The following is a 71,001-nucleotide window of genomic DNA, read 5'->3' on the forward strand; positions in this document are numbered from 1 at the left end:
CACACTCCACGGCACATTCCCCCTAAAGCTACTTTCTTTTTTTTCATCTAAGACCCCCTAATTTCTGCTTCCTCGCTCCCTCCCTCGCTCCCTCCCTCGCTCCCTCCCGCTCTCACTCTTCTTTTCCCGCTTTTGTTCCCAATATTTGGGCTCCCTGCGTGAAGCCCGGGGGGCCTAACTCCCGGCTGGCCCCGCCCGCTCTGTCTGTTGGTCCTGAGGAGGCCGGGCGCACGTGCTGAGCCTTCATCTTCCCCGGCCCCTCCTCCTTTAACCCGGCTTCTCCTCACATGAGGTCCTAGCGACATGCCGGCCCTTCACAGCTCCTTTGAGGGGAAACGACAATGCAAGCCACTTGGCCACCAAAGCGGCCTCTTAGCCGCACGGGCCTGCCAGGTGGCTGCCACCGGTGGGCCACCCGACTGGGGAGCAGAAAAAAATGGTCAAGTCAGGAGAAACTGGGCCAGCAATCTATAGGGTAGGAGTGGAGGGCTCTGTCCAACAGAGAAAAAGCTCGAAGGAGGTGAAGGGGGCGCAAGAGGCCCAGTGAGGCTCTGGTACTCCTGGACAGCCTCCCCCCACACACACTTATGGACCTCTGCACAGCTAAAGGGGCCACTCACTCCAAAGCCCAGGGAAGGAGCAATAGCCTCCACATGCACAGTCCCTTTGCCTCTTTGAGCTTCAATTTTCTTACCTGTAAAATAGTGATAATTACACCTGTCTTGCCTCTCCGTGGAGCTAGCCAATAGGAAAGCATTTAAAAAACCAAACATTTCTATGGTAGATAAAGGAATAAGTGCCTAACTTTCTGAACCCTTAACCGTCCACAAAGAGGGAAGGGAGGGATTTGGGCACTTAGGCAGGGCAGGGGGTGGTTTTTTCCATCCAACTTCTACCCTATAAAGGTAACTAGAGGATTCCTCACTGCCTTCCTTTCCGTGTTCCTCCCTTTCGGACTTCTTTTCTTTCCGTTGTCGATACCACACCCTGTCCATGTTCATCACTCTGCTCTCTGTCTCTTTCCTGCCACTCTTCCACTCCCACTTCTTGCGCCCCTCATCCCACTGCACCACCGCAACTGCTAGAGAATCAGTTAAATACCACCCCGCCCCCCGCAACACCCGGGTTAATTGTGGCCTCAGGCACGGTCGCCTTTGGGCCAGTAGGCCAAAACCGTTGGGAGGAGCTGGCCCGTTGGTGGAGACTTGGGGAAGGAAATCCCGTCCAGTTCGGTTCCAAACAAAGAAAGTTGGTCCTCCCAGGACCTGCAGTCAACCTGCCAAAGCCAGAGCGCAGATGAGACGGTGGGGAGAGGCCTGACCAAGGGGAGGTGTGGAAGAGGGGAGAGAGGAGGAAAAGAAAGGGATGCGAAAGGCGCTGCGGGACCGGAGAAGGCACTTGTCTCTGGAAGGACCGAAGAGGCTGGTTTAGGCCAAGCCGAGGTCCCCACCTGGCTAACTGCCCCCTCCCTTCCTCCCCAAGGGTGAGAGAGTCCCAGTGAGGCTGAGGGTCCGTGCGAGTAATGATTAACCCTCTTCTCAGCCAGGCCCTGAGTCCTGAGCCTGACCTGTCCGGTGAAGGGAGACAGTGCCGGCGGGCCTCCAACGTTCCCAGCGCTACCCTCCACCGCCACCGCGAAGAAGGGGGCTGCGGAGGAAGGGGGCAGACAGTAGCATGGGGCAGCCGAAACGGGACGGAGTGCAGGGCAGGGGGAGCGCAACTTCAGATGCTGGGCAGACCAGGGGAAGCGAAATAGCCACCGCCAATGTACAAGGAAAGGAAAGGGCCAAACGCGGGAGAGGGCGCGCGGCTCTGCGTCGCTGAGGAATAGTTGTAGGGGGCGGGCTGAGTTTTCCCGGAGTTGCGAGCAAGCACCAAATCTACTCTCTCGGATCCGTCCGCGGCGCGCCCGCCCTCCCTGCCTCCTCTCCCAGCTGCTGTGCGGACGTGAGGAGCAGGCGGAGAACGCGCCAGAGCCGGGAGCGGGTAAGGAAGGCAGGGGGAGCCCCGCCAGCCAAACAGGGAAGCGAGGGGCAGGGCCGCCCAGGCGGGGGCCAGGCTGTTCGGCGCCGCGAATTGGCCGGAGACAAAGGACCGGAGCGGAGGGGAGAGGGGATCACGGGGTGGGGGGCGGGTAGGGGAGAGGGGATCACGGGGGGGTAGGGGAGAGGGGATCACGGGGGGGTGTCGAGAGGGGCTGATGAGACAGGGAGAGAACCAAAGAAAAGGGGTCTCTCTGGGGAGCGGCCGAGGTTCGTCTACTCCTCCCGCCTCCGCCCACCTCGGCCTGGAGCCGGGACGTCCCAGGGGCTCACTATCGCTTGGGTTGCTGGCCGGAGGGCCTGTGGCCTGAGATCCGGGCAGAGGGGTGTTGCTGTGGCTCTGGGGCCGTGTGTGTGTCTGTGTGTGCGCGCGCGCGCGACAAGGTTTAGGGAAGAGGGGGAGGGGAGGGGAGGGCCTTTGCTTTTGGGTTAGACCCCTGCCCCACGCTGCTGCAAGCCTCCACCCTCCACTTCCTGCAGTCCAGAGCCGTCCATCCCCCGAACTTGAAACAAAAGGGCTTAACCGAATCTCTCAGGAGTCAGGGCACGGGCTCTTTCTGGAAAAAGTGCTTTGGTTTGAGACTTTAAGGGTTACTCGAATCCAGGATTATTTCTTAACTTTCTGCAACTGTTCCTGGCGGGGGGGAGATGCAAAGTCAATCTCGGACAGAAAAAAAGCTCAGGTCCCAGTGGTTCGCTCTGCTCTCTCTGAACAGGCCGGTCGTGAGGTCTAGACCCGCGGGTAACGAATATAGTGAAGAGAATGAATGATGGAGGGAGGAAGCCTCTTTCAATTTCTAAATCGATTAAGGAGAATTTCTGATGTGTCTCCTTGGGGGCTGAATGCCTCTTGAAGGGATCGTGTGAGTGTGTGAGTGTTGTGAGGGTGTGTAAAGGTGTGTGTGAGCGGCGTGGAGTGAGTGTCTAGGCAAACAGCTGTGTCCCAGGCGGGGCTGAGATAGGAGTTCAGGAGCCATATTCACACCTCCCCCTCCCCTCTCTGCCCTCAGCCGAGGCTGCACCGAGGCCAAGGCCTCTGCAGCCTCTTCCAGCGGGGCCGCCAATCAATCCTGCAGGTCAACACAGCAATTAATAACGGGGTGAGGAGGCCTGGCAAAAGAGGGTGGGGAGGCGTAGGGCTGTGTCTCCCCCAGGCCCTGAGGACCCGGCGGCAGGACAAGGGAATAGGGAGGGGTCTCCGAGGGCATAAAGATCCCTGGGAACTCAGTGTGGGCCCAGGGCCCCAGGAGGGAGAGGCAGGGGACCAGCGACAGGGAAGCAGAGAGCCAGCTGGAACAGGCCAGTGGAGTAAAAGGAAGGTCATCAAATAAAGGGCTTATTTTTATGGTGCTGGGAGTAGAGGCGTCGATGGCCAAAGACCACAACTGACCTGGTAGCCAATTCTCTTCTCTTACCCTTTCCCTCGCTTTTTCCTGGTCTTCGCTGTTCCCGAACGGGCTCAGCGAGACTAAATAAAACCCGCATCCCTCGCAAACCCGGCTGCGGAGGTTGCACCAGGGCGTCCGCGAGGCACGCACGCTCACTCGAGCGCGCATGTCATTGTCATTTTGAACCAGCTGGATGGGTATAAAAGGGGCACGGGGGCCCTCTGGGGCACGCAGGGTCCCCGGGGGAGCTGTGCCCCGGCCAGAAGTGTATAAGAAAGAGGTGAGGGCCGAGGGGCCGGAGGGGGGCCGTGAAAAAACGATAGAAGGCGGCTTGGAAGGGAACGGAGGTTTCCTTCTCTCAGACCCAGCCCTGCCCAGTTCCACAGCTCCTCCCCACAGTTCCCCAAGCCCCGGCTGGGCTGGCGGGAGTTTGATCCCCGCAAAAGCGGGGAAAGGAGGGAAGGGAAACGGAGTGCGGTGCGCAGCTGCTCTTCCCGGCCGCCCGCCCAAGCGCGCCGGGAGAGCAGCTCCCCGGGCAGACGCAGGTAGGCGCAGGCGCCCCTGGGTAAGTGCCCTCGTCCCTTGTGGAGTATCCCGAACACCAGGAAACTTGGGATGAGAGCCCGGACAGGTGCTCAAGGATGCCCCCACCGCTCTTCCGTCTCTTTCCGAGGCGCTGGGGAGAGGGCCTGGCTGCATCTTCCGGGAGATTTGCAGGGACTGGAAACAAGGTTCACACACCTCAGGCCTGCGAAGCAGTGAGAGCCGCCTTCTAAGAGGGAAAATGGCAAAGTGGGAGTGTCAGGAGCCTGAGCAGACAGGACGGGGAAGGAAGGAGGGGTGGGGTCAGGAGGCGGCAGGAGTCAAAATAGATTCAGGCAGAGTGAGGGAGAGAGAAACCCTGTGCAGGAGAGGAAGAAAGGGGGAAAGAGGTTCCCAGGAAGGCCCAGCCATTAGGTCTGTCCTTGGGCTGCATATTTATACGGTCGAGGGGGTGCACAGATGGGCTCTCAATTGAATTCCATCTTCAACACCATCAGAGATTGATTTTGTACTCGCTTTTAATTTTGCCATAATTAATTAGATCATTACAACTGTTTGCTATTGATCTCCCTACTTAAACCTCTGATGTGGAGGGGTGGCCCAGATCCCTAAAAGCCCAGGAGGTGACAGTTGACACTCCTGGAGGCCCAGATTCCCCAGTGAGGACAAGGCCCCCAAGGGGGAATGGAGGCAGCCAAGGGACTAGGCCAAGAAGCTACAGGAAGGGCAGTGCTGAGGGTGGAAACTGGATTATCTGTTGAAAGAACTAGAGCCTGAGCTGGTAGGGGATGGGGGGAGGAGGGAGAGGAGGAAGGCTATTTGGAGAAGGAGAGGAGTGAAGCAAAAGGGGCCTGGAGTTAGTCCTTGACCTCTGTGGTATTATTTGAAAAACTCTGGGAAACCTGATCCGACCCTCTCCCTCCCCAGCAATCCAAAACTAAACTTGGGTCCCTGGCTTCCCACCCCTGAGCTACACCAGGACACCTAGTGGGCAGATGGAGTGGAGTTGGCAGGCCTGAGGGAGGGGTGGAGGGGAAAAAAAGAGAGAGAGCAGCCCTCCACTCCCTTAGCAGCTTCAGATTCTCCTCCCCACTCGGGTCCCCTGGGGCCTGCCATCCCTCCTCTTGCCCCAGGCCTCCCTTGAGTCGTTTATTTGGGGAGCAGCCTTCTCTCCACTTGCATTATCTACACCAGTGCTTACACTTTGGTTCATACTCAAATACACAAGGCCCTCACACATGTGCACACAGACTTGTGCACACAGCCTGTCCCCACCCACTAGCACACATGCACACGCAACCACACTCCATCCCCACTAGAAACTAAGGCCTTCCCAGTGCTCCCAACTTGGAGGAAGTCAGGCAAAATATTTTTACACTGAAGGAAAGTGGAAAGATAAAGTCCTAAATGCACAAAAGAGAGCAAAGCCCAGGTTCTGCAAAGTGACCAACAGAAGTTGTAAAACTCACGTTTTCTGGGTGGAAAGTTTTTAGTTGATTCAGAGGACACTGGGATGGAAGGCCCGGAGGCCTCAGCGGCGGAAAGAGGCCATAGAGCCCCAGTCCCCAGCCCCGCCGCCAGGCAAGCACAGAAAGAAAGAGGAGTGGGGTCCCTCGACTTGGCCGCTCCCATGCCTCTCGGTCACCCGCACCCCCCTTGCCTGTGGCGCCGACGGGTCCTCCTCTCTCTTACCTGCCCGGCCCGCGAACTGTTCCATGCTTTACTCCCCGCCGCTGCCGTCTGGGCCTGGGTTTCGCTTCTCGGCTCCTCCGCGGCCCGCCAGCGCGTCTCGCCTTTGCCGCCGCCGCCTCGAGATCTGGGCGCAGTCACCCAAGACCGAGCGGCTCAGATAACCCGGGCTGCCCGCCGCCTCGGCTGTGCGTTCCGCTCGCGCCCGCAATCACCCAGCCGGCAGCGCTGAGGCACAGCCACGCGTCCAGGAGCCCCGGGCTCTCTGCCCCGCGCACACGCGTGCACACGCACCCCGGCCCCGAGCCCGCCGCAGGCAAGCCGCCGCCGCGCTGCCGCAGGCACCCAGAGACCGAATCCCCAGCCTAGACGCCCGCGCACCCTCTCACCCCACCCCCTCTTCCTCGCTGTCACTCGCTCCCATCAGTCGACAGCTTCACAAGCAGGGGCGTCTTCGCTCTCATGCTCTCCCCAACTTTGTGCGCTCCCCTTCCCCACGACTCTCAGCGCTGGCCCCCTGCTACTTTCTCCACCAGCACTTGCTCCACAGCCTGACACACACGCCCGGATCTCAGCCCATGTTTCCAAGATTCCTACAGACGCACCCCAACTTTCTTGGGCAACATAGTCATTCCCTGTCGCCAGTACATTGTGGAACTGCTCAATAAATCCCTCACAAGCCTCTCCTGCTCCAAATTCTTTCCTTTTCTTTTCTCTTCTTTCCCTTCCTTTCTCCCTCCCTCCCTCCCTCCCTTCCTTCCTTCCTTTTTTAAAAATTCAGAATAAAAGGAAAAACTACTGGCTTCCTTGCCTTAAGGAGATGACACAGGCCCTGAGGAAAGGGAGAATTACCAGACCCCTCCCCGGCTTGGCCATGCTGAGAGGCCCACCCATTTGAACCACACCATTCCACAATATTCTGGTCCTCTCACTCCAAGTCTCTTGGACCCTTAGATTCACACCTCCTCCAAGCACACTCATGCTTTCATCCCTGATCAAAGGCTCACTTGAGCTTTGTCCCACATCGTGCTCTCCCAATCTGGAATTTACACCTCTCACACCTTTGTCACAAGTTCTCCCTCAAACCTCTCATACACCACTTTGCTCACACCCACCTTCTTGTACTCCTCCTTCTTACACACTCACACACCTCTCAAGCACAACTGCTCCCACTTCTACCACCCCGCGTACCCCTTTCTCAGCTGCCCCACTTTACACTCGCACTCACTTGCTCTAGGCCTCCCACTCTCATGCAGCCTTGCTCCCACATGCTGAGTAACACTGGGAGGCCATCAAGGAAAGTGCTGGGTAAGCCCCAGTGTGCAGGCAGGGGTCTGTGGCTGGCCCCATCTCCTGCACATACACCTCCAGGCCTCAGGCAGAAAGGCACCAAAGCAAGGGTCAACGCCCAGGTCCACAGGACCTACTGAGCCAGCTTAGGTTAGGAATGGAAGCTCTTCCCTGGGAGTCTCAGACACTTCAGCTGAAGTTCCTTCAGATAAATTATGCAGCTCGGGACTGGAGAGGCACAGGCATCCAGAGGCAAAACCCTTATCATGGTTCCCCAACTTAAATTATTTCTTTTTGGCCACGTGCATCTTGCAGGATCTTAGTTCCCTGACCAGGGATTGAACTAGGGCCCTTGGCAGTGAAAGCTTGGAGTCCTAACCACTGGACTGCCAGGAAATTCCCTTCCCCAACTTAAATTTTTAAAATCTTCCCACAGGAACATTAATCTCTACTCTTTCAGGGAAATCATGACCAAATTACTGTCTTACCAATATGTGATTTAAAACATCAGACTTCACTCGTGTTTCTTTGCTTTTTTACTTCTTTTTATAAATCAAACAATGATTTTCCAATGTAAGAGTATGGAAACCTAAAAGTAAAAAAAAAAAAGTTTTTGCTTTTTGTTATACACAGAACACCATTCCCAAGGACAAGGATGGGAGAGCAATGTGCATAAATGAAACTCTAGTCACACACACACCACATTCTCATGTGGTTATTCCATTACACACACCACGTGAGATGTTCACACACATAGTTAGCCTCTCTATCACCTACTCAGAACCACACACATGGGCCATGACCTGCTGAGTCACACCTCCACTGCAGGGCTCTTTGTGCCTTTGTTACCACTGCTTTAAAATAGTGGTTATAATCCTTGCCCTTCTCACAGGTTTCTCTTGAGAAACTTGGGTGGAAGTGATTGATAAAATGTGAAGTGCGACCACAGACATATTCATTGCTCTTGTTCCTGTGTTTTCAGAAACGGGAGTTGAGACCCAGCATTCCACACACACACATAGCAGGGAGGCACCCACTGGGGAACCAGGTGTTTTGAACTGGGGACACTCACAGACTCAGCTCAGTGTCCCTGCTGCTCCTGAGCCAGCTTGTCACAGTTACCTGAACACAGGGCCCAGGGTTGGGGCAGTGCCAGGGCTGGGGCCTAGGCCCAGGGGAAGGCAGCTGAGGCCATTGTGCTAAGCAGCCTGTCGAATACCAGTGGGACCAAGAGGAGGAAGGAGCTTTCTTAGCTCTTGGCTCTGATACTTTTGGAGCCTTGGGGACTCTGGAAACCTGCAAAGTGATGCCAGTCAAAGGGCAGGCCCTGCACCTCAGCCTCCCTCCAGCCTCCTCCCTTAGGTTGTGCTTCTCTTTGTCTCCCAGCCCTCACCCTTGTCCCACACTGCCTCTCAGGGCCCTTCTGCTCATTGCCCGCCCCATTGATTGAAAGTCTCTCTCAGGTTCTCCAAGGAGTCCCAGGAAAAATGATCTGCCAGCCTATTGATTCTTCATTAGAATTACATTTTCACGTGTGCTAAATTGGTTTTAAAAGCTTTTTCTGTTGTTATTGTCTTGTCAGACCCTGCGGTCCAGGGCAAACCAAGTTAAAACGTTGTGGCTTCCTAGGGAAAAAAAACCTCACCGGGGCCAGGTCTGTGATTACTCGCTTTCCTGCCTTATTGTTGTCATGATGACAATTGTGATTTGGTTTAAGTATCTTTAGGAAAAGGGCCCTGCAGGAGGCCACTCAGGTCAGGCTGGGGCTGGCTGGCGAGGTGGATGTGTGTGAAGAGGGCTCTGAAGCCCCTGGAGGAAAGACACCAGAGTAGTTTTTCTTTCCTTGAAAATTAAATTTAGCACTCGAACCTGTATTAATTGCTTCTGGGACAAGAGGAGAGGGGAAAGTTTTAAAAATCACTTTTATTTTCTCCACACCCTTCCAGATTGAATACAGGAGAAATAGAAAACACAACCTCACTTATTCTAGCTCACTCCCTTTTCCCCTAAATAACTGGGGAGGGGGTGTCAGTCTTTCACAAAGTGCTGAGGGAGAGGTTGCAGCCTCCTGCTTTGTAGCAGGTCAGAAGCCCAGTCACAAGGATGCTTTTAGTCATTACACTTTGTGCTACGGGAGGAATGAATGCAAATGAGGGTGGAGAAGTGGGAAGAGAGAGGTTAGGGACTCCCATAGAGAAAGGGGGGTTGGGGGGCCAGACTATCAGAGAGAGAGAGACAGACAGACAGACACACACACACAACGCGGAGTCAGTCTGATGGGCTGTTCTTTGCAGAGGACAGAGAAGAATGCAAGGGAGAAAGGAAGAAGAAAGAAAGAAGGGGAAAAAGAAGAGGGACTGAGAAAAAGAAATGTACAGAGGAAGGGAAAGAGAAAGAAAGAGAGAAAGAGCGCAAGGTAGGCAGAGGAGCAAGCCCCCGGGAGCTGGCAGCCCCTCCAGCCCCCGCCCTCCTCCTGGCCTGGCAGCTGGCGGGCAGTGCTGGGGAGTGGGCACAGGGCAGCTGCGGAGCCCAGGCAGGAGAGCTGAATGTCTCCGTGATGTGTTTATCCCCTAATCAGTTCATTAGTTATAAACAACATGACATTAGAAGTTAGGAGGCAGTTGATATTAATTTTTATTTAACTAGTTGATGTTTAATCCGTCACGCCAGGCTGGGTAGCAGCGAGAAAGATCTTCCTGACACAAAACCAGTTAGAACTTCATAAGGCGCAATCAGTGTCCCCGCGATGAAACAAACAAGAGAGACAGAGACATAGGGAGAGACAGAGGCAGCCTGGCCAGAGATGGAGCCGGCGAGGCGGGCGGGGGAGAGAGCTAACCCGGGGCGAGGGCTGGAGGGAAGTAAGCTAGAAAGGCTGAGAGTGTAGAGGACGGCTCGGCGAGCGGCAGGCAGCCCTGAACTGGGGCCTCCAAGCCCAGCGCCGCCCGACGCAGTAGTGAGGGGCCGGGTCCGGCGCCCCGGAAGGCCCGGCCCGGGCAGCGGCGGGGCTATCCGCCAGGGCCCTGCCAAGCCTCGCGAAGCCTGGCCGCGGCAATCACCAGCCTTCCGCCGTGGAGCGCGTTGGGTGTCCGGCGGCCTGGCGGGCGGTCAGGGGCTAACGTCCCATCCAGGCGAGGCCTGGACTTTCCCAAACTGTCCTCGCCCAAGTCCGGAGGCCCAGAAACCCCTCCTGTCCTGCTTCAAGAAGAGCCGGACGGGCAAGAGGAAAGGAGGAAAAGGCGAGGTGTCTGTGCCCAGCGGCTCAAGTTTGACAAAGTTTGCAGCGATCACAATCCAGAGCAGGGTGTGTGTGTGTTGGGGGTGCTCGGCAGTGGCAAAGGGGGAGGAATTGAGGGACAGTCTGGAAGTTCTGCAGGCGGGAAAGGGCTTTCCCCCGAGTTTGCCAACCCCTCCAAGGGCGTGCCCGCGTGCTGGGCTCCGAGTAGGGACCAGGCTGTGTTGGTCGCGGGATCCTCGGGTGGCCGTGCCCGATTAAGCTCCCACCTCAACCCCGCCCCCAAGCACGAGCCGCTCGGCTTTTTCCACCTTCACCCCGGGCACCGGCCGGGCAGTGGCTCGGTCACGGCTTCGTGCCCAGGCACGGGCGGGGGAGTGGGGTGGCTCCGCTGTAGTTTTCCGCCGTCGCGAAGGACACTGCTTGGAGGCATCCTCACCCGCGCGCAGACTCAAGCCGAGCATCTCACCATTTGCATGTTAATCTGCCTCCACCGCGAAAAGGAAATCGCTGAAATTCCGAAGAAAATTGCCTCTCGCCGGCGGTTAATAGTTAACTCAGACGGGAAAGTTCCCAGGGAAAGGCGAATGCTGGGACAAGAGGCGCAGGGGAGGCGGCCTGGGAGGGCTGCGGCGGGGCCCCGGCCTCTCCCCTCGCCCGGGGCGCTGGGCCCTGAGCGCCTCCCCTCCTCGGGCGGCGCGTCCCCCACCCCGTAATTAGCGTCGTTTAGTTCACAAAACCCTTCCTGGGAGAAATCTGTTCCCTCGTTCCGGGGCGCAGTTCAGCACCTGATTCCGCCGGGTGAGGCGAATAAATCACTGCGGCGGCGGCGGGGGAGCCGGACCCGAGCCTGCCAGACTGGGGCCGCCGGGAGAAAGAAAAAGTGAGAAAGAGGCGGCCGAGTCAGGAAAAATGATGCAGGAAGATGGCGCAACCCTAGCGCAGGGACAGCGAAGGGTCCGGGAAGGGAGACCCAAAGAAAGACAGGGACTCAGAGGCAGAGAGGGAGCCAGAATAGAAGCGGGAGATACAGAAAAAGACGGAGAGAAGCGGGTCAGAGACAGTGAGAAAGAAAAGAGAACGAAAAGAAAGGGAAAAGGGAAGTTAGGGAAGAAAGAAGAGCAGGGAGGGAGACTAAGAAGGAGGGGACAAAAGAATAAAGAAAATAAAAGAAACTCAAAAGAGCAAACTCTTTTGTTGATCTACAAAAACTCCCCTGCGAGGCTCAGCAGTGGAAGCGCGCCCCGCGGCGGCCAGGGCTCACGCTCAAGGGCGGAAGACCCGGGAGGCCCGGGCGAGGAGCGCAGTCTGCGCACTCCGCGCTCTAGGCCGTATCGGCGCAGAACCAGACTCCAAATTGAAGTTCCAGGGCGCGAAGCGCACAGGAGTATCTGCCCCTGGAAGCAATGGACTTTTTGTGTGGGATGTCATCCTGGATCCATGGCGGGGAGGGGATGGGTAAATAAAAGGCGCACGGCTCTTTCTTGGGCGCGCACTGGGCCCCTGGAACTTCCGGCCCCAGCGCGAGGGGAGGCAAGAACCCGGGGAGGACAGGCTTTGGCTGATTAGCGCAGAGCCCCCAGCTTTCCGGTAGCTAGAACCACCCCCCCCCCGCCCCCCCTTCAGCAGGGTCTCGGTGAACATCCCTCGCTTACAGATTTCTAGCGCCCAGGCGGGCGCGCTGGGGCACAGCTGCGAGAAAAAAGTAACTCAGCGAGAACCGCGACCCGACGCCAGCGGAGGGCGCATTTCCTGAACCGCTTCCCCGCGGCGACTGAGAGGCGCGGCGCAGGTTCGGCTCGCTCTAGGGGCCAGGCGCGGCACTGGACTGCGCAGGCCAGAGGGTGGGGAGGAGGAAAGGGAAGAAGATAAAGAAGCGGGGGAGGGGACAGGAGCCGTGCAGAAGAGAAGCAGAGAGAAATGAAAAGTGGAAATGCGGACTGGAGGGAAAGGCAGAGCAAGGGTGTTAAGGAGCATCACCCCTTGGGTCTGACGAGGTCTCTGCGTGGACAAAGGTGGGAGCGCTCCCTCCCAGGTCTCACTCATTTCAAGCCACCGTGCTCTGGCGCACCCAGGATGCTGGGCTGGAGACTGAGACCCCAAAAGGCCTCTGTGCCCGTGGGACCAAGGTTGAGGAGAGGAAGGCTTTCCTGCCCGCCAGGAAGACCCTGGGATGACAAGCTCCTGGAAAATTTCCAGTCTTTGGGACTTCTGGGTCAATATGGTTTAACCCACTTTGCTCTTCCTCCCGGCTGCTACCCCTCCCTCCTGCCTTGTTTGTCTGGCCTGGTCAGCCACAGAGCTGGACTAGAGGAGTGGAGGGTAAAATACCTCCAGGAAGAAAAGGGGCAACTCAGGCAATTCCTACTTTTGCACAGAGACAGGAGAAACTGATACCTAGACCAGAATCCTTTGGGCTGCGGGAGGCAGTGACCAAGCTGGCTCAGGTGGGAGGGCAATGGTCAGTCAGTCAGTACGCTTGGGCCTGCTCTGTGACGGACACTGGGGTTATGTTACCTAAGCAAAGTTCATGGGCCCAACACACAGCGAGGCCAAACAATACCGAAACGTCGGAGTTTGGAGCAGAGAAAGGTTTATTGCAGGGCCATGCAAGGAGAAAGGGTGACTCATACCCCCCCCCAAACCCCGAACTCCCCAAAGGGTTTCAGCAAAGCATTTTTAAAGGCCAGGTGAGGGGGGGGGCGTGGCTGGTTGTTGCAAATTTCTTGGTGTTGGAATCCTTTGTTCTTGCAGCTCTCCATGTAGGTCAATTCCCTGTAAGCCTCCAATAAGAAAGGCGTTATTCTCTGTTCTGCACCTTTTAAAATCTCCATATGAATGGAAAAGTGTTATACTCTTAAAGAGCAGAGCCTTGAGAATGGGCTATCCTGTATATTTCAGGCTATAGGCAACATTCTTAACTCAAAGCAAAAGCAGTAGAATACAAAGGTTGAAGTAAAAGAAACAGATCTAATATGGAGTCAGATTTGTTCTTCCCTATTACAGTTATAGAGGTAAGTCAGACACTGGCCCCGCTTTTAAGGAGGATATTACCTGGTGACAAAGAGAAAGCTTTGCCAAGAAACTCCAGAAGGTGTCAAGATATGGACTGGAAGGGTGATTGAGACCCAGGGAGTGTCAGAGAATGCTTCATAAAGAGGATGAGGTCTTGAAAGATGATGAAACACTAGATGCAGGGATACCTGGGTGAAATATTCCCAGGCAGAAGGAGATCAGGAGCGAAGGCATGGGGAGGGGGCAGCAACCCACCTAGTTGGGAAACTGCAAAGGATTCTGTGAGGCCAATATGGATGTGAGAGTTGAGGCAAGGGGAATAATGTTGGGAGGTAGGCAGGGCCTAGATCAAGGAGCACTTTTGCTAAGGAGTTTTGATTTTCTCCTTTAGGCCATGGGATGTCATTGGAGGATTTTAAGCAAGGAAGAGAAAAGATCTGATTTGGAGGGGAAAGACCACTCTGCAAGTGTAGACAGTGAGCTGGAGGTAGAGAGAGCAGCAGAAACTGGGAAAACAGTCTCAGCAAGAGAAGAGAAGAGGTCTCGGAAGAAAAACGTCTAGGAGAGATAGAGAAGAGAGGGTAGATGTGAGAGATGGAGGCAGGATGGTCAGGATTCAGGCACAGATTGGAGGTGTGTGTGTGTGTGTGTGTGTGTGCTGTGGGGTGAGATGATAAATTGAGGTCTGTTTAGATCTCTGGGTAACTTCAGTCTCAACTCTGACCCCTCCCCTCCCCTTGCAAACTCTTCCCCATTAGTGATTACAGAAGTGGAAACCCCATGTATCATGTCTGGAGGCAACTTTTTTCTCCTCATCTCATGCACCCTTACCAGGCAGCCTCATGTACACTGCAGAAGAGGAAAATTTCTCACTAACCCCAAGACAAAGAAGGCAGCACCCAAGAGTGAAAAATGGAGCCAGGTGGTCCTGAGGTAGACCCACCCCCCTTTCTCAGTTCCAAAACATACCAGTTTTGTGATCTTGGGCATATCCCTTGAAGGCCCTGTGCCTAAGTGTCCACGTGTATAAAACAAGGATAAGAATTTTGCCTTATGGAATTATTGGGTGGTATTAAATATGGGGTATAGTAACCACTGATACATAGATGCCCACCCCAGGCCCAGATGTCTCTGCATGCACTGATTGAGCATTGTCTCCTGCAGAGTCACAGGGTGTCAGGGGTAGAAAGAGCAGTAATATAAAGATACTCCAGGGAAGTTGTTGATCCAGAGGGAAGGCCAGGTGCCCCATTGGAGCAAGGTTAATAATAAAAACAACTAACATGTCTGAGGGCTTACTGCATGTCAGGCATTGTTTTACATGCTTCACATATATTAATTTCATTCATTCTGCCTACTATTTATTACTAACCCCATTTTAAAGATGAGGAAACTGAGGCACAGAGAGTTTTAGTCACGTGTCCACAATCACACAGCGAGTAGGTGGCAAAGGTAGGATCTGTACCCAGATACTGCCTCCATAACCTACACTCCTAAGCACATACTATGCTAAATATTCCTAGTGCCCAGAGGGGAGTCAGAGGGAAAAGTGACACTAGTTGTGGCTCAGAGGTTGAATGGGTCTGAGAGGATTCCTTCAGGGCAGCCAGTTGGTGAAACCCAGAAGCCTTTCTCCCCTTTCTCTTCCAGATCCTCACACCAGTCCCCTTTCACCATCTCTATGCTCTTCCTTCTTCTCTGCTCAGGGCCTCTGAATCTGGAAACTCACAGTTGGCTTCTGTGACCAGGCCAGCCAATTCTGTGAGGCTGCAAGTCCACTAACCCTCAACCAGCCTTGGAGAAAGCTGGGAGCCCCACCTTAAGAGTTTTCCAACCAGGCCTTGTCCCTTCCCATGGGTCCTCAGGCTTTTCCAGCTTTTAGGCCTGCAGCCTCAATATGGGGTGCGGGGCTCCCCTCCATGCCTCACCCCAGCTGGGCTCAGCCTCTGATTGGGCCTCTGTGGATCCTGATCCTCAACACCAGCTACAGACAAGAATTCCCTGGACTGAACCTGATGCCCTCCCCACACAGGCCTGACTTGGGTTGTCCCATATGGCTCCCCATCAAGGTGCCCTGAGAACTGCAGAGGAGTATGGAGGGTCCTACTCATGAGCCCATCCTCTCTACTGGCTCCTCTGGGTCCACACAACAGGCCCTGTGACAGGCACCTTAGAATTGACCTCACTGTGGCCAGAGAACCGCCCTCTCCTATATGCTGGAACCACCTACAGTCTCTCCTTTCCCTAGGCCCACAGAGGTCTGTCTTCTCCCTCTTAGGGCAAGAGTTATCTTTGCCAAAAGACAAAAGTTGAAGAAGCTCTGGAATGATTGAGGTATGTGGAAACTATCTTTAACCCATCTAGGAAGAGTGAGGCAGAAATGAATGTTGTGTGTATGGGGAGGAGGGGTCTGGGCCTTTTGTTTGGAGGGGTCTCATTTTTTACTGGAATTTAACCAATTTCCACCTAATACACCAAATGGCCTCTTCTAAATGACCTGTGAGTTCTTTAAAATAGTCACGGTGGCCAGGCAGATATTATTCCCAAAGTGCCAGCACCCGTGGAGCAAAACCATTTATAGATTTGTTTTAGGTGTCTGCCTTCCCAGTTTGCAGCCTAGTCTTTTGAACATCTTCCTCCAAGATGGACAATGTATTAGGCAATATGCCAAATCACTTAGAGCAGACACTAGGGATGAAGGTGACTGGACGGATGTGAATTAGAGAGAGGAACTTTCTCTCTTGCTGCCCACTTCCTCCCCGCCGCCCCCCCACCGCTTGGTCTAGGGAAGTTGTCTGCGGAGGGGAGGGGTGCAAGGACAAATTACTCTCTAAGTCTTAGTTTCCTCCTCTGAGAAGTGGGGAGACTCATCCATTCTGCACGGGGAAATTAAACCATTAAAGCACCCAGGACAGCTCCTGGCACACGTAGGGTCTCCCATAAATGCTACTGTTATTATCGTATGTCTTTAAAGGAGCCCTCACTGCGTCAGTCACAGGCTTGGGGTTCACGGGCACTCCTCGACACCTGTGGGAGCTGGGAGCCGGGGGGTGCGCTTCCTGCGGCAGAGCCGCGCCTTGTGGGCCTGGGGCGGCGGACCCACTTGTCTCCCCGGCGGAGAGCCGGACGCTCGGCTGCGCAGGCGCACGGGCCAGGGCTAGAGGTTGGACCGCTGGTCGGATTGGGGGTGGAGATGAGCGGTGCGGACTGCGCTCAGAGTCCTCTGAAGCCCCAGCCGGTGTGCGAGGTGGGCCTGGCCGCCGCCGCCGCGGAGCCCTCCGGGCTTGGAGCTGCCCCGGGACCGGCCCGTCCTCCGCTCTCAGAGCGCGCTCGCCCGCGGCCCGCCCCGCCCGCCGAGAGCCGGCACTCGATTAATAATCATAAACCCCCTGCTCACCCTCCTCTTAAAATTAATAATTCTGTAATTAGAGTCATTTCAGAAGCCTCCTGAGCCGCCGAGGCCGGCCGGGCCGCCGGCCGCCCCGCGCCTGAGCAGGAGGGAGGAGGAGGCCGAGCGCGGCGGCCGCGGCATCTGCAGGTAGAGAATGAGAATTAAAATCGCTCTCAACAATCCAATACACTTTTTATCAGCCATCTATCTGAGAGCCGGACCCATTCATCATCCGAGGCATTCTCCCTGAAAACAAGACCCATTCAGATTTTATACAAATTATCATATTTATCATCGTCTCCAACTCCGGAGTAACATCTCCGCCAAGTGTCTGCTGTCTCCCCGGGGAGCCATGCGGCTCAGAGCGCCCGAGCGCCGCCCGGCAGTTCCCCCGCCGGGCCCCCTCCCCTCGCCCCTTCTTCCCCCTCCCCTCGCCCCTTCTTCCCCCTCCCCCCCACAAAGCGGGCCCGGTCTCTGGCCTTTGATCCACTGTCTCTGCTTTCCCCCACCGCTCTTTTCTCCCCACTCCGCATCAATCTCTCTTTCTCTCATCCCTCTCTCGCTCTCTTCTCCCTCTTATCTCTCCCTCTGGCCTTTGACCACTGTCTCTCTGCTTTTCCCCTCCCCCCAGCTCACTTAACGCTCTCGCCGCCCCCCCATCCACCCCGTGTCTCCCACCTGGTCTCCGGGGCCTGGTCAGGTCTTCCGTCTCTTCCTGTCTTTCTCTCTGTCTCCACTTCCGTCTGTCTCTCTGGGTCTTTGCTTTCTCCCCACCCAGCATCCCCATTGCCCTGCCAGAACCGAGAAGCAGGAAAGGCCGTTTGTGACAACAGCTGGAGCCTCCCCTCATGGATGGAGGAGGTGTTTCACAGTGGGGCTCCCCAGGTTGATTCCAGGGGTCAACGTGGGCCCACATCCAGGAGCGTGAGGAAGCAGGGCTACAGGAGAGACATGCCCATGCCCATCACACAGTACAAATACCCACACAACCCACAACACATACACAGCCACACACACTACACACACCACACACATGCACACACACAGCCCTCCCAATACACACAGCCCCCTCACACCACACACACGGCCCCCAATACACTCATCCCCCCACCACATACACACCACACATACACCCCCTAATACACACAAGGCCCCTACCACACACCACAAACAGCCCCCAACACATAGCCCTCAATACGCACTCCACACACAGCCTCCTAACCATACTCATGTAGCCGATCTCTCTATACATAAAGCCCCCCTCATACCACACACAGCCCCCGAATACATACACAGTTCCCTACCACACACATGGCTCCCAATACATACAGACACACATAAGTGCAGGAATTCACACACATTCTAAACAGACAGGTGTACACATTGTCCTCTCCTGTCCTCTTACTCAGGTTCTCAGCCCCTGTGTTCTCCCTCCTCTCTCTCAGCACATGTGTACACTTGAGGTTTAGGCAGGAACAGATCAGGCACCACAGCCTCTGGAACACCTTCTGGCTTGGGTGGGGGAGGACTCAGCTGCCCCATCTAGCTACTGGAAGTGCTCTGCATTGACCCCCAGGCATTAATGAGATCTCCCCAGTTCAGGCCCACAGACACTGGGGCATTTCAGAAGGGGCTTTTATTTAGATTTTAAGGAGGGAGACCTCACCAAAAGTGACAGCAGGAATGTTTAGAACACGGGTTTTTGACTCAAATAACCATCCATGGGTGACTGCTTCCTTTCTAGGCCTCAGTCCTGGGGGTGACCCTGCTGGCCTACCTGGGAACAGCCAGGCTCCAGCATTACATTGAGGTCCCCTGTGACCTAGAGCATCCTCAGTTTCCCCTCAGAAACCTGCCTCAGTGGGGTGCTGTGGAGGAGCCTGTGGCTGTATCCCCTGTGGGCCATTGGTTGGTTGATTCATTCATTCCTCAGTCATTAATTCAACAACCATTACTGAGTGCCTTCTCTGTGTCAGCTCTGAGCTTGGCATGGGATCACAGTTGTGGAAAAGAGATACTCAGCCCCTGCCTCCATGGAGATTACAGTCTAGAGCAGTGCTGTCCAATAGAACTTTCTGTGATAGTGCAAATGTTCTATATCTGCACTTCAAGATGGTGGCCACTAGCCACATGTGGCAGTTGAACATTTGAAGTGTGGCAAATGTGACTGAGGAGCTGATTTTAAATTTCATTTATTTATTTAGGAAATTCCCTGGTGGTCCAGTAGTTAGGACTCTGCACTTTCACGGCAGAGGGCCCCGGTTCGATCCCTGGTTGGGGAACTAAGATCCCACAACCCACAAGGTGCAGCCAAAAAAAAAAAAAACAAACTTTCATTTTATTTAATTATTTAATTTAAATGTGGCGAATGGCTACTGTACTGGCCAGCACAGCTCTCACAGGCAGGTTAGTCTTCATTTCGTTAAATGGAACAGGATATATGTGAAGGAACTTCCTCCCTCCTTCCAGAGCTGTGGAAGGCCGGTGAGTGTGAGCAAGGAGCCTCTGAGCATGGCTCCTCTTCCTGTTTGGACCACCAGTTCCCCACATACAACAAGAAGGCCACCCACCCACACATGTGTGAATGTAAGAACCTGTGCTCCTAAGACAGGCCCATTCAAAAAAACTATAGAGGAGTAATTTCCCATGAAAGAGTAACAATAGCATTTCTCGGCTACCAGACACTATTTCCATACGCCGTATCATGAGTCTTACCAGGGGTTCCTAAACACAGATGCCTGTGGGGCAGAAATGGCTGGGAAGACAGCAGGGAGAGGGGTTCTGGGGCAACTGGAGAGGGCAAAGTTCTCTCTAAAGGATAGGATTGTCATGCAAAAGTGGGGGCCAGTGATGGCTAGTTGTCTGAGTTTTTAAGAGTAATGAGGAAACTTGTTTTTTCTTTGAAATTCATTGGAAACTATCTAAAATTTAAAAAAAAAAAAGCACGTGACCAGGCAGATGACCAAATGATGGATGTGTAAGGATAGTCATTGCAGTTTTGTTTGCAGATCAGAAGTAATCTAAATGTCCACTATTAGGAGCCTGGCTAAATGACATATGGGCATCTGTTCAATGGAATACTAGGCAGCCTTAACCAAGAATGAAGTGAGTCTTCATACATAGATAAGGAGAGATCTCCAAGGTGAACCAAGTAAAACAGTGAGGCATGGAACAATGTATAAGTTACCATTTATTGAAAGAAAAAGAGGTACACATATACACATGCACACATTGTACCTGTACAGACTAGCTCTGGAAAGATATGCAAAAACTGGAAATAGTAGTTGCCTCAAGGAAGAGGGCAGGGGTGGAAGGAAGACTTATTTTTCCCTGTATACCATTTGGCGTGTTTTCACTTTTTCATTAACTGCATGAGCTATGTATTTACAGTGTAGACCGAGCAAACCTAACTAAAGGCCAGCTATGGCTTTTGGGCCACATATTTATAAACTCTGATCCTCATGGGGTGTCCCTTTAAGGTAGATATTACTGACCCTATTATACAGATGAAGAAGCTGAGGCTTAAAGTTGCACAGCTGGTGAAGTTTATATAACTGGTTAGCAGTGGAGTTTCGATTCTAACCAGGTCCCTCTGGCTCACAGGCCACAGCACCACACCACCTCCTCCAAGAAGAGGGGAGGAATGATGATGCCAATAACATCATTGCTGTCAACAACAGTGTTTATTGGGAACTTGTTATATGCCAGGCACTGTGATAAATATTTCATGTCTCATTTAATCCTCACAACAATCTTATGAATTAGACATCATTATTATTCCATTTTGTAGATGAGGAAGCTGAGGCAGCGAGGTTAACTAAGCTCCCAGAGTTATACTGGCCAGAAGTGGTGGAGCTGAGCTCCCTGCCTGGGTATTCTAACTCCAGAGTTCCGTGCTTAACCATCTCAGTGCACAAAGAGAACTCCCCATCCTATTTTTGTACCCCGGGTGGGCTCATCCCCAGAAAGCTCTGTCACACCTCCCTGGGGCCTGCCATGAGTGTACACTGACCCCTACAGTGTGGACCTGTGGACACATTTGTTTGCTCAAACACATCCTCACAGCCCTGAAGCAGGTGTCCTCGGGGGACAGACTTCCTCTGTTACCTTCTGTGGTGAGAAGAAATGGATATCTAACTGCTAGCAATGGTCCTTCAGATTCCTTGTGACTTGCCCTTCCCACTTATACCTTGGCACTGCCCCATGCCCAAGAGTGGCTGGAGTTGCCTCTTTTCTCCAGGTAAATGTGTGTCTGGCTCCAGGGCCCAGGCGCTGACAATACCTAGTGATTGTAGAGCACGTTCTCTTTCAAGTCTCTTAACATCCAGTGAGGAAAGCAAGAAAGGATTACTATTCCCTTTGTGTGGATGAGGAAACTGAGGGTCACACATCACACATACACACACACATGCACATACTTGTAAGAATGAAAAATATATTGTGGTACAAATTAATCCACTTATTCCATTATCTCATGGCAATGTCTCGAAAGTCCCTGTGCCCATCTGGGAACCATGGGAGGATCATTCCCCAGGGGCCCCAAGCTGGAGGTGGAGGAAGACAGCAAAAGAAGCAGAGAGCTAAGGGAAGAGCCATGTTCTTTGAGCAAGAACTCCCCCCATTGGTGGCTTGAGTTGTATGGCTAAAATTGTGGCCAAGTGTGACCAGCGATCTAGTGTAGCTCTCTGTGCACAAGACTATGTATATACTCCACTGGCTCTTCAGGCACCGACTTCCCACACAAGTTTCCCTTCCCCCACAACAACCCTGTCCTACCGAGATTGGTCCAAAGAGCAAGTGAATGGGAAGGTCTGAAGATTCTCAACCTGTCCCCTGAATCCCCTCAGCCACAAGCCTAAATGCATGTGCTAGCTCCACCCACAGTGCATGATTAAGGAAGAAGAAGCAGGCAGGTATTGAAGGAGCGTTCCCTCCACCCCCCAAGTTGTGTCCATGGTTATGATGGCAGAACACAGGCTCTGGCAGGATCCAGAATCTTGGAGGGTCCAGGGTAGCCAGAGGCAGCCTTAGATGTGGATGGCAAATCTGGCGACTGAGAAACTAGGCCTTGCCTAGGGCCTCAAGCATTGCCTCCAAGGAATTTATTTAACAAATACTTATAACATACATGCTATGTACTTGGCACTTTTGTACATACTTTTACAAGCGTGTTAGTTTCCTATTGCTGCTGTAACAAATTACCACAGATTTAGTGGCTTAACACAACACATTTATTAGCTTACATTTCTTGAGTAGCCTTCTTGAGAAGGCTGTGTTCCTTCTGGAGGCTCTAGGGGAGAATTAGTTTCCCTACCTTTTCCAGTTTCTAGAAGTCACCCACATTCCTTAGCTCATGGCCACATCACTCTGATCTCGCCTTCTGTCCTCACATCTTCTTTGACTGATACTCCTGCTTCCCTTTTATAAGGACCCTTGTGATGACATTGGGCATACTCCAATAATTCAGGATAATCTTCTCATGTCAAGGTTCTTAACATGATCACATCTTCAAAATCTCTTTTATCATGTAAGGTAACATAATCATAGGTTTGGGGGATTAGAACTGGGGGGGGGCAGTCATTATTCTGCCTACCACAGCGAGTATTAACTCATCTAATCCCAATAACAACTCTGTGAAGTAGGTGATATCACTATTACCATTTTGCAGATGGGGAAGCTAAGGCAACCGGAAGTTAAGTTTGCCCAAGATCGTATACTTAGTACATGACAAAGCCATAATTCAATCCCAAACAGCCTGTCTCCAAAGCCTGTGTTCTTAACCACCACACTACAAGTATTTGGGGGCCGAATAGAAGCAGATGCTCTGTGACATCCACAGACACTTCACATACTCAGACATCTCACATAATGTCTATGTATTTTTCACACACATGTAACATACACATGCACATGCCCTTCACATATATGTACTCTGCTCACATACATACACTCTATAGATACTTGAATATACAAAAAATACCTGGACACACACATTCACAGACATCCCCTCTGCTCACATGCACTCATACTGCACACATATACACATGCCCTAAACACATACATGCACATTTATGCATACTATCCCATACAGAGCCTACTTTCTATGCTATTTGCACACACAAACATCCTGTGTTCACAACCACATAATGCCCTGTGATATATACACCTTGCACATGCATGCCCACCGAACCAAGCAAACATATATCTTCTTTAAAACACATCTTGCAAAAAGACACATTATGTGCCGGTGATAGCATACATATCCCATACATGAATACACCATGCACTCACGTATACTCAGCAGATACCTATCCTGTCTAGACACATATCTTACCTGCACATAGATTCTATGCATACAAACCCTACATAGAGTCTCACCAGGCATATACACGTATTATGAACACACACACTCTGAACCCCAAAGCTCTATGCTCTGCATACCCTACCTACATACACATTTACATACCATGCATATATTATCTACAGAGGCCCTGGGTACACACATCCTGCACATGCACACATAGCCCACCCGGAATGTATACATTCACGCACACGTACAATCCTTTCTTAATACATTTTATATGCACATCTTGCAGTTACAGAAATGTATGTCCTATTCAGCATGACTAAATCCACGGTGAATTGTCTGCTTTAATTAGCACTTCACACACAAAAATAACCTCACAAGTGTACAGCCCCATCAGACGTTTTGAGGTGCTTCCTTAGGCACTCCCCAACACTTGATGGGGGCTGTTATCCCAATTTTCCTGGGGAGGAGGCTGAGGCTGGGAAAGGGCGGGGCTATCCCAAGGCCGCCCCGCCCCCTCCCGCGGCTGCCGAGGTGTGATCAGCCCCCAGCTGGTATGTATCAGCCCCCTGCTCGTATGCATCATCCCCTACAGAAAAGTAGTTCCAATACCACGTTTGTTAACTAGGTTATCTAGGCTGTGGAAGATTTTAATGTTGAATTTTATAGCTTTACCACGCTCTGCCGTCCTTGTGAATATTGTAATATTGCATTTTTTACAAGTTACTCTTCTGTTAATGTTCCAGCTAGTAACTTTTATAATCCTCCTCAATGAAATTTTTTTGTATTCTTCCGCACCGTTAACCCCAATGGCGGCGCCTCGGCCCCTGGCAGGAGGCAGATACGAGATGAATTCCTCTTTAATCAGAAATAATAATAATAAAAACACACATGCGGCTCGGCTGCCTCTCCGGCTTCCCTCGCCGCCGCCTCTCAGGGCCGCCCGCCTGTGGACCCTGCGGCCTAGGTCCGGGGCGGGTCCGACAGGCGGCGCCCGGCTAGGGCAGGACCGGGCTCGCGGCGGTTCGCCCCATCCCAGACCCTCGCCCCTTGGTGTCTCCCTCCCCGACGCTGCTGCTCCGGCTCCCGGAGTCCGAGTCTCCACTCTTCAGGCCCCAGCGCACCCTCCCTCTTTTCTATCCCTCTTTCTGTCTGTCCGTCTGGGCCTCTTTGGCTGCTTCTGCCAATCACTGTTTCTGCCTCTTCTGTCTTTACGTCTGCCTCTGTCCTCTATTTCTAAGGCGCTCTACTTCCGTTCTCTGTGCCCTTCTCTGCCCCTCTTCTTCCAGTCGTCTAGGTTTCCTCGCAGGCTTTTCTCTTTTCCACCTCTTTATCCTCTGCATTTCCAGTCTCCACATTCTTCCCTTTTTTCCTCTCAGAAGACCAGAAGCCATTTGGGATGGAGAGTGGGGAGATTCGGTGAGGGGATGGATCATGCTTAGTGAAACGGGGCTTTGGACTAGGTTGGGGCTCTGTTGGGATTGGGAGTATGTTTGGAACCACTAGGGAACAGGAATATCAGAGAGGGTTACAGTGTCTGTGGTCATGCAGACGGAAGGGGTCAGCTGGGGGCAGGGAGAGGATGTCCAAGAGTCACGGGAAGGCTAAGTCAGAGGGTCCTCCTAGCTTCTGGGGCCTGGGGAGAGAAGGCAGCTGGCCAAAGAAGCCCTAGCTTAGTGTCAGACATATCTTGCCCTGGGGTCCTCTTCTATCTAATGGGAAAGACCCGCCATGGAGGTAGGGGAAAAAATGGGCTGTTTTCTAGAAAGGCAAGGCCTGCAGTTTGGGAGGAGTCTCCATAGAGGGGGATTGTGTGTGCATGCTTAGGAGCATGGGGTGAAGGGCCTGTCTTCAATGATAAGGGCACAAGAAAATATTATCCAAGGCTACAGCAGACCACATGAATGCCTTCGTTCAGTCAGCAAATATTTATTGAGCATCCACTGTGAGCACCTACTGAGGCCCAGTGCTAGACCCAGGGAACACAATAAGTAAAAACACAGTCCTTGGCTTCATGGAACTTATGGGCTACTGGAAGTCACAGATATTAATCAAATAATCGCACAACTTGCAAACTGGGATCACTGCTAAGGATTTCTGAGCTGGAGGCAGAGTAACATTCCTGTGGCTTCCGGTGATCCTTTAGAAGCTGGCGGGAGCAAATTGGCCTCAGGGCTTGATAAGGACTCCAGAGCTTCTCATCTTCCTCCTCCTGCTCAAGCTCCCAAGAAGCGGGAGAGACTCCTACTCCCATTTGACAGAGGGCACTACTCCCCCGACTGATGTGAGGTTTTTTCAGCTGGTCTTCAAGAAGCCACCCCGTCAGATTTCCCTAGGGACTCCCAGATCGGACCACGAGGTACTCTCCTTCCTCATCATGCAGAGGGGAGCATGGTCCCACACGTGAAAACAGAGATGCCCAACATCTGGAAATAGCCCCAGCGCAGCCGAACATTTGGAGCGCTAATCGCAGGAGCCGCGAGCGGCCCCGGAGGTGGGGTCGGGGAATGGGACTGGAGGTGGGACAGCTCAGCCAGCAGGGCACTCGATGCCCCGCTCCTCGCGCCCCCAATTTGGACCTGGCGGGGAATTCGCCTCAACGCAATATTGAAGGCCGCCCCCTCCCCGCCAGTGCCCCCGCGTCACCAGCGGAGGCCCAGCTCCGCTAGCAAGGGTTAACGGCCTTGCACCCCATTCCCAGCTCCACCGCGGACCAGGAGCATGCAGGTGAGGGAATATCTTTAAACCACGACCTGGGGGGTAGGGGGAGGGGAAGAGGGACCGGAGGGGGAGGGGTGTGAGCTGGCAAGGCGAAGAGGGGCGGGGGCGCCCCGCGCGCCTGTGCGGAGCGCGGAAGCTGAGAGCGCCAGCGACAGTAAAACATCTGTAATGTGCCATTCGCCGCTGCTCGCTGATTGCTCATGGATTAAAGATTAAAATCTCGGCTTTGGCAGATGGGGAGAGAGAGGAAACTCTTACGAGCACGTTTTGCATCTGCATTTCATTCTGCTCTGTTCCCTGCGCCACGCCTGGTGGCGCCCGCCCTACCCCGCCCACTCCGCTCCCGGGTCCCCAGGGGCGGGCCGCCTGGGCCGGACCTCTCGGACCTTCAGTCCTCTTCCCACCCTTCCTGTCGCTCCGAACCGTGCGCAGCTGGCCCCCCTCGTCTCATTCTCATCTGGGGTTCTCGCCTCTGATCCAGTGTTGGTTCCCCGGCTCCCACCCAGACTCCAGGCAGGGCAGAATGAACCTCCCTGAAATGGGGTACGCTCCCTACCACGGGCTGGGGGCACCGCCCACACTCCCACCGTACCTGGCTGCCTACCCTTGGGAGGTAGGCAGGCCGAGGAGGGCTGGGGCGCCGAAGGTGGATCCAGTGGTGGTACTCCTGGCCCTTGGAGACGGTGAAAAGTAATTATGAAGAGTAATTGCTCAGCTGGGTGGATGTGTCCTCTCTGTTTTTCACACTGAGCTGCTATGGAGGCTGGGAGTGAGACAGAAAAGACAGGGACAGGAAGACTCTTAGGAGCTCTTAGGGCCAGGAGGGCTACTTCTGGAACAGGGTCTGTTTTGGCTTTTGGATAATCCCTGTAAATCAGCCTGGTCCTGGACCACCAAGGATTTGAAACGTGTGCTCATGTGCTGAGGCACCAGGGGCAGATCCACTGACTTCCTCATTTTCCTCTCTCTCCCAGAATGTGTCCCTGGCATTAAACTTTGTTGAGGAGGGAAATCCAGGCAGAGAGAACTAGAGACAAAGGGCTGTCAGAAAGACAGACAGGTATTAGAGAAATAGAAAAAGGAACAAAAGCTGCAGAGTAGGAGGGCAGATGTGAGCACCTGCATCTGGTGGTGGGGGGAGAAGGCTGGGGAGATGGTGGGGGGAGAAGGCTGGGGAGATGGTGGGAGGGGGCCCTGCCTGGGTTCTCAGGCCCCAGCTGGGAGGAGGAGGTTGGTTCAGGGTGAGCAGAAGAAAAGCTGAAGAAGGATGAACGAGAGGAGTGTCGGTGTGGCAGATGTAATTAATTACTGCATATTAAAATGTTTGTTTACAGAGATGAACAGCGGCCGGAGGTCTGATGGTAATTAATTCACAGCATTTTCCAGCCCTCTTTCAGCCCAAACCCCTCTGGGGGCCTGGGGGTGGACCAGGGTGGGTAAGATGCTGGCTGGTTCTTGCCCTCCTGTCCCCAGGGACTGGAGCCCAGATTGCGGACACTGCAGGGAACCTGAGACAGCACCTACACAAGCCCCATCCCACTCCACACACTCGGGGAAAACCAAGCCAGAGTAAATTTGTGACTAGTGATTTGCTCAAGGCCACAAGCTAGTCAGTGATGGAACCAAGACTGTAGTCCTTGTTTTCTTGCTCCTGGAAATGTGTTCAAGGAACACTGAGGAGATGGTTATCTTGGGCAGAGATTATATAACAGAGAGGGCAGAAAGGGGAATTAGGACCGAAGAAAGGGCTTGGGAAGAAGGAGATAGACTTAGGGCCCATGGTGGAGAGGGGACCAGAGGCCCCCTCATTCTGGAGAGGTTGGGTGGGGCAGCATGGTTATCAGAAAGCAGCTCCACCCCCTGCCACTGCACCAGCCTGGGCCATGAGGAAGGAGGTAGGTGCAGCTAGTATCCTTGGCCTTAGAGTCTGCCACTCCCAGCCTTGTGACCTTTCGGAAATAATGTAACCTCTTTGAGCCTCTGATTCTTTATAAAATGGACACCTCCCAGGTAGGGTAGTTGGGAGGAGTGCAGTGGTTGTTCGTACTTAAGCAGAGGGATCAGGCAGTGGCACTTACCCCAGGTAGCTGCCTCTGCTCCCACCTCCTCTTCATTCACACACGGTCACACTCAACACCAAGACAAGCCATGTTCACAAACATCCTTTAACTCATTCATTCGTTCATCAAGGAATACGGCTGAGGGACTGCTAGGCAGGTGTGTGGGGTAAGGGGAATGCAAGACGAAGTCAGGATCTGCCCCTGTTTTGTAGGAGCTCACAGGATTCACAACCATGAAGAGAGAATCAAAGTGAAGGCGCAAAAGGAATGTCACCTGAGTGAGGGGTAAAGTCAGGGGATAGGAGTCCCAGGGGGAGCCAGTCTTCAGGAGGGGAGGCTTCCGGGGAATCTGGGCCCCAGGCTAGGCCACAAAGGATGGGTAGGAGTGAGGTGGGAGGAGTAGGAGTGGAGGAGGAGGAAGGCTCTGTGGTGGGGCTGGGCAGGTCATCATTTCATAGGTGGAAGGCAGGAGGGGCCTTGTAGCTCAGCACCAAGAAGTAAGAGCTTATCGGAGAGGGAGAGGAGAGCCCGATGGTGGGGAGAAGGTTGGGCTGAGGTAAGCAGCAAAACAACTGGAGAAGGATGAATGAGGGCGTTTGAAGTGAATGAGGCCTTCACTCCCTGAAGGGTCTGAGCTGGAGGAAGGATGTGAGCAGGAGGCCATGACTGGGTGGTGTTTGGCAGGGACTGTGAGGGGCAGGCTGAGTGTGTGAGTACAGCAGGGCCACAAGTGCTCCCGTGAGCGCCTACCTGTGCGTGAGTGCATTCTTGGGTGTGTGGCCATGACTGCAAGGATATGTTTATAGGTGTGTGAATGCATGTGTGAGTGTGTGTGGGTGTGTGCCAGCATGTCAGCGTACCCCTGAGTGTCCTTGAGTGTCCATGTGTGAGGAAATGCTGAGAGACTACTTTTGTACCTCTGGGCCTTTCTCCCGAAGCCAGAGCCCCTCCCCACATACCCCCAGCCTCTGCAGGGAAAGTGGGAGGAGGGGCAGGACCCCCAGTGAGGGGTCATTCACCCACAGCCCTTCCAGAGTGCACTAGCCTCCCTCCCTGTGGCTGAATCAGTGCCAGGGCCTGGGGTCTGGGACAGAGCTTCCCTCTAACAACCCCTCTGCCCTGGGGTGGCTGTTATAACCCTGGGGGGAGAGTGTCACACATGATATATTTATTGCAAACACACACAAAGACAAAGGAAACTCAGGAGATATAGATAAGGAAAAAGAAAGGAAAACCCACCTGTCAATTTACACCCAGGGAGACCCCCTCTACAAGTTGGTGTATTTCTTTCCAGTCTTTATGTGAACATGGTGAAAGCAGAAGTGGGGTCGTGCAATGCAAACTGTTCGGCTGCCTGCTTGGCCCCTGCCATGTGCCTCTCCCGGGCCCCTCTGGTCCCCATTCCCCTCACCCCGGGTCTGAGGCCGCAGCGAGGGAAACGCTGCTCCTCCTCCCTTTTCCCCACCCCAGGACGCACGGGAGGGCTGGGTGACGACTTGTCTGGCTGGGGTGAGGGGGCCGGGGGCACCTGCTGGGCTCCCCGCCGGACAGTGCTGGGCCCGCAGCGGGCGGGTGAGCGAGGCGCAGGGGAGGAGCCGCGGGAGGGAAGGGAGCGGAGGGAGGCGGAGCCGGGCTGTCGCTTCCCATCAGGCGGAGGATTGTTCCCGACACGCGCAGGCCCCGAGGCGTTTCTGTGTCAGGGAGTTTTGCCGGCGCCGTGACCCATGCGAGGGGGGTCGGGCTGCGCGCGGGGAGCGGCCAAGAGTGACCAGCGCGGCCGGCCGCATCATCACCACCTGGCCGGGTCACTGCTTCCCTCCCCTGCCGGGAGCGCCGCAGAGCGGGGGCGGGGCTGGAGGATGGGGAGGGGACGGGTTTCTCGAGTGTCACTGCCCCTCCCTCCCCCTTGGGGAAGGTCGAGTGGGGGAAGCATTTCCCACGTGGAGAGAGAAGCGAGAGAAGTCACCACCCAGGGCCTCGGCTTCTTCCCTTTGGAATGGAGGGAGGTCTTTCCTGGCGTTGAATTAAGGATGTCATGTACCCTGATAAGTGGATGAGGCCACTGGCTAGCGAATGTAGTGCCTGAGGGTGGGCGAGTCCCCCAAAGAGGATCGGGGAGGCTCAGCCAGGCCCAGGTTGGCCCCAGAGCCAGAGCTGCTCAAATAGGACTGGAACCTGGACTCTCAACGGAGTAAGACCAGGGACCTGGAAGGCTGGGGGTGGGGTGTCTATGCAAATAAGATGATAATGGGGGTGTGGGTGGCTGAGTTTCCAAAGCAGGGATGGAGGGTGAAGGAGGGGCTGCAGGGAGGGAGGGGCAGGCTCCTGACCTCTTTCCCCCCACTCACTGGTCCCATCTGAAGTCTGGGGCTCCCATCTTCGGCACTTAATGATTTTGACGGGCCCCACCAGCGCACCATCGGGGCCTTTGTGTCTGCCAGACCAATGGCCCCTCTCCTGGGCCCAGCCATCAGTCACCCAGAGCTCCAGCTGTTCCCAGCCTTTGGAGCAACCTCGGCCGTCACCACTACAAATTGGCTCTCAACAGCGCTTGGAGACCCCTTCTCTGCCATTGTCTCAGGACAAATGGTCCTTCCCCTGCACACCGCCCCCCAGGCCCAGCCCAGGCTGCCTGCTGCTTCTGGGAAGGGGAGGGAGAGCCCACGGAGCTATTCCAGGAAGCCTTCCTCCTTCTCTAACCCCACCAGTCTAGCCAGGCTGGGCCAGCAGACAGTCCCCATTGCCCAGTTCTGGCCTAGATGCCCTGTGGCCTTTCCTCAGTCGGATCTGGGCTTCATGAGGCCGGGGACTGAAACTCCTTCTGTTTCTCTCACAGCCCCGAGAGCTGAAGAAGTCTCATTAGGACTTGTTGACTGAGGCTGAAGGGAGGGGTGAAAGGGAAGGGAGGGAAGGACTGGCGGAGGAGGGCATGGGAACTGGGAGCCAGGGTTCCCAGGAGCTACCATAGCCAAACACAGAGCCAAGACAATTACATGCCTAGTTTTGCTGATTGCATTAAAATCATTAGAATGAGGGATCTGAAAATTGTACATTAAGGAGTGGAATTAGAAAAGGCTTTAGAGACTGGCGCAGGCATCCCCAAAGTGAATCTGGTACCATTAGCTCAAATTGTGTTACACAAACCACATACCATTTCAATGACCTTCTCATGACACCACCCCAAACTCCCTTCCCTTCTTCCTTTCTGTCCCACTTGCAGGATCTCTGCTCAAACTCTTTCTCCTCACTCCTCCCCTTTTGCTTTCTTCCTCTCTCATACTACACCTTGCTCCTCCAGCTGCCCAGGTTGTATTGCATTGTAATGAGTAGACTGAGATGATATAGTGGGTGGGGTCTTTGGCTTTGGGGGTGGGAGACAGACAGACCAAGACATCCTCTATGGAGCTTGCCCTTAGTCAAAATGCCCATCCTAGCATCTGTCCCAGCGTCTGTGCCAGGGTAGCAGGAGAGCTAAAATGGCCTGGGGTGGGGTGGGGAGGGGGTGGGCTTGTCTGCTGGTGTCTGTGTGAGAGGTGGCCTGAATGTCAGAGTCTGGATGAGATTGAGTCTATGGCTGCCTTTGTGAGGGTATCAGTGTGTGTGTGTGTGTGTGTGTGTGTGTGTGTGTCCTGGCTGTGCCTCAATCCGGTTGGTAGCTAGCCTTCCTCCAATGGAGGGGTGTCAGAGTTCTGGGGAAGGGAGCCACAGTGCCTCTCTTCTGATCTCATGGAGCAGCCGGCTAGGGGCTGGGCTGCCACCGGCTGGGCTCAGGCCTGGCTAGACTGGGCTGCCATGGGGAGAGTCTGTTGTAGCACTGGTGAATGGGCCTATATGGCTAGGGGAATGGTGGAGAAAGGATGGGGCGTGAGTCGGGGTGGAAAATGGAATTGCCAGCCTGGAATGAATGGATGGTGGAGTTTCTCTTTTGTAACCGGGAATAATTAAGATAGATGTGCGGATGGATTAGCTGTCCTGCAAGGTCAGGAGCGCATTGCCGGATCACTCTATTATTTCGCTACACCACAGCTAGCCGACTAACGCCTTTTTCATGATATTTTGAACATCCGCACAGAAAAAAAACCAAGTGAGTGCACGAGAGATACAAATGGATCGTTTGGTGGAGAAATCCGTCTTCGTCACCGCCGCCAGGCTGGGATTAATGCGATTGAAGGCTCCTCCAGGCTCCGCCAGGGAGACGGGCTCGGAAAAGCAAAAGAAATTGGTTTGTACCCCTGGGAGCACGATTGATGGGCCGGGCCCGCCAGGCTGGGCTGGGCCACCGCGTTCTCCGGCTGGGCTGGGGGCAGGGAATGGGTCTGGGCCCTTGCCTTGGCCTAGGTGGGGCCCTGCCCTGGAGGATAGGCCTAAACAGGCTGGATCCTACAGGAGTTTGCTCCTACAGGAGGCTGTGGATGTGCTGGTGGGAAAGAGCTCAGGCTCTGATGCCCTAGGTGGGCGGAGAGACTTTAGGGGAAGGGTGGCAATGGAGTGATCTGATCCCCATTGACACCCCTCTTCCTGGAGTGGCCGGGAAGGCTGCTAAAGTCTTATCAGGACGTAGGATCTGGGGGGGAGGGTCTGGACAAGGGCAATGTCCATTTACTCTCAGAGCAAATATTTCCTGAGCCCGAACCATGTGGCAGGCACTGGGCTGGGTGTGATAAGCACAGCATGGTTCCTGTCCTCAGGGAGCTTGTACTCTAACTGAGAAGGGAAACACTGAACAAGTCATGCTGACCAAGTGTGATGGGGCTTGTGACAGTGTTTAATCTCCTTGACTAAGAGATTAGGGAGGTTTTCCTCTAGGGTGATATGAAAGCTGTCTTGGAGGATGGGTAGGAGCTACCAAGACAGGGAAGGGAGCAGTATTTTATAGGCAGAAGGGACAGACTGTTTGAAAATCTGGAAGCTAGGGGGCTGATGGAGAACTCTTCACCTGGCTGATAGAGGAGACAGAACTTACCCTCGGAGAGGTCCAGTGACTTGTCCAAGGTTACACAGTTAGTGAATGGCAGAGCCAGGGCTAGAATGAAAGTCCTTGGCCTTCAAGTGACTACAGATTCCTGCTCTTCTGGTGGAAGAGACAAGGTCTTCCATCTCTGAAAATGGTCCATGTGTGAGCCTCATTTGGGAGGTCCACATCAGAAGAGGGGAGCAGGGCACACCTGTGTCCCCAGGAGGTACACACACACCTTCACATAATAGAGTGAAGATGGGCTCGGGGGATGATCAGAAAAAGTCTGGAAAATTTTGTTTTTGTTTTTGTTTTTTTACTTACTAAAGGCATGGGTATGGTAAAAAGATAAACATTATACGTGGGTATAAGGCGAAAATTATGTCCCTTCTTACCTTTCAATTCCTATATTCTCCTTTCCAGAAGTAACTACTGGTGTCGTTTTTGTGTGTGGAAATATTGTACATAAACATTGTAGAAATATTTTCTATATTCACAAATGATAGCAAACTATACACATTGTTCCACATCTTAGTTTTTTAATTTAACAAATTATTTTAGAGATTATTCCAGAGTAATACATGAAGATCCCCCCTGTTCTTTAGAACAACAGCATAGTGTCCCATTGTGAAGATGTACTGTTACTTGTTAAACCAGTATTGATGTACATTTAGTTTGTTACTGGTCTTCTACCACTGTACAAAGTGACTATCCTTCAAGTGGAATTGCTGGATTAAAGGGACGGTGTCAGAGGGAGTTTGGCTTTGGGTTTCAAGGGAGTAAGCTCTGATATAAGAGGAGTAGGAGAAGATGGAGAGGGAGACGGGCTGGGAGGGATGGTGAGAGCAAGGGGAGGCTGGAGGCTGGTCTCCTCATCTTGCTTCTGTTTTTACCATTTCTGTGTGATCTTGAGCAAGTTTTTGAACTTGTCTGAACTTTTTTAAAAAAATGAGATTGATTTGTGCGAGGTTTAAACATTTTCCATGATTATGTATGGGAAAAGAATGGACATACTCTATAATAAAAGTAGCAATTATCATGGGGAGTGGTATTTGAAATGTTTTTAGTTTTTTCTTTTATATTTTCTGCATTATCTACATTATCTAAAAGGTCTATAATGTGCATACATTATTTTCACAATCAGAAAGAAGTCATACAAACTTAGGTGCTTGTGGTGGGGCAGGGGGAGGAATGGAGGTGGAAGCCACTGCAGGCTCACATGTTGGGCAAGATTACTTGGCAGAGTCTGCCAGGGGTGGGTTGGATTTATAGGAAACAGAGTTGGCCAGAAAGCATATCAAGTGTAGTGACATGAGTGAGCAGAGGCATGGAGACGAGAAAGCATCTGTGGGAAAAGCAATCCAGTTGAGCAGATTGTACTCGTTTCTTTCATTCATTCCTTTAACATGCATTTACTGAGGCCAGATTCTGGACTGGGCACTCTGCTCTGCTCTTTGGACATGATGGTGATCAGAAACAGAAACAGCCCGAGTCCTTGTGGCGTGGAAATAAGTACAGCGAAGAGTTATGTTACCTCTTTTTTTTTTTTTTTTTTTAATGAGAAGGTCTGCAAAAGAGCAGGCCTTTGCAGCTTCTACTAGAGAGGTTTGGACTCACCAGAGAGGTCAGGGAAGGCTTTGTAGAGGAAGTTCCCACTGAATTATGGATTGGAAGGACAAATAGGTGTCAACTAGGCAAAGAGGGAAGAGAAGAATGTTCCAAGAAGAGGGAACAGCAAGAGGTGGGTGGCCCAGGGTTAGCAGGAGCCTGGTGAGTATGAGGGACAGGTACAGAAAGCAAGGGAAGGGGCCTGGAGATGTTGGCAGGCCAGGCTGTCCAGGGCCTTCCCGGTTGTGGGAAGAATTTTAGACTTTATATTGAGAGCAATGAGGAGCCATGGAAGGATTTAAACCTACAAGTGAAATGGTCAGGCTTGTGTTTTCAGCAGTCCCTGCTGACTGCAGAGAATGGAGGTCTGTGAATATGAGGAGACCACTCAGAATAGAAGGTGATAATGTGATGGAAGGGAGTGGTGATGAAGATGGAGGGAAAAGGATGGGACTAACAGAAGAGGAGTGGGAGAAAAGGCTGGAGAGATTGTGTGTGTGTGTGTGTAGCCTATGGGGTGTGAATGTAAGGCCAAGATGAAAAGTTTAATCAGTTGGCCACCTGGAGTCTTTGATAGTCTTTGATTCATAGAGTGGAGTGCCTACCTTTGCTGGGCCATGCATAACTATTTTTCGCATGCATATCTCATTTAATCCTTGCAACTACCCTGTGAGGATGGTGCTCTCACTCCCAAGTTATGGATTTAACTCCCAAGTTAAGCAATTTGATCTGGGTTACCTGCTACTTAGAGGCAGAGCTGGGCTTTATACCCTGCATTCTGGTTTTCAGAGTGTAACCAACAAGCTACACTGTCGTGGAAGCTTTTTGAGCAAAAGAAGGATGTGATCAGGGTTGTGACTTTGGAATCTGGTGGCAGTGAGTTGGATGGATGGGTTGGGGAGAGAGGCCCAGAGATTAATATTTCAGTCAGGCAGCAGTGAGGTCAGAGAGTCTGAGCCATAGTGGGACCAAAGTAATGGGAAGGAAGGGACGACAACAAAGGCTGCCATTAATAGATGGGATTTAAGATAGGTATTAGTTCTCTATTGCTGCTGTAGCAATTTACTGCAAACTTAGTGGCTTAAAAAGACAACCATTTTAAGATCTCATAGTTCTATTGGTCAAAGTCTGAGTGGGCTGGATTGGTTTCTTTTTTGGGCTCTGACAAGGCTAGTCAGCTAGTCTGGGTTCTTATCTGGAGGCTCTGGGAAAGAATCTGCTTCCATGCTCATTCATGTTGGCAAAATTCAGTTCCTTGTGGTTGTAAGACTTAGGTTCCTATTTTCTTACTGGCTGTTAGCTGGGACTCACTCTTAGTTCCTAAAACACTCACCAGTCCTTGCATGTATTCCCTCCATCTTCAAAGGCAGCAATAGTGCATCGTTCTTGTGCTTTGAATAGCTCTGACTTCCTCTTCTGCCAGTAGCCAGAGAAAGTTCTCTGAGTTTAAAGAGCTCTGTGATTAGATTAGCATCCCCCACACACTTAATCTCCCTTTTGCCCTATAATGTAAACACAGGAGTAACACCAGTGGGTGAAAGTCATGGGGCCATCTTAAAATTCTGTATAACCACAGGACCACTTGTGTTTATGTGTCTTGGAAAGCTGGGTGAGGCAGGAGAGAAGAAGAGGTGGTGTGGGGACAAGATGGCTCTGAGGTTTGGAAACGAAATAATTGGGAGCATAGTGCTGACAACACTAGGAATGGGAATCAGGAGGAGAGCTGATTTGGGAGGCTGGGGAATATCATGAGGTGGACATCTAGGTGGACACACAAAGCAGTTAGAAATTAGGAATTCCCTCTCAGGAGAGTGGTGGTATTAACAAATTTTCACTTTTTATTGAGCTATACCACACATACAATAAAGAACATTAATCCTAAGCTTACAGCTCAGTGAGCTTTTACGTATGCAGATACATGTGCTACCACCACTCAGATCAAGATTTCTAGCCCCTACGAGTTCCCTTGTGCTCCTTCCCAGTCACTATCTCCCCACAGGCAACCACTATTCTGACATTAATCACCATAGATTCATTCTGCCTGCTCTTGAGCTTCATATTAAGAGAATCGTACAGTATATACCCCCATCAAATAATTTTCTGGGTGCCTGCTGGGTGCCAGGCACTGTGCCAAGCCCTGCGGATGCAACAGTGACAGGACAGACAAAGTCCCAGCCCTTGTGCAACTTAAATTCTGCTCAGAAGGAAGAGATCGATACTGTGGGAGGCACAGGCTGACCAAGGGGGAGAGTGTGGACAAAGAAGAAAGAGGATGAAGATGAAACAGTGAGAAATGCTTAAAATGGGATGGTAGGAAGGTGGAGTGGTCAGAGGATTGAGAGAAGCCGGAGCATGCAGCAGCACAGAAGCCTAAGAACGAACACTTCAAGGGGGAGGGAATGATCCGCAGTGTCACATGCTGCTGAGAGGTTAATCAACGCATATTTATGGAGCACCTGCTTCGTACAAGGCTAGGCATGGAGTGGAATAGAGAGTGGCATAAAACTCCCTGTAATGATGATCTCTAACATGTCTATAGAGATAAGGGAAGTTCCTGGCAGGGGAAAAACACCATAAAATTCAAATATCATGTGAATTTGATCATGTCACTGCTCTGCTTAAAGTCTTCCTATGGCTTCCCATTGCCATTGGGATTAAGATCAAAACCTCACCGTGGCCTCTTGGGCCCTTATGGTCTGACCCTACGGACTCCTCTAGCCTCAGCTCTCTCTCCCTGTCACTCTTACTCTCCAGGCATCCTGGCCTTCTTTTCCCCCTTGTTCTGCTCCCTCCTGCCCCAGGGCCTTTGCACACACCATTTCTTCAGCTTAAAACACTTTTCTCCTTCCCTCTACCCCTAGAAAGACCTTAGTTAACTCTACTCACCATTATTCACATCCCAATCGATGGTTGCCTCTTCAGAGAAGCTTTCCCTGGTTTTCCAGTTTAAAATAGTTCCCTGTATTTTGCCCTTCCACAGCTCACTTTATGGAACTTTCTTTCCTAGCACTTATCGTGGTGGGTGATTATATATCTGTGTGATTATTGCATAAATGTTTACCTCTCTCACAAATCGGAGGCCCCTGTGAGAGCAGAGACCTTATCTGCTTATGACTGTCAGTGATTCCCAGCACCTAGCTCAGTGCTGGGCCCATAATGAGGGCTTGATAAGTACTTGCTGAATGAATGAGCTTATGAATTTGAAGTCAGAAGACTGTCTTTAAGCCCTGGCTATGTGACTTTGGATAAGTGACTTTCTTCCCTTCCTCAGGTCTCAGTTTCATCATCCGTAAAATGAAGGGATAGACTCTCTAAGGGCCTCTCCAGCCTTATGTCCTCAGACTCAATGACTCACACTCGTAAAAATGTCACTGGGCTGCTCGCCAACACATTAGCACTGATATTAGTGCTGAGTGAGAAGGTGCAAAACATCAAGTGCTATAGAGTTAGGACACAGCAGTGTGATCCAGGATGGTCAGAGAAGACTTCCTGGAAGAAATGAATTAAATAGATGGGGAGAAAAGAGATATTCAAGAACCAGAGAAGAACAGAAGCATGAAACATGACAGGAGACCATAAGGAGACTGGTCTGGCTGGAGCCTATGGGAGGGATCCAGCTCCCTTAAAATAGGAGAGGCCCCCTGTACTAGTTTCCTATGCTACTTAGTGGCTTAAAACAACACATTTTATTATCTTACAGTTCTGGAGGTCAGAAGTCCAAAATGGGTCTCACTGGGCTAATGTCAAGGTGTTGACAGAGCTGGTTCCTCCTGGATGCTCTAGGGGAGAATCTCCTTTCTTGCCTTTTCCAGCTTCTAAAGGCTGTCCTCATTCCTTGGTTCATGCGCTTGCCTCCCCTCACCTTTCTCTCTGACTTTGACCCTGTCGCCTCCCTCTTATGGGGGTCCTTGTGATTACACTGGGCCCACCCAGATAATCCAGGATAATCTCCTGATCGCAAGACCATTAACATAATAACATCTGTAAAGGCCCTTTTACCCTGTAAGGTAACATGTTCACAGGTTCCAGGGATTAGAATGAGGACTCCTTTGAGGGGCCCTTTTCCAGCTTATCACACCCTAGTGGTTATTCGTGTGGTCTCTGGAGCCAGAGTGCCTCATCTCAAGCCTTGGCTCTGTCACTCATTAGTGGCTTAATCCTAAGTGATTTATTTAACCCCTCTCTGCCTCATTTTTCTCATTCGTAAAATAAGGAAACAGAAGTACACACCCTATTTGTTTCAGCTATCTATTGCTATATGACAAACCACCCCAGATCTTAGTGGCTATAAACAACAATGATTTTAAAAAATATTTTTTTCCATGATGGGAGGTTCTTCTGCTCTCCATGGTGCTGGCTGTGTTCACTCTTGCAGCTGCATTCATCTGGAAACGCAGCTGGGATCACAGCATCTAAGTTGGCCTCACTGACATGTCTGATGGTTGATGCTGGCGATTGGCTGGAAAGCCTTAGTTCTCCTCCAGGCGGCCTCTCATCCTGCAGGGCCTCCCTCCCTTCACTGGCCTCTCTAGCAGGATAGTTCAGACTTCTTTACACGGTAGCTGACTTCCAAAGAGGTAGTTATGGAAGCTGCAAGACTTCTTAAGGCCTAAGCCCAGAGGTCACAAGGTGTCACTTCTGTCAAAGTCTATTGGTCAAATAAATCACATGGCCAGCCCAGATTCAAAGGGAGAGGAAATAGACTCCACCTCTTGTGAAAGTCACATTGTACAAGTCTTGTGAGATATACTATTTGCCATGGTAATTGTGAGGATTCTATGAATTAAAACATGTAAAAGGACTTAAAACAGTGGCTGGTACCTAGTGAGTGCTAAGTATGTTAAAAGAAAAAAAAAAAGAGCAGGATCTAGTATTCAGCTGCCTAGATTCAAAACCCAATTCCACAGCTTATGGTTTTGTGACCTTTGGCAAATTATTTAAGCCAAAGGACCCAAGCCTCAGGGTCCTCATCTGTAAATGAGGTTAATGGTAAAACTTACTTTACAGGGCTGGTGCAAGGATGAGATGCAGTAGTAAGTGCAAACTCTCAGCTCTGGGCCTAGTGTATAGTTAGTACTCAATAAGCATTCATTTTTGATATTACCAAAGTTCTGTCAAGTACAGTGCCAGGCACTTTCTCATTTTTAAAAAAATTTAAGCCCATTGTCAACCCTGTGTGGTCCATGTATATACACATATGTATGAGGAAACAGAGGCCCAAAGTACTTCAGAAACTTGGGACTGGGACCTAGGTCTTTGTGACTCTTTCCACTTTATTAATGATTTGAAACATTTCTTTTTAGTAGAGTACTTCCCCTCCCCTTTTTCACACAAACCCAATGGATAAAACTGAGAAAGACAGTATTTTACTAGCACATATTATGAAGGCTCACATTTTAGCTTTTTATTTTATTTTATTTTTAAAAAATTTATTTATTTTATTTTTATTTATTTTTGGCTGCGTTGGGTCTTTGTTGCTGCACACGGGCTTTCTCTAGTTGCAGTGAGCAGGAGCTACTCTTCATTGCAGTGCACGGGCTTCTCATTGTGGTGGCTTCTCTTGTTGCGGAGCACGGGCTCTAGAGCGCAGGCTCAGTAGTTGTGGCGCACGGGCTTAGTTGCTCCGTGGCACATGAGATCTTCCTGGACCAGGGCTCGAACCCGTGTCCCCTGCATTGGCAGGCGGCTTCTTAACCACTGCGCCACCAGGGAAGCCCCATATTTTAGCTTTTTAATCATTGGGGGAAAACATGTCAATTAGCACACACGTTATCATGAAGGTAACCCCTAATGTGTTAAAATTCAGTTCATAACATTTCTGTGAACATGTGAACTTTTATTGAGGTTTCAAAGAGTATGTCTTTGTACAAAACTCAAATCAAAACTCTGTGGACCCTCTAAATACCTCAAAAGAATTTAGGGTTCCATGGATCTCAGATTGGAAACCCCTCCATCAGATGACATCCTTCCACATGAGGGAGGGGTAGATGGAGCATCTGGGTTCTGAGCAATGGGGGTCTCAAGAACCTGGCGAAGGAGCTCTGAGTCATTTTGGAAGCAATGGTGTATCATTTAATGTCTCGTAATCCATTATTTATTGGATTTTTGAGGATTCGTGATCAAGAAGAAGAAGCACGGAAAAACAATCACAGGCATTATTTATTAAATGCTTACTGTGTACCATGTACTACACTCTTTCCTTGTTTTATCTCATTGAGTTGTCTCAGTGCTACGAGGTATGTACTGTTATCGTTTCTATTTGACAGGTGATGAAACTGAAGCTCAGACTGAATAAGTAATTTATCAAGCTAGTAAATAATGGAGCTGGATTGCAAATCTATAAGTCATTGGAACTTTTTTTTATCAGGAGGTCAACAGTGACCTGGTGAGTGGGAGCTGAGGGGTCAGGGAAGGAAGAAGTGGTGGAAGGCACCCTCCCAGGCCTCTCTCCTCTTAGGAAGGCATCCTTGTTCACTCTCAGCATCTCCAGGTCTTCCTACTACCACTCCCCACCCACCCCGCAGTATTTTCAGACTGACAGCTGAGGCCTAACTGGTCCATTCCTATTGCTCAATCCCTTTTCCAGGGAAAAGTTTGTTTTCTGATCCCTGATGCTGGTTTCCTCAATGGAGATAAACAGCAGGAGACTGTTTTTCTCTGCCCTATTAATAGGTCAGATTAAAGAGTCAGTCATATAATCAGCACATCATTTCTTACTGGTCCTTGAATAAGCTCAGAGTCCCGTCTGGGAGATGAAACGCTCCTTGACATTAAGCCAGCTGAAAGACATCCCAAGGCAGCATGTGGGTGGAGAGCCAAATGAGGGGGAATCATAGGAATAATAAAATGTTTCCCCAGGATTTTCTACTTTATAGAACAATTGCAAACCCATTATCTCAGGTGACTCTCATAACGCTCCTATGATGTAGGCCTAATTATCTACATTTGACAGATGGGAAACTGAGGCTCAGAGAGGTGAAGTCACTTGCCAAGATCAGACAGCCAATAAGTGACAAAACCAGAATGGAAGAAGCGGCTTATTTGGGAATCTTCCTCTGGTTGAGTCCTGTCCGTGAGCTGTGAACGCTGCAGTTTGGAGATGTCCCCCCACCCCAGCCCCACAGGAGAATCCTTCTACTCTACTGCCAAGGGTCTAGGCTGGGAGGACAAGGAAGTCCTTCAGGCCCCAGGCCTCTTCCCGTGCTCCCCTGCTGAACTCCCAGGTTGATCTCTATGGCTATTTGAGCCAAAGGTGCCTTCAGAATCCTGGTGCCTCCCTCATGGTCCCAGGGGCCAGGCTGCACCCCTTGTCCATATCCTGAGATCCTGAGAAAAATCCTTAGCCATTCATCCAGGTCCCCTCCCTGCAGGTCAGTGCTCCCCCCACCACAGACAGGCTCCTGTGATGATGGATCGCTGGCCCCAACGCACATATTATTATGAAATGGGTTTATTACACTCTAAATCTCTCACTAATGTGCCGCTGTTTAATCCCTTTATCCAATTCTGTCTCTCAGGCTCAGGCTGGCCACAGCTCTCTCCACCCAGGACTAGGTCTGAATGGTTTATTGGATGATTTCTGACTTGGGGGGGACTAGGGTGGGGGCTGTTTAGAGGAGGGGGTAGGACAGGGATCCATACAGCCCTTGAGGGGAAGAAATCCAAGGGCTCAGTCTGGGGGCTTCTAACCTGGAGCCTTCCTGGCCCTGCTGTCAGTCTGTCTGCCACGTCTCCTCTTCTCCATCTTGGTCTCTCTGACTCGGGCCTCACTCCATCTCCGCCTCTTGGCTCTCATCACTTTCTCACTTCCTCTCTGACTGTCTCTGTCTCTCTGTCTTCTCTTGAAGCCAGACTATGGTTAGGATCATGGTGTCTAGTTCCCTCTGGGGTGAGGAGGGCAGTGATCCCCGGCCTTTCCCATCCCCCCTCCAGCCCCCCTTTTCTGGAAGTTCCTTTAATTCTGCTGGGTTTCTGCCCTCTCAAGTCACTTCTTTACCCCAGCTCCACTGACCAGCCACCTTCCTCTTTTAGAATCTTCCCCTGATGTGCCCCTCTGGCTTTCCTCTCGTAACCCCAGCTCCTGCATCTGCCCTGCTCTCGGGCCCACGCCCAAGTCCCTGCTGACACCAGCAGCCTCCGCCTTCTCCTCAGCCACCTCTGCTTCCCCACGATGGTTGACACCTCAGCTCCCGAGGCCTTCCCTTCCCTCCTCACTCTCGCTCTGGCCACCTCCTGGATGGCCTTCTCTCCCGCCCTGCATCGCTATCTCTGTCTCTCCCAGTGTCTCTCCCTGAGCAGTCCCTCCCCGCTCTGACACACCAGCCGGTACGGCAGCCAAGGCTTCCTGCTGTCAGCTGGGGAATAGATAAAGATAAATGATATTATGTTAAATTCCACTTAATGACAAATTTTTAATTTTCTGAACATGGTCATTTTCTGGCTAGTGAATCAAGTGGAGGGAGCTAATTACATGAAGATCTGAACAAAAATAACTCCTAATTTTCAAGGATAATGGAAGAGAAATGTTGGAGATTAATGGCACTATTTATCTTTTTTAAATTTCTATCTTTCTCTGTGATAGCCGTGCTCCCCAAGGAAAATATTCATAAAATGAAATTGAAGTCGTAACTTAATAGGTTATTAAAATTTTTGAGTGCATATCACTTTCCTTCCGCAGCACTGTAAATTTAAATTGAAGTTTGCGGCTCCCCGAGTCACCAGCGGAGTTTTTTTTATGATGGCACAATAGAGAGAAACATGCATCTTTGTCAGGAGGTATTTGCTAGTCTAATTTTATGGCAGGCCGGATTATCAGACGGGAATGGCAGCGCCGGGGGAAGCTGACAAGCCCGCAGCCGGCAGCCATGTGTTTCCATTAGCGCCCCGAGCCGTCCGGGGTTTCTCTGGACTCTCATTTTCCACTTCAGTCTTTTATCTTGATTTAAAGTGAGGGCGCCCAATATTCAGGGCCTGTCATTTTTCTCTCTCACACACTCTCACGGCTCTTCCTCACTTCTCCCCTCCCACTTCCTCTGCTCCAGGGCCTCCTCCCTTTCATGTCGGGGGCTCCAGCGTGGGCTCTGCCCCCCCTCACCCAGCCGCACCCAACCCTCTGGGCTCCACCCCGGGAGGAAGAAGAAGAGAGGAGGCAGGAGAGGCCGCAGGGCAGCCACTGGAGTTAGTCATAAATTTGAGTGAAGACTTCTCCCCACGGGCCCATCAGAGGAACCCTGGAATCGGGACTGTATGCGTAGGAGATGGGGAGGGGCTCCCTGGCTAGAGCCCATCAGGCCCTCTAATTGAGTGTTAATGGAGTTGCGAGGGGGAGGGGGAGCAGCTGTTGGCTCTGGGGACCCGAGGGCAGCGAGGATTATGGCCAGTCTCTCTTCCAGTCCCTGTCTCTGTTCCCATGTCAGTCTTTGTCCCGGCTTTGTCTGAGTCACAGAACCATTGACACAGAGGGAAACTTAAAGAGTCCCAGACCAACCCCCACATCTTAGAGATGGACAAACTGAGGCCCAGACACGGGGAGTGTCTTGTCCAAGGTCTCATGGTTAATTAGTGGCCGAGACAGAACAAAATATTGGATATCACAGATATGTAGATGAACGCACTTTCCACTGAACCACACTGCCTCGCCTCCACCTCTTTCTGCTCTGTCGGATGGAAGCCAACATCTTTGTGTCTGTCTCAGCTCCTACCCAACGTTGCCCTCCTTGTTATTGGCACCAATGTTCTCCAAAGAGCTGGCCTTGACACCCCCATCGTTTATTCCTGTCCTATCCTCAGCTCCCTCACCATGTCAGTTACTAAGTCCTGCCATCTCTTTCCTATCTGTCTCTTTCGCTCCCCTTCACTGCGGTTCACCCACCCTATGACATCAGCCCCTCCCTACTCACTCGTCTCCATGTTCTCCTCCCAATTCTGTCCCACAGTGACCTTCCCCAAATACCCCAGATCCCAAAACACTCTCCTGCCCTTGCTCAGAAACCCACCATGTGCCCTCCACCCTGTGCCTACAGGATTGAGTTCCAACTTCCCACTCAAGCCTCAGAGCCCTGAGTGACCATGGCCCACCCCACCATTTCCCCTCTGTCCCCCTCCATCTTGGCCATCATACACTCATGTAGGGTTGACCTGAGCGAGGGTGGCACCTCTGCATCTTTGTTCCTGGTGTCCCCACTAGGAGCGTCCTCTACCCTTCAGTTCTATCCATCATTCATGGCTCCCCCTCAAGCCACCCCATTGCTAGGCCTCCCCAGGCCATACCAATCTGCCTTCTTCTCTGGCCTCCTTTAGCCCTCACCATCCAGGCATGCATCAATCTGCTCGCCCATGGCTTGAAACTCACTGTACTTGCTGACTTGGACTGTGCTGGGCCAGGGACCCTAAATTCAGTTCACATACTTTATGGTCACAAATGCTCGCTGGGTCACACACCCTATCCCATGCGTCCCAAGCACAGCAGCAGAGACCCCCTAGATAAAACCTCAGACAGGAAGTCCGCCTACATAGCATCATCGCATATTGGAGCTGGAAGGGATATGAGACTTCAGCTCTCTCATTTTATTGATGAGGAAACTGAGGCCCAGCCAGAGGGGTGATGTTCAGGGTTCTGCCAGGAATTAGGAAGGGAGTTGAGACTCACATTCAGGTCTCTGGACTCAGGTTTCAGTGCTCTCTCCACCTCACCATTCCTCTCCTAGGGTTCAGGTCATCGCTGTCACTCAGGTGTAAAATAGCAATAGTTCTTTTTAATCTCGGAGCCTTGGTTTCTCCACAATGGAGAAAAGCAGTCCTGGACCACGTTTCTTCCTCAAAGTGGGGTCCGGGATCACTGGAGAACCCTGTGGCAACAGTAAGACTTTTCAATGCAGTATCTACTTGCCCCTCCTGCCCTCCCCTGCATCCCAGACTGCTCAGCCCTGCCCCACTCTCCCTGGCCTGGCCACTTTCAAGGACTGTGACCCCTCCTCACCCTCTCTACCGGCCCTCCACTGGGCTACCCACCATTGTGTCCCATGTCACAGGAATGTTGCAGGCATGTTGCAAGCATGTTTGGGCATGTTTCAGGCATGGCCATTTCCACTTGGCTGCCTGTGCCACACAGGTCAGGTGGCGAGTGGCCCGGGCCACCCCCGCGCTGTGTTTAGCAATGGAGCTGAGTGGAGGCGGTGCCTGGTTCCCCAGCCACAGTCTCTCGTTAGAAAGAAATTAAAAGCCACTCAATTTTGGCTAATATCCCTCTGAAGGCCTTTAACTCCACCTGTGACTAACCCATTCATAATCGCTCCGTTTTAGTGGCTCAGGCTGATGTAGCCTCAATTAATTTGGGAGGAGAGATAAACGGCCATTCCTCTTTGTCTCCCATCCCTTCCTCCCTTCCTGCCCTCTCTGTCGTCTCCCCTGACAGCCTCTCTGTGTCTCTGTCTCTCTCTGCCTCTGGCTCAGTTTTTCTTTCTCCCTTTCTCCATCTCACCTCTTTCTCATCCTGATCGTGTGGGTCTGTTTCTGTCTCTCCAACTCTTTCTGTGTCTCTTTCAAAGTCTGTCTTAGTTTTTGTTCTCTCCCTACTTCCTTCTCTTTCACTCTTCCTGCCTGTTTCTCTTTCTTCCTGCATTTCTCTATCTGTCTGGACCTCTGCTCTTTTGTCTCTGTCTCTCCCTCCTGTTTCTTTTGGTCCCCTGCTTTTGGTCACTTTGACCATGACTCCCTCATCTTTGGAGCTACTTTCTTTGCCCACTAGTGTGTTCATGTTTCTGATGCTGTTTCTCTGGCTCCCTCTTCCCCTCTCTGTCTCTCTTCTTTTTTGTCTCTTTGTCTCAATCGCTGTGTCTCTGCATCTCCTGTCAACCGTTTTCTGCCCCAGCCCCTCCTGTTTGATCCCTTCTACAGCTTCCCTTCTTTCTCCCTTTCCTCCTTGCTTCCTCTCCTTCCTTTCCTTTTATTCTGCCTCTGTCTCTCCATTTGTCTGTTTTTGCTGTATCCCCCTGGGTTTTTCTCTCTTCCCTTCCTTTTTCTGTCACAGAGATGACTCTTCTCTCGCCCCTCCCCCATGGCTCAAGCACCTTCTCTCCTGGTGCCTCAAACCACCCCCCACCCCAAGCCCACGAGTCCTTTTGTCTTCTTCTCCCCTCTCGATTATTATTAATGATAAAACTCAAACATCACATCAGTAATTTCTGAGTGAGTTTTGCAATGAAACTGGGGCCTTCTCAGCCCCTCCCGAGTCCCACAAATTTTACTTTTGTAATTTCACGCCTCTGGTTATCACCACGCTGCTCCATCCCTCTCTGCCTCTCAGCTCCCCGCCTGCCCCCACCCCCGGAGAGAGCACTTAAACTTGTTTTCATTCCCTTATTCTTTATTTTTTTAATGTCCACTCTCTCCGGAGTCAGTAATGTTCTTCCTCTCTTTCCTCTCCCATTTTCTGTTAATTCTGCGCCATCTGCCTTAGCATCTGTTAAAAATAAAATTTCCCTCACACAATGAGAAGCCTCCCTGCTCCTCCCTCCCCCCTGCAGCCCCCCAGGTTTGGTGCTGGGGCCGTCAGATGCCACTTCCTCTCTTGGGATCTTCCCCCCTCCCCCCAGTCCCTAGTCTGGTTTTCAGAGGAGAGATGCAGCACTGGGCGAGCAGGCGGCAGGGAGGAGGGGGCTGCCCAGGGGGCCTGGAGCTGGAGGGGGCAGCTGCAGAGGGAACTAGAACTGGGGGTTGCAGAGGATGGAACCTGGCTCCACCCACTTGCCTTCGGGACCTTGCCCAGGCTGGAGCTCTGAGCTGCTGAGACAGAGCACCTGCACAGGTAGGTGACAACAGGTGGGGAAGAGGTTTGAGGAGAGAGCCCTTGTTCCCCAGGGAAGGAGGTCGCTGATGAATCCATTTGCTCTTTCCCAAAAGCTAATGCTGGGGCATGAGGCTGGGATGGTGGTGGGAGTGAATTTAGGAGATGGAAGAACTGCCCCCAAGTCCCAGTGGTTGTCCCCAGCTTGGAATGGATATGGTGCTGGACAAAGTGTCTTCAAGACTGTCTGTCCAGGGGCCCCCTCCCCTTGTGTGCTGGAGGACTTTGTCCCTGCTGCCCTGGGCTCTCAGCTGGGAGAAGGGAGAGAAAGGGAGTCAGTTGACCTCCATGCCCTGAAGACTTCAGGAGGCAGGAAACTCTTGGGTTGAAGCCAGCTTCCCAGAGGGTTTGGGAAGAGACTCTGTGTTTGTGTTTGTGAGCATGTGTGTGTGTGTGCCTGTGAGATTATGGTTCCCTGTCACCACTGATCTGTGTAGGTGTGTCTGAGGAGTGTGTGTATATGAACTGGGTTTTGACTGATTTTCATTCTGTGTTGTACTATGTCTGGCTACATCTCTCAAGTGTACTGTGTATGTTATAGTGGGTGTATAGCTATACCTCTCCATAGATGGTGTGACTGTGTGTGGTAGTGGGTGTGTTGTAACTCTGTATCTCTGTGTGTATTTCTGTAAATGGTGTCTTGCAAAAAACTATCTTCCTGTGTATGTGATGATGTGTGTAATTGTTCATGTCTTGCTACCTTGGTTTATTTGTATGTGAAAGTGTTACATACTTTGCTTATTGGTATATTTGTACATTACTTTATCTCTCCTGTGATTCTGGGGGTAACTATTTCTCTAGACAATAATCCCTTTTCTCTTGTGATGGGGTGCTCTGTATGTGACCAAGGCCAGGTAGGCACCTGTGTGAGGGTTGCTTTACTTCTGAGTGATGTGAGTGTGGGAGCATCTTTCTGTGGGAGGGTGATCATGTATGACTGTCTCTGGTGACATGTGCATGTGTGTGAGTGTGTGTGCGTGCGCTGTATGCTTCCTTTTACTCATCACCACACAAATGTGTGGACACCTGATGTGGGCTTGGTTGGGCCAAGCAGGGTGTGGCAAGGCATGCACGGCTATATCGGTGGGTCCAATGAGATCAATTGAGATAAAAGGTCACAGGTGGGGGACTGAGGCAGCTCAGCAGCAGGATGGTGAAAAAGTACAGGCTTTAATACCACAGTCCTGAGTTCTTCAATTCCTAGATCTGCCCCTGATCAGGTCAGTGACATAGCAAGTTACTTAAACACTGAGTCTCAGTTTCCGCATCTGTAAAATGAGGATAATCATATCTACGGCATACAGTTGTGGCCAGGATTAAGGACAAAGGATGTCAAGCAACTAGCCTGGCACCTAATAGTAATAAAATGGCAGTAGTAGTAGTAGTAGTAGTAGTAGTAGTAGTAGTAGTAGTAGTAGTAGTAATAACAATCAGTTATTAAGTGCTACTATTACATATTTAATCCTTTACTCCTCACATCAATTCCAGAAGGGTTTTACTGTTTTAGAGATGAGTAAACTGAGGCACAGAGTATAAATAACAGATCAGACAGCTAGTAAAGGCAGAGTACCTGCTCAGCAAATGATAGCTTTATTTGGATAGTAGGGGCTTCCTGCAGCTACTATTGATATTACTCATGTGAATATGGGGGGGCTGCATTAGACCGACAGCACTTCATTCCCCCTTATAGGGGCCTCCTTCTCAAGTCATTCCCCCCCACCCCGGTCACCCCACAACCCGGCGGAGCTGTTGTCTCCTGGGACTGTTCTGCGGGCTGGACAAAAGAGAAAGTCTGAGGAGGAGGAAATGCCCCACGCTCCTGGCCTCCTCTTCCCAGCCTTGATCGACACCAAAGACTCCGTAATCTCCCTCTGCCCCGAGGGGAGCAGCAGCGTTTGTGAAACAGATTTTTACAAAATGTTTTGACCCTACTCTCCCCTCCCCCCCGCATCCCTGCCTGGCACCGTGTCACCTAATTAAATCAGCCTTCGCGGGCGTCTCCGCTCCCTGCTAATTGTGCCCTGGGCGGGCTTCCGGAGGTCGCTGTCCCCATCCCAGCACACCGCCCCCCCCCGAACTCCCGAGGACGACGGGGGTTGGGGTGGGCGCCTGCTGGGGGCCGTGTTGGGGGCAGAGATCTCCTAGGGGCCTCCCCTGGCGATTTCCGTGGTCCTCCCCCCGTGGCTATTCTGCAACCCGGGAGACGGAGTCGCCGGTTCTAGCCCCCGCCCGGCCCTGCTTCCTGCTCAAGGACAGGGGCCCAGGTCTGAAATGACCCGGGGCCTCGGGGAGGCCAGCCCGAGCGTATCCGGGTAATTGTCTCTGCCAGACGCGTTGCCGAAGCAGGCGGCTCGGAAGATCCCGGATTTCTTTCCCCTTCAGCGGCTGCGCGGGGCCGGCCGGAAGCCAGGCGGCTTTATTTACAGATCCTCTCGCAAGCCGGAGCAGAGCCTGCGCTGGAAGGGCGCCGGCCGCCGCCACCTCTGTCCAGGGTGCTGATCGCGCGCAGGGCTGGGTGGGTCTTCTGCGTTTGCCGGGATGATAACAATGACTAAAAATCATTACGGGCGACTTTTATTGAACGATTACCGTGAACCAGGCACTGATCTAAGCGCTTCCAAGCTCTGTATAATTTAATACTCACAGCAACCTTAAAAAGAGAGATTTTCCCATTTCAACGAGGAGAAAACCGAGATTTCCACAGGTTAAAGAGCTGGAATTGGGGATGGTTAGGGGAGAATTTCGCTTTATCTGCCGTGTCTGATTTCTTCTGTTTTCTTCTTTTCATAACCAAGAATATGTTCATGTAATACTTGTGCATTAAAAATAAGTTTTAAAAACTTGAAAATTTTTTCTTAACATGGGATGTTCTTCTGGACAAATGACTGAGGTTCTTCAAAGAGAAGGGAGAGAGAGATAACAATCACATACATTGTGGGTAGACCTTGTTTGGTTCCTTATTTGAACAAAACAAATGTTAAAAAAAAAGATGAAATATTTGAATATGGACTGGGTATTTGATGATTTAGAGAATTATTGCCAATTTTCTTTGATATGATAATGACATTGCAGTTTTTTGTTTGTTTTTTTTTTTTAACTCTTGGGAGGGGAGAGAGGGAAAAAAAACTCGCTAACTTTTAAACTTTTTCTTAAAAAGAGCTGTTGAGTGACCTGCCCAAGGTTACTTAAGAGCTCCTTCTCTCAACCACTCTGACAGCTCACCACCAGCAGATCTGAGCATGTCTACAGCTTGGTGTGTTATATGGACCTGTCTACAGGTCTGTGTGACCGTCTCTGCTTGGGTTGATACAAGTGCTAGTATTGTATTTCTGTGTGTGAGATCTCTGTGTGGCAAATTTTGAGTGCCAACTGTATGCCAGATTTTCTATAATAATATCTTGTAGCACTTTAAACTCAGAACAATCCTCGGAGGGAGGAATTGCTATTCCAGTACTGCAGGTGCAAGAAACTGAGGTAGAGAAAGTAATTTTCCTGTGGTCTTACAGTTAGTAAGGGGTGGAACTGGAACCCAGGTATTTTCACTCCACTCCCTAATGTTCTTGGTAATTGCTTAAACCACAGTTGCCTTATTAGTGTATGTAAGACTTGTGCCTGAGTATGACTTCATCTAGGGTGGAAGTAAGGAACTGTGTATGTAGTCACAGCAGGGCCCCTCTTCCTGTGATGCCCTGGGGTGGGAGATACAGGGAATTACAGATCAGTGAGAAAAGAAGGCTGATTTGAAATGAACTAATCAATGGGAATGATCAGGTCCACTAAAGATGTACATGATCTGAAGAATTTACCTGGTGACAAAATAGATCTAAATTTGATTTGGAAGCTGGAATCTTTCTCTCCATAATGATAAAACCATCTTGATCACCTGCCAAGCCCCAGTCTCCTTATCTATAAAGATATGTAGAAACTATGTATATATAGCACAGCATCTGGGACAGAATAAGAATTCAATAAAGAATGACCTTTGTTATCAAAGGAAGAAGTGCAGTATAATTAATGAAAACCAGACTTGGCGTCAGAGCAGGGTATAATCTTGATCTCAAAACCCACTAGCTGGGACTTCCCTGGCGGTCCACTGGTTAAGACTCCCTGCTTCCAGTGCAGGGGGCACAGGTTCGATCCCTGGTCGGGGAACTAAGATCCTGCATGCCTCCTGGCACCCCCCAAAAAAAACCCCACTAGCTGAGTGACCTTGGGCAAATAACTTAACCTCTCCAGGCCTCACTTCCCTTTTCTGTGATAGGGAGATAATCATACTTAAAAAGATTGTAAAAATTAAGTGAGATAATGTATAAAGTGCTTGGTATAGTGCCTAGCACATAGTAAGTGCCCAAAAATTGTTAGCAGTTATTCCTCTGTGCTAGGTGCTTTACATACATCCTCTCTGAACCCTGTCAGCACTCCGTAAGGTCTTTGATATTCCAATTCAGGCTTCTTTGTATTCCAGATTCACACAAGCTCCATTCACCTGGCTGCCTGCCTCTTCAAGAGCTGTCTGTTTTATTTGAATGTCTCTGAGAGTCAGTGTGGGGGATTGGCATAGGGGGTTGGAAGGGAGACTAACAGGGATGGGCTTTGGCATAGGAGAAAGAGCACTAGGGTGGGAGTCATGAGATTGGAATTGACAGCCTAGATTTGCCATTAACTAATTGTGTGACCTTAGTCAAGTTTTTATTCTCAGAGTCTCAGTTAACCCACCTGTAAAATAAGGTGGGTAGACTGGATGAGCTATGACATTATAAGACTGGTAACTATGTGTTCAGGAGACTTGAATAAGATTAGAAAATATGACTGTGAATTCTGTGGGACTCTGAGAGTGTATGAAAGGGGAATGTTGGGTGGGGCTATAGGGTATGGAGTTGTGGTTGCAATAATATAAATGGCAATGACTAGGAGGGACTTGTGACTACACTTCCTTAGGACAAAGTATGACAGTGTGAGACTGTGTAGGAGTGAATGTTGGGTGACTGGGTATGTTTATGTAAGTGGGTGTGTGTAAGCATCAAATTCTATGAATGTATTGTATGCAAGGATGTGTGTGTAATAGTATGAAAATTAATATATTCAAATTTTGTGAGAATGTGAGCACGGTTGTAAGGGAAGTATATGGGTTGTGGATTATATGTGAATGTGTGAGTGCAGAGGTGATATATGTGAGGGGGGACTGACCGTGGGCTGATAAGCAGAGAGGGGTGGTGGAGAGATCTGTGAAGTAGGCACCACGTGCAGGAAGAGGCTGCGCCGCATCGTCCTCCCCCTTTCCTACCCTATGGGGCCCTCTAGAGTGACCTACGGCCGACTCAGACTTATTGATTTGGGATGACCTGTTCATTGTTTCCACCACACGGAGCTGGAGACCCCCAGTCTTACGCTCCTCAGCTGTGGTGTCAGGGGCACCTTCTGAGGAGAGTCTGGATTAACACTTGAAGTCCCACCATGGGCAAACCCAGTCTAGCCTCCCTCCTACCCTCTCCCTAACAACCTTGGCCAGGAGACTTCAGAGAAAATGGCAAGACTGACAATGGGTGAATATCCTTGGGGCCAGGGTGGCTGAAATAGACCTCATCCCTGTACTGAGGTGGCAGGGGAGGATGTGGTAGAGAATTTTCAGGTAGGCCATCAGCTTCTGAGGTAGTGATTATATACAGGACACATATAGACATACAATCACACTTGTATAGAAGGTTTACCTAGACTTTCATAATCACACACACACACAGAGAAACTGGTCTGAAGAATTAGGGGTTTTGTTGTTGTTTTGCCTTTGAAGAAAGAGACCTTTCACTTAAGCAAATGGTAAAAGACTGATGATACCCTCTTTGGGTAAGAATATAGAGTGGTACAAGCTTTTGAGAAGGTAGTTTGCCAATGTGTACCCAAATGTAAAATGTTTATTTTTTCGATCCAATTCTTCCATTTCTAAGAACTTACCCTAAGGACTTCCCTGGTGGCACAGTGGTTAAGAATCCGCCTGCCGATGCAGGGGATACGGGTTCGAGCCCTGGCCTGGGAAGATCCCACATGCCGCGGAGCAGCTAAGCCCGTGCGCCACAACTACTGAGCCTGCACTCTAGAGCCTGCGAGCCACAACTACTGAAGCCTGCGCGCCTAGAGCCGGTGCTCTGCAACAAGAGAAGCCACCGCAATGAGAATCCAGTGCACGGCAACGAAGAGTAGCCCCCTCTCGCCACAACTAGAGAAAGCCCGCGCACAGCGACGAAGACCCAACACAGCCAAAACATAAAAACAAATAAATAAATAAATTTATAAAAAAGAACGAATAGGAAACAAAGACATTAAAAAAAAAAAAGAACTTACCCTAAGGAGTTAATTGTACAAGTGTGAAAAGATCTGTCCACAAATATATTCATCTCAGTGACTTTAAAATAGTGCAAAACTAGAAATAACCTAAATGCTTATCAACAGAAGACTGGCTCAATACATTATACAGTAGAATATACTGCAACTATTACAACAATCAAATAGCTCTATATTCATTGAAACAGAATGGCATCTATGATATATTTTTATGCAAGAGAAGATTACAGACCAGAACATAGAGTTTGATCCTGTTTATGTCATATTATGCACCTGTGTCTATAAGTTTATTTAGAGGCAGAAAGAGTTGTCTGGTAGAATGGTCACTAAAATAGCAACAGTGGTTGTCTGACTTATGTGGGCATTTTTTGTCTCTCTTCTCTGTATTTTCTGTGTAGGAAGGAAGGGAGGAAGGAAAGGTGAAGAAAGGAAAAAAAGAAAGCTGCTTCCTGTGTGCCTTCTCTTTACCAGTCTCTGCACTCAGCACAGAGGGCACAGCAATGAGGGAGGTGCTGATCCCCTTAGGGACTGTCCAGGATTAAACCTCCACATCGAAGGTGTTGGGGCTGACAGTGTACTTGATGGTGACAAACAGTGTACTTGATGGTGACATCCCAAATGTCCTATATCTACAAACTGTGTCATCTTCCTCCATCTGCCTGCTCCTTGCTGAATCTGTGTTCATCTTTTAGAAGCACAGTGAGACAATGTGGGTCCCCTGGAGAGCACATGGGCTTGGCAGTAGAGGAAAAGAGATTATTGGGCAAGGCTGGAGCAGCTGTGGAGACACCCTTTGGGGAGGGGAACCTAGGGCAGCCTCTGTCCTCGGTGCCCCTCCCCATGATAAGGGATCTCTCAATCATTTTTTTTACTTTCTTGGTCAAAATAATCCTCTTGAAAGTGCCTGAAATCATTCTCCTCTGGGGATGAACTTCTTAGGGCTTTGGGCCTATGAATGATTCTAGAGGCCAAGGATTTCACTGCTCCCCACATGGTCCCATTTTGAGGATCCTTTGCTTGAATACCTGCAGGGCAGGAGACTTGCTCCCACCTAAGATGGGCTTTTTGGTTTCAGGCAGCTCTAACGATTAGAAAATTCTTAAAGAAATAACCCAAATCTGCCTCCTGGAAGGTGTCTGTCCTTCATCCCCACAAAAGAGATGTTCTTCAAGGATGGTGAAAGGTAAAGTAGTGTCTGCTGAGAGTCCTGAGGTCAAAGGGAGATGTGAGCTAGGACAGTGCAAGAAAACAAGTGGGAACAAACTCAGCCACTGCCATTGTACCCACCCCCCAGCTGCCATCATGCCAACTTGTGGACCAACGTGTGGGCTCAGGGATTCTCACTGTGGGAAAAGAGCTAAACAAATGCTAGCAATGTCAGGGAGACAGACATTGTAACAGGGAAAGCAAATGCTGTCAAATTCCACTGAAATCACTTACGAATTAAGGTGACATTGAGCTGCTCACCCTTTGGGCTGGTCACCTCTTGGGCTGATGGCCCATACCAAAAAAACACAGGAGAACTTTATAAGGTATTGAAAAATCCCTTTAAATTTGAGATCTTGTATGAGGGAAGGAGGAATCCCTTATTTGACCTGATTTTACTCCATGAAAATAATACACCAAGGATCAAGGACAAGCCCCTTTTCTGGGCATGTCCAATGGACATGATGCAACCTGACTCCTGGCAACCTCTTGGGCCTCCTCCCTTCCCCACCTCCCCACCTTCCTCAAATGCCACATACCAGAGGGTCATATTCTCCCTCATCTCTGCTCTTCTGAATCTGTGGTGCCCTCTGCCTGGAATTCCATGTCCCACCCCCTTGGCTGGTAAACTCCTCTTTTTGCCCAGACTCAATTCTTGCTGAGCCCTGCAATATCTGTGTTTGACCCCTTCCTGTTGGCCCAGGGCATCTTGGGCTGCTCGGACCTGCATCTTGCACATTGCTTTGTGGTTGATTGACTTGTAGGTCTTCCTCCTTCACTAGAACTGTGACTTCCCTGAGAGCAGGGTCTACATCATATTTTTTGTACTGCCAGTGCCAGCCCAATGCCTGACACCCAGTAGACATGCAGAAAACAGTTGAATGAATGAGGAGGTATTGAAAATGCGGTGCATGACCTTTATCATAGGCAAATTCAGCCTCTTTTCAAAGTTGGTCTTGGAATGATAGGGTGAGGGGAGAGGCATTCTACCTCATCTAGTGTCAATACTAGAATGGTTGTGTGGCCTTGGGCAACTTACTGGATCTCTTTGAGTCTTAGTTTCCTTATCAGTGAAGTGGGGATATATAATGGTATTTGCTCCCAAGAGTTGTTATGACAAATTAAAGGTAGCAGTTCAGTGTGAAGTGCCTGATACAGCACCTGCCACAGATGAAGTGCTATTATTATCGAAATTTTCATTATTTGCGGTGGTCACAGGGATTATTATCATTATTATGTAGTAGCCCATTTCTCCCACCTGGAAAACTCTGCCCCGTCCTTCAAGGCCCCAGATCAAATGCCACCTCCTTTAAGAAACCTTCCCAGATCCCCTCAGGAAGTCAGTCACTGGCTCCCCTCTTGAATGCGCAGCACTTTGTGTATACTTCCCTTTGGGCATTCACGGGGCACTGGGATGTTTGTAGAGATCTGTCCCCCTGCTTGATGGTGAACTCCAGGCAGACTAAGGTAGTCTCAGTCCTCCTTTGCCCCCAGCAGGTCTGACACGTGGGAGAAGTTCAGAAATGCTGGGTGAGTTGGAGGAACTTCAACTGAAAAACCTGAACATGTGTTGGAAATGAGTGAATATGTGGTATTAATGACGACTCAAGGCACTGAGTTGCCACTGCACCACAGATTGGGTGGCAAGGCCTAAAATATATAGTGCAGATGATGCTACAATCTCAATATATTTACAGAATTTTCTTTTTTTAAGAAAGGAGGGAAGAAACTCTGCCTGAGAGATACCATTACCGTAAAGGAGGAAGGTGGTCCCCTCTGCTTTTTTCTCCCCCCTGCCCCACATGGTCCCCCTCACCAGGACAGGGCTCTCAGTTTTGCTCCTGCCCTGGCCCAGGCATGCTGTAAGTATGCTTTTGCAGGGGCTGGCCTGAAGCACAACTTCCACTACCAGACTAGCCCATAGGTGTTTATTTACACCAAGTGAACTTAACAGCTGCAAAATTAGGAGGGTTGGGAGAAATGTGTCCCAAACTCCGAGAGAGTTGTGACTGAGGTCTTATTTTCCATGCACCTGTGCATCCATTTGTGTCCTTGTGCACAGGTATTTCCTGTGGACACAGCAGGATGTTAATAATAACTAATGCATAATAATAACAATACTCCTCACCTGTACTGCATTTAATGGCCTCTCAGATCACGTTTACATGGCCTCATTGTTTCCACTAATCTTCAGGGAGTGAGGTATGTGGAGCAGATATTATTCCCATTTTACAAATGGGGAAACTGAGGCCAAGAGGACTTGCAGAGGGCCACCCAGTTACTTAGAGGCAGATCTGAGAGGTGAACTCGGGGCCCAGCGTAAACCCCGCTAGTACTTGGGCACCCGCACCTGCAGGCATGTGGCCTGCGCACACCTGGGGGAGCTGTTCAGGACCCGGCAGCAGCCGTAAAAAGGTGGAGGCCGAACTGTCTCAAGCCTTGAAATTAGTCCCTTTCTTGGGGGACCTCGTGCCCTGGGCTGGTTTGGCTGCGGGGCGGCTGCGCGAGGGCAGGGAGCTGGAAGGAGGGTCGCGCCGACGGGGCGGGCGCCTCGCTAGTGCGAGGAAGGCATGCGCGGGACCATCCACCCACCCTCCCGGCGGGAAGACTGAGGCTCGGGCGGCGGGCGGCCGCCCCCTGGTGGCGGCGGGGCGGGTGGGCAGCGGGGCCCGGCCCGGCCGCCGCGCGTCCTGACTCCCGGGCCCGGCGGAGGCGCGTCGGCTCTCGCGGCGCCCGCTCCCCGCGCCGCCTCCCCCGCTCCCTCCACTTTGGGGATAATTTAACATGTTTCACACTAACTTTCCCGTAATGGCCGAGGAGCCTTTAGAAATGCAGCCTCCCCGCTTTATTGGCGGCCGCGCTAATGGTTATCTCGCAGCCGTGCCCCCGGCGATCCTGTCAGGAGTAAATAGAAGCTGACACAGTCATTTGCTTAAATCTTCTCCACACTTTTGCCGCATTTCCCTCCAGAGGATACCCCTGAAACAACAATTATTTGAAATGTCACGCGTTTCTGCCCCTGGGCTACCAACAAATGAACATTAAATCTATTAACAGCAAAAAAAATTAAATGTTTACTTTTCCGCGAAGGTGTGAGGGGCCGGAGTCAGGGAGGGGCCGAGGGAGAGGCAGAGACAGGGACAGATACCCGGAGACAGAGAGCGAGAAACCGAGAAGCCCAGGCTTGCGGGGGAGAAGAGAAAGCGGGAAGAGCCGGGCGAGGCGGACCAGAGAGGCAGCAGGACAGACTCGGAGCAGGCAGCCGGGGACCCAAGGAAGGGAGCCTGGGGCGGGGAGGAAGGGCCAGAAACACAGAGAGCAAGACAAAACAGAGACTGAGACCAAAAAAGACATGTGGAAAGACGGACTCCAAGAGAGAAGGAAGGAGGGCCAAGGCCAACACCCACAGAATGAGAAATGAGAAAAAGCAGAAAGAAGCATCTCCGCTCTTAACGCTGCCATCCTCCCAGTTTAAAAAGCAAAATTACAAACAGAACCCGCGGGCCTTGCCCAGAGGTGTGCTGGGGTGAGCAGGGTGTGCTCTGGCAACAGCACTTACTCTCTTAGGCCTTACCCTGCAGCCCGGTTTCCTTTGGGCCTCAGCGGGGCTGGCCTGGGCTTGCCGCAGGGGTGGGGTGAAGGGGGTGGCGGTAAGGATCTGCCCTCCATGCCCCACCCAGCAGTAGGGTGGGGGAAAGGTTTGGAGCACCTGCAGCTGGAGAGACTCTGGGGACAGCAGGTGTTGGGTGAAGCAGATAGGCGTCTGGGTCCACTGCTGGGGGCCCATGGCCGTCCTGGCTCACGCTGTGACTCAAGTTTCCTGGTCTGTATAATGGGAAGCAGATCCCGGGGCCTCCACTCCACAGGTCACCTGAGTGCCAGACTGTCCTGAGTACAATGGCTCAGTTGGCCTCCCATGGGCCTGTGTGACATTTAACAAATTTCATACCTGGTCGTGTGGAAGGATTTGGGGTATGTATGATCTTGTCCTTTGGTTCCCCAAGGTCAGTGCCTCACCATCGGTGAGGTGTCCACAGAGCACCTGCTGTGGGGAACAACCCAAGGGAGGGCCAGGAATGTCCCTGATCATTGAGGACCACTTGTTTCTCCACACGTTCTACAGTGCTCAGTGAGGGGCCAGTGAGAGGGTCAAGGGCCAAGCAGCTGGGAAGCCAGTGAGGAGGTCCTCAAACAGTTGGAGGCAGTAGTGGGGTTGGGGGGGATGAGGGAGGTGGCGGTGGGTGAAGGGCCAGTGTGAGCTATTTTCACTTCCCAGCTCCCCCTACCCTTGCATCTCCTGGTCGTCTGTGGACTGTGTTCCTGTGACATTTTCAGTTAAAACAAATGCGTCAGGTTTCATTTCAGTGCGAGGCGAGGACTCTCCGTCCTGGGCCAACACAGCATGGCCAGACGCCTTTGGATTCTGGTTTCACTGCTCTCCTGGGGACAAGTGTCCAAGCTGAGGCTGCACACCAGGGCTCTTCGTTAGTGTGTAACTGGGTGTGAACACTAGCTTCATATACATACATCTGCCTGCACCAGTAACTCATATGCAAAGACAGAAGTGAGGCTATGAATTTGCTCTCACGCTACTGCTTTAAATTTTCACACTTTTAGCCTCATTTGAACCCAACTTTGAAATATACATGCAGAGCACATTCATGTGGGTACACAGACGCTCACCTTCCATATTCAAACGTAACCTTGCACACTCAGATATACATTCAAGGTGACTCCTTCCCCCTGCCCTTCACCCTGACAATGCCCACCTCCAGGTCACAGAGACTGTGTCTCTTGTCTGAATGTAAAGTCGTGTATGTGTGCTTGTGTGTGAGTGGCAAAGAATACGTGCAAGTATTTTTGTGCTTTGAATGTGGACATGTTGCCGCATACAAGGAGACTGTGTGTGTTTGTGTGTGTCTCTTGGAGTGCTGTGTGCCCGTGTGGTTGTGTGTGACTGAAAGTGTGTGTGGGGGGGTGGGTGCTATTTAAATAAAAAAGAAAGGAAGTGAATCAGGGTCGTTTCCATTTTAATTGTAAAACAGATAAGCACTAAACACTTTGAAAAAGTAAATGACTTGAGAATAATTACTCTCTATTACCCAGCGTCCCAGGGGGGCAGTTGGAGGAGCCCAGATGGCTACAAAAATGGGATTTAGCAGAAAATTGAAGACATTATTCACCGTAACACATTATCAATTACCTTCATATCAATTACAATAACCTTACATTAGCGAGGGGCCCCAAGACCCTCAAGCCCTGAGACTGTGGAATCACTGCAGCCCCGTGGGGGAGGGGTAAGAGGATGGGAGGGAACTGGGAGGGTCTTGCTTCCTTCTCTCTCCTGGAGATGCTGCTGGCTCAGGCCCTCACACCCTATTCCAGGTCTCCAGTTCCCAAATTTCCCCGGTCCCAGCACCCTGGGCTGGGGATTGAGTGGAAGATGATGAGTGGGAGCAGGTAGTGAGCTGAGGGGGTGAAGGATTGAGAAGCTGACAGACGGAGATACAGAGGCCAAGAAGTGGAGGTAATAAGAGGCTGAGGGTTGAGGGAAATATAGGGATGGGGGTGGTCTAAACTGGCCCAAGAAATCCGAGAGGCTGAGGAGATTGAAAATCTGGAGGGATAAGGGGGCTGGGGTGCTGAAAAGTCCCCTTCTAGAAATCTGCTTTTATTCTGTGGTCACTTCCTAGTCCATCCACTCGCCTGCATCCCCTCCCCACTCCTCCTAAGGACTTAGGGTTTTTCTAGGCTTTCCCTTCTCCCATCTCCCACTCCCTGCCTGCTGCAGTTTCTGCTGGTTCTTTCCTCCCACCCCAAAGTCTCCTAGATGGAGTAAGATGGGGGCTGGGGGTGGGGGCCCTCATGAGAATGAGTTGCACTGAAGGTAATGAGCCTTAGTCCCTGCAGTAGGAAGCACAGGAGACTAAAGGAAGAACTTCCTAGAGTAGACTCTGAGACTGAATCCATGCATCTCCCCGCTGTGACCTGGGAACCAGTCGGTGGGGAAAGGGGCCTGAAAACCCCACAAGGGCAGTGTCTAAGACAGAGTTAGAATGAAGAGTGCACTGATTCCAACCCTGACTTCTCCCTGCTCCCCCCACTGGCACACATACCACCCTTCACTGACTTGTGGGGAACCAGCCAAGCCGGTCCTGCCCAATATGGCAGCCACAAGCCACACGTGGCCATTGAGCGCTTGAAATGTGGCTAATCCCAATGGAGATGTGCCACAAATGAAAAATGCACACTGACTTTTAAAGAGTTAGTATTGAAAAAGAACGTAAAATGACTTATTAATACTTTAAAAATATTGGCTACATGTTAAGATGGCATTACTTTAGCTATATTTTAAGTATTTATTTAAATTCTAACTACTTAAATATTAATTTAAAATTTAATAAAATAGTCAATTAATTTCACCTGTTTCTTTTTATAAAATGTAGCCACTAGGAAATTTTAAATTGCGTATGCAGCCCACCCACATTTTATTTCTATTGGACAGTGTTGAACTAAAGCTCCTGGGAAGGAACAGGGTTTGGGATGGGGGCAAATTCCTGGTGTCCCTCCCTGGGATTCACTTCAATAGGGTCCTCTTTTTCCTAGAGGAAGGGGTCCCCTAAGGAACAACCCTTCTGAGATGGAGCTGGGCAGGAATCTTTTCCTTTTCCTTTTTTCTTTTTCTTTTACCTTTTCCTTTTCCTTTCCTGAAAGCCAGGTCCCCATATCAGCCATTTGGGCCAGGTTTCCCAAGGAAACAGAAGCCCATGTAGTCACAGGTTCCCACGTCCACTTTATCCCCTCTCAGTGCCCGTCCTCAACATGCGCACGTATACTTTCTGTCCTCACGTGCTCATTTGTACATTAACACGTTCTCCCACAGGGCACATATATATCCATCTCCCTCACAAGGGCACACTGCTCACCTGCATAATCTCACATTCACACAGACTGTGCAACATGCCCTCACACTTTCTGCCATGTGACAGCTTCATGTGGATGCACATGCATTCACACACCTCATCCATGTAGACACGTGCGTCCTGCTCCACACACACAGCAGGGCTAGGAGGCAGGCCTGGGCAAAGTTGTCAGCTTGATTCATAGTGTGTGTGTGCGTGTCCAGGGGAGTGAGAGCTAATAGTGCCCCCCGCCCCTCAGGCTGGGCCCAGAGGACTAATTGCCAGTAATGAGCTAAAAGGAGCTCAGAGCTGGCCTCAGGCACCGGATGAAGATGTTTCCAGAGACCAGCCAGAATCTGTCCTGCTGTTTTGTTGATAGAAAATCCTTCTCCCCCCGGCATCCCCTCTCTGTTTCTGTCTCCCCTCCTGTGGCTCCCTCTGGTTCCCACAGCCTCTGAGAAGTCCAGCCATACCCCATCCCTGACTCTCCCATCAGCTTCTCTGACTCCTCCCGAAGGTCCTACCCCATCAAAGCATTTGCCCTCTCTCCTCCCTAATGGGGGCTTCCCAGGGTATCCACTGAGCAAGAGACAGATTTCCAGAGGCTCCAGAGGCCAGATCTAGGGGTAATGGGAAAGGCTGCAAGGAGGCTGACGGTAACTGAATCTGAGGAAAACCTTTCTGGTAATGAGATCTGCCCAATAATGGAACAGGACCGTGCTGAGCTCCCCATCACTAAAGTATTCAACAGCACCCACTGAGGATGCCGTAGAGAAGACGGCCCCACTGGAAGGGAAGTTGCACAGAATGACTCATGAGGCCTCTTCCTGGAATTATTATTATAATTACTCATATATTATTAATACAATTATTTACTAGTATTAATTATTATAGCTACCATAGGTCACGCACCTATAAAATGCCAGGTACTTTACATTTTTAGCTATCTCTGTTCATCCTCACAAATGTTTACCTGCAAAGTAGACATTATTATGCTCATTTTACAGATGAGTAAACTGAGACTCACAGAGGTCAAGGTAGGTGCCAAAGCTACATGGCCAGTCAGTTACAGAGCTGGGATTTGAATCCAGTCTGTCTGACTTTCATGCTCATACAATTTCCACTAAAACTCATTCATTCATTCTCTCAACAAACATTCATTCATCAAATAGAGAGCCTCTGATTTTGCAAGTAAAGAATGAAAGGGACTGAAAAAAAAAAAAAGAATGAAAGGGACTGGAATCTTTAAACTTAAAGGAATTTGGGGGGTGGTGGGAACCAATGTCTCAGTTTAGAAACAGAAAAAGAAAAATCCTCACAAGAGACTCCCTCCACCATCCCCTAAGTGGCCATATGTGTCTGGTGTGGGCAGGCATATCTGTGTGTATATAAATCCACGCGGGAACACACAAAGAACCTGCAGCCAGAGGGGTCTCGGGGAGAACTGGAGGGCACGATAGCCCAGTGCCATGCTTTGCCAGTCAGAGGGAGGGATCTGGGTCCATAGAAACCCACCCCTCATCGGTGTCATTCAGTGAGGGTTAGGCAGGATTCGAGAGCCCTCTAAGCACACTTCATTCCCCTTTCTCCACACTCACTCTGATATTTGGAGCAGGGGGTGGGCAGAAGGGAGGGAAGGAAGGAGAGAAAAGGAGGGACAGGCGCTAGGGTGGGACAGGGCAGGGGTGGCACCCAGAGATTTGGAAGCTGTTTAGGATGCAAATATGTGTAAAAGCTTTGCATTGCCTCCCCTGAGAAAGGAGCCTAAAATTGAAGTCTAATTATAATGAATGATTGTTAATGAGTTGTCTAAACATAATAGATGGAAAGAATTAAACACCCAGAAGAAACAGGGTTTCATTAACGCACAATAAAGAAACCACAAGTGGGGTGAACAGAGGCCCCCCCTTTGTGGAATACAACCCCTCTTTCCCCTGTGGATGGGCCTGCCAGCTGGGAGCAAGGCCAGGATCCCACAACTGGGAAGCTTGGTGACCCTGAATGTTGAGGGCACATGTCTACAAGGGTGGGCATTGTCTGGGCCCACATCTGCTTGGGTATACATGGGTGCCCACCTTAGACAGGCACGTCTGCAGCCCTATGGGTGTTTAATCAAAGTAAGTGAGTATGTCTGTTCCTGTGAGTGGACTCTGGTGGGTGGTGGAATGTGAAATCTCAGAAAGGGGCACCCAGGCCAGGAGCAGCCTCTGGGCTTTGGTGGTCCTGCTGCAGCCAACCTCCTGCCCCCCAACATCTCTTGGCTCCCAGAGAGGGAAAACAGCTGGGAAAGGACACATGTGTACCCACGTACACATGTGAACAACTCCGAAGGTCAAGAATCAGCCACACCCATTTGAACTCAGAAGTCCAGAAGGAGGAAGGACATCAGAGATCATCTAGTCCAAGCCAGATGACCTAATACAGATGATGTCCCTGAGGTCCCTGAGGCCCAGAGAGGGAAAGTGACAATTCCAAGGTCACACAGCCCAGAGCTAGATCTCCTCATACTAGTCTAGGGTGCTCTAGTTTTTAGAGCATCCATCTCTCATGAATGTGTAGCTTGGAGCAAGGCCACTCGCACAATAAGATGGTCTACATACACACATATCACACACAGGCAACACTGGGACCCAGACTCTTCTGGGTAAGGCATGAATGTTTAGGGTTCCAAGGAAGACAACAGGAGCCATGTTTGTGTAGGGAGAGGCTGGGCAATGCCAAGTGGTCCCAGGATGGCACGATGTACAGGAGCACACGTACATATGGGTTATTGGAGGGCAGAGCAGGAGAGCTGGAGAGTGGGCTTTGATTGACAGGTTAATGAAGCGCTTTACACTGGTGGTGTAACTGCAGAGGCAGGCTGTGAGCGGGCACACACACACACCCACACACAAACATACACACCCTGACACACAAGCAACACCCAGCAGGGCAGAAGCCAGGCTGGGCAACCTCCAGAGTGGTCTCCCTGAAATTAAAAGGATGCCCTCTCTGCACCTCCAACCCTGACTTTCCAGGGTTCTTGTGGGTTTGGTGCAGTCCTGCAGTCACATTGATTTAGTCAAGGTCATGGGTGGATAGGGAGGTGTGGGAACCAACAGGACCTGGGATCCTTGGTTCTCTGTGCTCAGTGTTGAGGTGACCTCACCCCCAGAGGGAGCAAGGACAAGGCTCAGACTGAGCCCAAACACCCAGGCAGACTCTTTGGTGGGGATGGGGGTGGGGTGGACTTGGGAGTTACATTCTAGAGGGACATGCAGGTTCTCAGCCTATCCTCCAGACCCATCCCAAACCGGACGGCCTACCCTCCCGCTACCTTCGCCCTTCCTTTGACCCCGCCCCCCTTGGAGCCAACACTGATTGGCTGCCATGTAGGCAGTGCCAGCCAACCAGCCCCCGCAGCGCCAAGAAAAGTTAATTTGGAGTTCTGGTCTCTTCCCAGGATGCATTTGGGCGGCCGCCCGTAATGAGATGCATAATTGCGGAGGCCTGCCAACAAAAGCAGGCTGGATTTAATTGAGTCAACGCATGGCCATTAATAATCTGACGGCAGTCCTCCCCCACCCCCACTCCACTCCCACCCGCCATCATCCAATGCTCTGCAGCCCCCACTGAGCTCACTGGGCTCCCATCCGGGCTGCCCTCCTGCTCAGGGGGAAGCAGGTCTGACCATTCCCCAGCCTGCCCCAGTGCTGCCCCATTCCCCAGTGCTGGAGAGGCTGAAGGGAGAACCCACACTCCCCTAACATATCTCATAATAAACCTGCCCACCCCTTCTCCATACCTTGGTTTGCACCTGCCTCCCACCAATCCCTTTCCCCAATTCAGTCATTACACAGATATATCCTGAACTCCCATCATGTGCCAGGCACTGGGCTTGGACCTGGGAACACAGCAGCCAACACAGACATAATCAGCCTCCTGGAGCTTAGTGTCACCATTCTTCTGTCCTCTCACACCCTTTACAAGTTCCTGACCCTCATACTTGTCCCCAGATCCCCACACCCATGCTTGACTCCACACACCAGCCCTCATACACGTTCCCCACTTGCCTGCCCCCTACACCTGTCCTCACAGCCTTTTCCCATACCTGTTCCTTTTATGTCTTATTCAGACACCTATCCACAATATACCTTTCCCCATAGACCTGTCCCTGGCATCTATCCCCCATACGTGTCCCCAAATCTCCTGCCTGTCCTCATACACGATTCCCGTAGAGAACCCTGTCCACACACACCCTCTCCCACACATCTGCTCCTTTCCTCTCACACCAGTAACTCTGTCATGACTGCTTCACTGGTACCCTCTCCCTGCCATTTATCCCCCCACCATCTCTCCCTTCATCAGTACACCTACCCTCCCAGACCTACAAACCTCATCCAAACTCTCCAAGTGGTCTCATCTCCTAGAGCTGTTCCTGCATCAGTAAAATGGGGATAATATTAGTAAATGCCTTATGGGGTTGTTAAAATGATTATTTCATGAGATAATCCAGGCAAGGGGCACCCGGAAGCACTCTCCAGTGGTGGTTGTTGACTCTTGCTGGGCGGAGACAATCTGATAAACTCCCCCACAGTGAGCTATGGACTGCCCAAGCTCCCGAGTGACCTCTTAGGATAATCTACTTTTTATAAGACTAGCCTGGAGTGGGCCTGGCCTAACCCCAATAGCTGAAGCGCAAATGGTGGAAATCTAGGCAGTGACCAGCTTTTCATACCTCCCCAGGAAGGTGGGCTTATAGGCATCCTCACCTGTTCCACATACACCTGTTTATCCACAGTTCCCCCAAGGGGAGCGGAAAGACCTAGCATCCCTCAAAGTGAGCATGGGGCTTGTGGGAGGAGGGAACGGGGCACTGCTATTCTACCCACTCTCCCCCTTTCAGTAAATCTCTTGTAGGGTGGGAGAGGTCAGTCTGAGGGTGTGGGTGGAGTCTTGGGGGCACTGGGAGGCAAAGTTCCTTATGAAAGGAGAAGAGGGCTCTCCTTCCCATTTATTCCTCAGTTTCCTCTGTAAGGCCAGAGGAGGCAAAAGAAGAAGGGAAAAGAACCACTACTTGGGGGAGAGGAGGTGGCACAGGGAGAGCTGGATCTAGAGCCCCCTATTCCCACCCCTACCCACCAGTTTCCCTGGTGGGGGCCTGCGGCTGGCTGTGGGTGATTAGCAAAGGAAGATAAGATACCCTCTGCCCCCAGCCCCGGTCCTGAACCTCTCCTTTCAAACCAGTCTGTCTGCCCGCCGGCTTCCGGGAGGAGGTGTCTGGGCCGCGCTCTGCTGGGGCCGACTGGCGGGCGCGCGTGCGGGCACGCGACTCCTCGGAGAATCCCCGTCACCGCCGAAATCGCCGAAATTGGCTGCAACTAGTAAAGATGCCAGGAATTTGCACCTTGCTCTGTGACCTAAAGCAAAAATGACATGAACATTGACAAATTTGACAAGGAAATTTGTGCAAAAAACAACTTCTATTTGGCTAGCCAAGCAGCAAATATGCCGGATGATACGCTTTATTAAGCAATCCATTTCTCAGCAATAGCGGCGCCATCTGCAAAGGTTACCGCGCATCAGGCTCGGCACAGAATTTCATCTGCGTCTGCAGTCGGGGCCGCACGCGGACACATTTTTCATGTACATGCGATTCCGGATGCAAATAGAATCCGTGATGAAGGAGGTGACCTTCTGGGCCGAGCCGCGCGCACGCTAAAGTCACGCGCGGGCCCGCGGGGAGCTGGCGGAGCAGGAAAGCTGGAGGCTCGGGGTGGGGGCGCTGAGGGTTGAACGCGGAGGGGTGTGTGGGAGGGGTCAGGGAGCGGGGGTCCGTGGGGAAGGAATCATAGATTGTAGCGCTTTGGGTCTGGAAGGGAGTTAGGAGAGCTTCGGCTCAGTCCTCTCACTTTACAGATGTGGAAACTGAGGCCGAGGACGGGAAGGGGCTTGGCCAAGGTCATACAGCACGGGGTGGTAGGCCTGGAGCTGGGCCCCGGTGCCTTGAATCCCAGTCCAGTGTTGGCACTGAGGGTTCTGGGCATAGTGAGTGAGAGTATGCTTGGGTTCAGTCCGTTTCACCACTGCTAACTGTGTAACCCTGAGCAAATTAATAAAGCTCTCTGTGCCTCAGAGTCCTGTTCTGTACAATGGAGATATGCTCCTATCCACCGCATAGCCTTGTTATGGAGGACTGAGTTAATATGCATAAAGTGCTTGGAACAGTGCCTTTCAGGGAGTAAGCTCTATAAAAATGTTTGGTACGTAAATGTGTGTTTCTGCCCTTCCTGGGCTGATGGGAGATGGAGGACAGGGACAGAGGGAAAGTTCCTGTAGAGGCAGAATAGGTGCAGATGGGGAGAAATGGGTGAGCTAGCACTCTTCTCATAATGGGGTCGGGGCAGATACCTCATCCTTCTCAGAGGGAAGTCCCCTGCTCGCTTCTCCCATCCCTTCATCCCCTCTTTCTATCACCCCATTTTCCTGGTCTTCCTTCTCCCCATGCAAAGAAATAAAGTACACCTTCATTTCTCACCCACAGTCCTGTTCAGTTATCCATTTCTGCTTGTGGCCCATTGGGACCCCAGAGTCTCTCTGTCTTGTAGGACCTCCTTTCATACTTGTATCTTCAGTTATGCTCATTCCTCTGGGCTTTCTATTGGGTGAGGGGTCACTTAGGGAGGAGCTGTGCTTCTCACTGATGAAGCTGCTCTATTGAAGTCTGTCTCTCCCACCACGAGTGACCTCATCCCCACACCCTTGGTAACTTAATGCCTCGTCTCTGTTTTGAGATAAAGCTCTACCTCCTTCTCTGGTCTACATTCTTCACCCCCATTTGTCCTTTTCCTGAAATCCCCTCCTCTCCCCCAAGCCAGGACTAATGTACAATGGCACCTATAGAAAACATCGTGATAAGTTTATTCTCTGGTGCCCACCCCCAACACACATGCTGGACCCCTGGGGAAGGTTCAAGCACCAGGCCCACCCTTTGGAATAGACAAGGTTTACTGTTTACCAGGTCTGATTCCCCTGTGCTCCTTACACTGTCTCCCCACCACCACTATGCAGTTTCTGAACACACTGCAGTCTCTCCCCAAGGCCCATGACTATGGGAGAGGTTTGGAGTATGACAGACACAGCCTCAAAGCTAGGCTTCCCAACCTAGCTACACTGTGAGCTTGAGTTAGGCACTTAACCTCTGGAACCTCAATTTTCTCATCTGTAAAATGGGGTATATTAATAGTAATAACCTTCTCAGGTTGTTGGATGGGTTCTTTGAAATAAAACATTTTAAATCAATCACTAAGTAATAAATGACTTTCTTTCCTCCTCTATTTCCCTTTGGGTCCCCCCACTCTGAGGGGCTTCTCAATCTCTCCCTTTCCACTACATCCCCCATTTGGGGGTATGTTTCTTCCAAAGGGCCAAGTATTCAACTGAAAGAAAATCCAGTCCTGCCCGAAGTCCTCACGTGGGGCTCTGAACCCGGATTACCGGGCAGAAGTCAGAAGCTGTAATGTTTGCTGGTCTGTTTAACCTTTAGAGGACCTACGACATCCTCAGCTCAGCTCCCTGAGGGCTGTCTGAAGCGGCTCTCATTTACCCCTGCCTCCTAAGTAGCTGCGGGTACAGGTTAGCCCGATGAAGTGGTGGTTTTAGAGTGCCCTGCGTCCCTCCACGTACCCCCAAACCTGGCAGCCAAGAACTTGCCTTGATAACAGATGATGGGGCAGGGAACCACCCTAAAACATTCGCAAGGCCGGAGAGCCCCTATCCAAGGCCTTGACTCCCGGCGTCAACTCCTCTTCCCTTCCTCCAAGCCACCCGCCCCCCACCCCCGCCAACTCCCAGTCCTGGGGGCGCGTCCAGCTCCGGAGCGTCCATGACTGCCCGATTCAGGGGTTCTGAGGGTCGGAGGTCGGCGAGCCCACCTTGCAAGGTTGGTGCAGAAGGAGGTGCCCCGTGGTGCAAAACGACCGCGCAGCAACGGGAAGTTTCTGGCCCAGTCTAGAGGCCAAAGGGGAGGGGCTTGGGGCGAGGGGCGGAGCCATTCCCGGCTCTGCCCGTCCCTCCCTCCACAGCTCCGCCCCGGCCTTCCCGGCCCTCGCAGGCCGGCCCGCCCCTTCCCCGGCCCCGGCACGCTACAGTAATCCAGAATGTGTATTTCTGAAGATGATTAAATCAATACAATCCTGACAGGACTTGTTGGAACATGCTTCTTTATTTTGCGCAATTCCTTCCCCGCGTCGGCGGCATTTATCACCCGCTCGGCTGTCAGAGACGAGATTGTGCGGGGCGAGGGCGGGGTAGGTTGGGGGAGGGTCGCGCTGGGGGGCCCGGCCCTTAGGCTTGCGGAGCAGACCCGCGGCCACCCTACACTAACACAGACAAATAAACTTAGGGGTCGGACTACGCCCCCACCCACACACTGCCAGCGCCCGGCTTCTTATGGTTGGGTCAGTGGGGGCGGGGAACAGGGAGATTTGGGATGGGGCCAGGAGGCAGGAGAGGCCCCCCGAAACGGGGACCGAGGGCCTCAGGCCGCACACACACTCCGCTTTACACACTGAGCCCCTACTCGAGGTCGGTGGCGTTGGGAGGCCCCAACGGACGGTGCTCCCGCGAATCCTCTCACCCTCCTTTGACCTTGGTCCTGGCAGCTGGGGACCCTCGGTGGTGGGATGGGGGAGGGTGGGAATCAGGATCCTTGGCCCTACCTCAGGCCCGGGGAGGCGGGGAAAGAAGGCTGGGCAGGAGGGAAAGGAGGAGGAAGAAGAGGAGGAGGAGGGTGAAGAACCGGAGGATGATGAAAAGGAGGGAGAGGAGGAGGGGAGGGAAGAGGAAGGTTGGAGGGTGAGGAAGAGGAGCAGGGGAGGAGGGTGAAGGGAGGAAGACGTGGAGGAGGAGGACGGGGAGGAAGGCTTGGAGGCGGCGGCGGCCGGTGACAGGTGCCTCGGTGGTGGCGGCCCTCGGCAGACGTGATTGCCGCCGTGGCTGCGCACCGGAGCGTGACTTTACAACTAATCCTGTTTGTAAGTTATTATTTATCTTCAGGAAAGTTTGTCAAACTTGGGCTTTGATTTTTCGCCCTGATTTCCCTCTTGTGGCGCGCTCTCGCACGCGCTCCCATATAATTTATGACTGCCTCTGGTCCTGATGACAGATTATTAAAAGTAGAATTAGTTTTTCGCGCAGAATTTTTCCACTGGGAATTGGGAAGGCAGCGCTCTCCGCGGAAGGTCTCCGGCGAGGTCTCCATTACTAATAGAAGTTTTTTGATGGGGTGAGGAGACTAATGATTTGAATTTACTGTGGCAGCAGTCACGTGGGCGGGAAGGCATCAGCCGAAGAGACAAGAGGTTAACTTTCTCCCTGTGGAGAGGTTTATTGGATTGTTTAGCAGCAGAAGGATAATGTTTTTGTCATAGACTGCTGGTGCCGCGCTGCAGTGCGGTGGCCGCCAGCGCCGGAGAGGGGAGAGAGGGGGA

At 51.4% G+C, this 71,001-nt stretch overlaps 1 protein-coding gene across 1 annotated transcript; it reads left to right on the forward strand.

Moving 5' to 3' along the window:
• The first annotated feature begins 303 nt into the window (after nucleotides 1-303).
• On the forward strand, nucleotides 304-53,347 carry LOC133091031 (uncharacterized). Its single transcript, XM_061189842.1, has 4 exons — nucleotides 304-406; nucleotides 1,738-1,986; nucleotides 31,754-31,903; nucleotides 53,030-53,347. Exons 1-4 carry the CDS (start codon nucleotides 304-306, stop codon nucleotides 53,164-53,166), a joined length of 639 nt encoding a protein of 212 aa, XP_061045825.1. The 3' UTR covers nucleotides 53,167-53,347.
• The last annotated feature ends 17,654 nt before the right edge of the window (nucleotides 53,348-71,001 follow it).

Source organism: Eubalaena glacialis, chromosome 1 (assembly GCF_028564815.1).
Source record: "Eubalaena glacialis isolate mEubGla1 chromosome 1, mEubGla1.1.hap2.+ XY, whole genome shotgun sequence".
In the NCBI taxonomy this organism is placed as follows: domain Eukaryota; kingdom Metazoa; phylum Chordata; class Mammalia; order Artiodactyla; family Balaenidae; genus Eubalaena; species Eubalaena glacialis.

Excerpts from the sequence above, each read along its gene's own strand:
- LOC133091031 (XM_061189842.1), top strand. The coding sequence starts at position 304 with ATGCCGGCCCTTCACAGCTCCTTTGAGGGGAAACGACAATGCAAGCCA. Across the intron at positions 407-1,737 it reads CTGCCAGGTGGCTGCCACCG|ACCAGGGGAAGCGAAATAGC; the intron begins GTGGGCCACCCG and ends GATGCTGGGCAG. Across the intron at positions 31,904-53,029 it reads CGGAAAAGCAAAAGAAATTG|AACTTACCCTAAGGACTTCC; the intron begins GTTTGTACCCCT and ends TCCATTTCTAAG.